Raw genomic sequence first — 64,844 nt, 5'->3', positions numbered from 1 at the left:
AAAAAATGTAAAAAAAAAAAAAAAAAAAAAAAAAAAAAAAAAAAGATAGTAGGGAGTTCCTGGAGATAGGCTACTGGTAAGATTGCCCTTTTCTTGTAATATTACTAAGATACTTGTAAACTGATGGAGACTTTATCACTTTAACCATTTGTTTTCTGTCCTTTGTTCGTGGGCAGCCAAGGGTGCCTAGGGAATATCATACAGACCCCACCTGGCAGGAGGGGGTTGGGTGGGGTGGGGAGGTGTGTGTGTGGGGGGGTGTTGTGCTAGCTTGTGCTTGGCCCTCAGCTTGCCTTATGGCCCCTCATCAATGTGTCACCCCAGACAGTACATCCTTGTGCACAAAAAGTAATTGAGAGGATCTCATATCATTTGAAACACACTGCTCATGCTAAAAAGTCATGCCACTCCTTCATTTGGGGGTAATTTGGAGATGGAAAACTGCAGGTATCTATGGCGCGGGTTGCCATATTTTAGCTTCGCCACCTTTGGAAACCAGCTCCAACGTTGATTGTGTCTAATGGGAAACATATAAGTTGTAGAGTTAGTCACACTCTAAATTCTAGTTCTTCCAACAATAAGCTATGTGACTTTGGACCGTGGCTTCATGTCCCTCCGCCCTGATTTCCTATGGGTTCAATTGCGATAACCATGGCTGCACCGCGGGACTGTTCTGAGATTCCAATGTAAGAATGTCTGCTGTAGAGCCGGCACACATAGCATCTCCCAGAAGCTAGCCTTTTTCTTACTGATTTCTAAGAGCTTTCTGTGGCTAACTCTTCCATTTTTTTTAGGTTTACTTATTTATTTTGGAAGAGACAGAGATAGCATGAGCGGGGGAGGGGCACAGAGAGAGGGAGAGAGAGAGAATCCCAAGCAGGCTCCTCGCTGTCAGTGTGGAGCCCAATGTGGGGCTCCAACTCACGAAACTGTGAGATCATGGCCTGAGCCGAAAGCTTAACCAACTGAGCCACCCGGGTGCCCCTGTGGCTGACTCTTAATTATAAGAATGGCAAATATTTTTCTTAGTTTGTCTTTTGTTTATTTGGGGCCAAACAGGTTAATAAACAAATCCATCCATATGTTCCTTTGTGGTTTCTGGATCTTGTTTGTTCCCATGCAGAGGTGGATTTTCCGTGAAGTTGAAGAAGCTTATGCTTCAGGCTCCCCCACCTCCTTGGGCCCTGTACCAACTTTTGTATTTGTAATGTTATATTATTTTTCCTAAAAGGGTTCCTCAAATGAATTGAACTTCGGGCCCCACAGAATCTGGACTACCACCAATGATAGGCTGAGAATGGTCACCTTGCCCCAAATTAGGAAACTGTCTAATATGATTAATTTTCTGTCTTTTCGCTTATTTTTATTTTCTGAGTTTTTGGTGCTAACGTGGATTAGTAGTGCAGCAATTTTCTTCAGAGCTGATGTTCCTCAGAACGAAATAGAGCTCCGCATTCATTCATTCGTTCATTCAGGTGCTTCCCTCACCTTCTGCACCCAGCTGAGCAGTGAGGCGGGTGCTGGGGAGGGGACAGGCCAGGGTGGACTGGAAGGCTTCATGGTGGAGGTGGCAGTCGGGGTGCTGGTAGAGCAGGGGCAGGTGCCCTCGTTTCCTAGGGCTGAAACCGAGTGCCTTAGAACAACAGAAATGGACTCTCTAGTTCTGGGTGCTGGAAGTCTGAAATCGAGATGTTGGCAGGACACCTGAAGGCCAGAGGGGAGTGTGTGTTGCTCTCTTAGCCTCCGGTGTTGCTGGCAGTCCTCGGCATCCCCTGGCTTGTAGAGACCTTACTCCAGTCTCTACTTCTGTCATCATACGGTGTTCTCCCTATGCGTCAGCGTGTGTCTCTTCTCTTACAAGGACACCATCCGTATTGGATCAGGATCCACCCTAACAACGTCTTCTTGATTATGTCTACAAAGAGCCAATTTCCAAATAAGGCTACATTCACAGGTACCTGGAGTCAGGAATTCCACATATCTTTTGGGTGGGCTACAACTCAGCCCATAACAGGGAGACTTGGAGGCTGACCATTCCCCACCTCAGGTCCTTTGATGCAACCTTGAGAGGCACCTGCACCTTCAGGTGCTCACCCAGCTCTGACTGCACACTCCCAGGAAGGAGGAGCCCACTGCCTCTGCGTGAGTCTCTTCCTTTCTTTCCTTTCCTTCTGTTCCCCCGACAGGCTTAGCAGAGATGAGTTCTGGCTCCTGAAATGCAGGGCAGGGTTTGAATGATGACGTCATGACAATGCTGTGTCTTAGCACATCAAAAGCACACACAGACGTGCCCATGACTACTTGTTGAATAAATGAAAGACGCTGGGCAAGGTGCCGGTGTCCTTATCAATAAGACAAAGATAATAACGTATCTGTGTCAAAGAGGTTGGGAAGATAAATAAGATGATTAATCTAATGTACCTCATCCAGCGTGGCATGTACTAAACACTCAAGCAACGGTAGCTAGAATAAGGATACTAATATGCCATGGCAAAGCATGGATACTATTAATGAGTAATTAATATTAATAAATAATAATAGTAATCCTCCAAAGGCAGTCCATTCTACTTAGAATAAAAGCCACAGTCCTCACTGTGTCCTGCCCTTTCACATGCTCCCTTGCCACTCTCCAGCCCCAGGGCCCTCCTCTCTGCTTGGCTGCACTGACTCCCTCGTTGTTTCTCAGACGCCCCATGTGTGTTCCCGTCTCAGGGCCATTGGCTGTGCTTCCTTCCCCTGTGCCTGGAAAGTTCTTCCTCCAGACATCTGCACCATTCACTCCCTCACTTCATTTAGATCTTTTTTTTTTTTTTTAAATGTTTTACTTATTTCTAGGAGAGAGAGAGAGCATGAGCAGGGGAGGGCCAGAGAGAGAGGGAGTCACAGACTGAAACAGGCTCCAGGCTCTGAGCTGGCAGTCAGCACAGAGCCCGACGCGGGGCTCGAACCCACGAACCGCGAGATCATGACCTAAGCGAAAGTCGGACGCTTAACCAACTAAGCCACCCAGGCACCCCTCACTTCATTTAGATCTTTGCTCCAGGGTCCCTTCCACATGAGACCTTCCCTGAATACCGGATTTCAGTTAGCATCTGCCTCACCCCCAGCTATTCTGTTTTATTTTGCTACATACGGCACTTTCCAACAGACACTGGCCACTTGTTTCTTCTCTCTCTGATGTCAGCCAGAAGGCATGCTCCATAAGAAGCCTTTGCCTCATTCACTGCTTCATCCCAGGCACCAGAGCAGTGCCCAGCATGAAGCTGGTGCTCAATACATATTTCTGAGATGAACGGACTTGTAGAGCAATCCCACACCTGTGGAACACTGTTTCTCATTACCTATCTATCTGGCTCCTTGCAATGACCCTAGGGAATGGCCAAGCAAAGAATTATTTCCATAGATAAAGCATATGCAGCCCAGAGAGGGGAAGCTATTGGCCTAAGCTCTTGGAACTAATTACTTGGGAAGCTGGGATTCAGGCTCGAGTCTTGTGAGTCTGCGGGTCTCACACAGACCTGAGCAGCCCTGGGGGATTCACTGATAATCAGTCACACTGTTGACATCCACGGCTTATGGGGGGACCAGACCAAACCAAAGTAAATTCTCCCTCTCCCCTACGCCCTTGGTGAGCATGTCCAATAGGTTTTGGTCCTCTTTCCCTTGGGATGTACCAGAGGAGTACCTTGGTACTCCAGAGAGGGCTGGGTGTCTTCTCCTGGGAGCCCAGCAGAGGGCGTGGTGGAGACAGTAAGCCTGACCTTGGCTCTACCCCATCCTAGGGGACTGACTCCAGGTGAGGTGGGCTGGGAGGACAGTCTGTGGGCCTGGGCAGCGTGTGGCTCCAGGGTCCTGTGTCTGCTCCGCTCTGCTGTGTGCTCAGGTGTCGTCTTGACCAGATTTCCTTGGTGGACCCCCCTTAGAAGGCTGTCTTCAAATCTAGTGAGGTACAGGAAGGAGATTTGTAAGTCCCTGTCTTCCTGGCCCAGTGAGGAGCTGTTACCTGAAGCTGCCCTGCGCTGCCACCTCCAGCTGAAGCTGAAAGATGTCGCCTCACTCAGAAGTGTTGGTGGGGTGCCTCTGGGGTGGAGGGGAGGGGAGATGGAGGCTCCGCTGAGCCAGGAGAAAGGTGAAGCTGGCTTCCCTGCCACTGCCTAGAGAGCACCCCTCCTCCCCTCACAAATGCCTGTCAGGAGAGTGACTCTTCCTTGAAGTCACAGCTTCTCCAGGGCGTTTCCTCCTCTTGGCTCTGGTGGCCCATCACCTGCCCATGGCTGCACCGTCTGCCTCCCCGCTGGACAGGAGGGGGCTCTTGCATGGGGGAACATGGTGTCTCACTGCCCCTGTGTCCTGGCCCTAACACAAGGCCGGCAGCGAGGCGATGGTCACTTTTGAATGTACAAAGGAATAAATTAATGTGGGGAGCTGAGTGTCTTGTAATTGGATTGCAAGCAGATCTGGTACAGATCGGGACAAGAATGATCACGGTGTAGGTCAGACTCTTAAATAGGACTCTATTTGGACCCTGACCTCAAGTTTGTATTCTTGAAGAGACACACCTTTCCCCTCATGCCGCAATTATATAAAATTCAGGATCCACAAAACCTGGATTCATTGTTGCATTCCATACAATGCATTCCAGCATTGGTCCTTAATATGTGTCTAGCCCTGTGATATGCCCTGGGAATAGAGCGATGAACGCGACACTCCCCAGCGTCTGGGAGCTCTCAGCACATGCAAGGCCTGGCAGGTGGTCAGGGAGCAGCGCGGGGAGTGCTAGAAGGGGAGGGGGGGGTTACAGAGAGGCTGCCTAGCAGACAATTATGTTTTGGCTGTCTACCCGTGTTCCCTTCCAAAGTTCTTCTTTCCCTCCTGCACTGTAAGATTTGTGGGCGTCAGGGCCTGCTTGACACAGCAGGGGCCCTGAAGATCCAGGCTCTGCAAGGGGAGAACACGTGATCCAAGCCCTGTCAGCTGGCTTCTGCCTGGGGCTCTGAACCCGGACCTGATGTCAGTGGGGGATTCAGACACCGGCACAGGAGGCGCTGGGGTGTGAGGGGGCTGCTGACAACATTGCTCTAGTCAGGCGGCTTGTGGTTCAGGCTACCCAGCTTCCTTTTGTGCCCCTTCATTTCTAAGTCTGGTCTCTGGGCTTCCTTGCGTGGAGTTCCGATAAAGTTCCTTTCTATTTAGTTTGTCCAGAGTTAAGTTTCTCTTTGCAACCAACAGCTCTTGATTGGTACAAACTCCTCACCCAGTCTTGGCAGAGGAAGGCAAGCTTTCCAAATGTGGAACATTTATTCTAATCCCTGAAGGATGAATGAGAATAAGCTAGATGAAGGGGAATGAAGAGGTGGGAACAAAACAGCAAGGAGAGCAATGGTCCAGGCACGGGGAGCAGTCTGTGAGAGGTCCAGAGACAGGAGATGAATTTGAATTTTCTTCTGAGGAAAACTTAGTCGCTGAAGGGCAGAGTTTTACAAGCACTCTGTGATGTAGAGAATGGACTGGAAGGAGAGCAAGATGAACGGGAGTCAATTGCAGTAAACTCAGGCACGAGACAGCGGGGCCTGGACCGGGGGAAGTGCAGTGGAGAGACCGAGTGAAGTCAAAGGCCTCACTAGCTATCAGGAAAGGAAGATGGACAGAAAGTCATTGGGAAGGAAGGGAGGTCAACCGTGACTCCTTTCTGGCTCAGATGGCAGGATCATTCAGAGCCAGGAAACGAGGAAATGTTGGTTTGGGGGAATTTAGTGATGGACAAACTGAGTTTGAAGTGCTTGGGGCACCAGTCCAGGAGCTGGTTGGATGTGCAAGTTAGATGACCTTCAAGATAGACACCTTCGGGACGTAGATGATAATTGGAGCTATAAGAGTTGAGTGTTGAGCAAAACTTTAACAGTAATGTTTATAAGCCAGGCTAGAGAAGAGCCTTAAAAGGACACCGAGAAGCCTGAAGGCAAAGAAGTAAGAAATGCTGAATGCTTTTCATAGGTCAGCTAAGACCGACAAATTGCCCATTGATCTGATTGGAACCTCGGGATGGAAGCAGCCCAGGTAAAATGCGAATTCACATATATCTAAGGCCTACTGATGTAGGAGACTCTTGCTAGTGAGATTCACATTACTTTAGTTCTCAGGGCATTATTCCCATTTTCAAATCAAATCAGAGGAACAAAACAAAGCCTCTTGCCTAAGATCACATGGCTACTAAGTGGTAGGAATGACCGTTATCTCAGTACTCAAGTCAGTTCTTTCCACTACTTTTTCCTATAACGTCCAGATCCTGCCAGGTAATTTTGTAATTTGGTTCAGTAAATATTCTGTGTGCTAGGCTCTGTTCAAGGTGTTGGGGATACAGCAGTGAACCAAAAATTCGATCTCCTCATTCTGGAGGCAGTGAGACCGAAACATGAAATAGTGGGCACGACAGTACCTAAAAAGGAAAACAGAGATAGCAAGTTGTATGTGTGTGTGTGTGTGTGTGTGTGTGTGTGTTTTAAAAAAACACCCATGGTGCTAGAACTCCAAACTCTGGAAATCAATAGTCCCATGCTCTTCCCACTGGGCCAGCCAGGTACCCCGTTACACTTTTAAGTAGGGTTGACAGTGGGGAGTCAGCCGTCTAGTTATGGGGGGGGGGGAAGGGAGGAATGGAAGGAAGCCTCTAATGTTTGCCATGTCCCAGAAAGCATGAGTGTGGCAGAATGAACAAGGCAGCCAAGTTGCAGGAAATTGAGCAGAGAACTAGGGTTTTGGGAAAAGGACAGGATAACAGACTGGATCAGATGTAGGGTTGTGTAGACCAAAGTAGTATTTTGACTTAATACTACTGTTGTTCCACAGTATAGTAGGTTTTAAGGTAGCAGTGGTCTATCTTTAGAACATGGTTGTGTTGTTTTTGTGTTGTCTGGCCATCTGTGGTTAGTTTCTCAGGTCACCAGGTATTTCACAGGACAATGACATGTCGCCAAGGTCATTGCTATGCACTGGGTAAGGGCTCTCTAAATTTGAGACTTGCCTTGAATTTTCTAAGATTGTAATAACATTTAGAGAGCAACAGACTGTGCATGAGCTGGAGATGGTCACAGAATCCCAAGCAGGCTCCACGTTGTCAGCACAGAGCCCGACGTAGGGCTCTGTTATCATGACCCAAGAGATCATCCTGAATCAAGAGATGGACAGAACCTTAATCCACTGAGCCACCCAGGTAGCCCTAAAACCTTAATTCTTCATAAATTTGTAGTTGCTACTTAAGTCACACACAACTCTATATCAAGTATCACAATGTTTATTGATAGATACAAGTATATAAAATCAGGGCATGAACATGACTTGATAAATTAAGTAGACTTAATTTCAATACTATAATAAGAGGGACCAATTCAAATTTTCACCATTTGTTTCACACCCACAAAACCACTTCAAGGGCATTAACGATCTCTCAAAACTGATCAGTTTTGTGCAAGTAAACCATGTTTCTTTTAAAAAGACTTGTGCACTTGCCCAGGCTCAAGGATATTAAAATCTAGCACATAAAGCCCATTACTAGAGGTAGAAATACAGGCAATATACTATTACGGCAACAACCATCAATTACAGTTAAGAATTTTTCTGTAACAACCAAATGGATAATCAAATATTGCAACAACTCAAGTATTACTGAGCAAAGTGCATTTCTACAGTATTCAGTGTTGCTATTCAGTTTTCTAACTTAAAACAGCCTATGATAACTGGCAGCAAAGAAGGTCCTTGCAATAGACTGCCTCTGCTTGAGAACTTATGATGTAATTATTGCATGCTGCTAATATACTATCTAAACATTAAAGATACTCCTAAAATATTTGATGGTAGACTATGATTAAGACATTACACTACAAAAAAACCTTATGCAGAAGGAAATCCTAACTGACGTGCTTCTGCTTTAAATATTGTGAAAACATTACAGCGGAATGAATTTTCGCAGTGGTTAGGTCAAATGCAGTTACGTCATAGCAACAGTATGTTTTGCACAATTTAAGGCTTTGGCTGGTTCTTTAGTCAGCTTCTTCCTCGGATTCCTCTTCTTCAGCAGTTTCTAGCCAGGTTAGCCACTGATTCACCTGTAAATTCATATTTTAACAAAATTAAGCCATACTTCTGAAAGAGAAAAACTCAAATCCATAGTTTTGACTTAGGATCGAGCTAGCAAACCCAGTGAAGTTTTAGGTAGTATGCCCTTTATGATAAGACAAGCCTTCAGAACATGCTGTAATTACTTGGCTATTGGCTATTAATAACTTAAGCTGCTGACGGCCAGTTAGCTTGGGCATCGTTCTTTGACGCTACCAGTTACACCTCAGGCTCATTTTAGTACAGGACAGGGGTTCCTCCCACATTATGTTAGCACTCCTGGGGAGGGAGAGAGGGGACAAAGATTTCCTCAGATTTCTAGCCCTATCCCAGAATTGCTAGTACAGGATTCCCCAAGGGCAGGGCTAATGATTAGCTCACAAAGCTAATCTGTGAACCTCAGGAAGACCCGTGCTTCTCAAAGCCTGATCCCCTATAAAACCAGCATGAGAATCACCCGGACTGTGTACCACGGACCTACTAAATCGCATTATTTGAAACTGTTTTTCAAGGGCTCTGTATGTGATTAATGTACTGTGATTTTAGAATCCTCAGAGATACAAAGCTCTTCCCCTAAAACCAGAATTCTAATCAGTCCTACAAAACTAAGAGGTGAGAAACCAGAAGCAATCTCTACTAACATTTTTTAAAAAGCTTAAATTCAAATCACTCAGCCTTTGGAAGTAGCTTTACTTCTAAAAAACGTTAGCCGTCGGTAACCTCACACTTACGTATCACTAGGATGGAAGCCTGTCCCCACCTCGTAGCTTCCCCTCACTGTGCTATTAATTTTACCAAAGCTTATAAACATGCAAAGGATACATACAGATTAAACTACAGATTTAGCCTCCTGTATTTCAGTTTTAAAGGCTCTTCGTTAAATACTAAGTGAATTCAAAAAAGCAGACTAAAATGCATCTAACCAAAGATTTACCTGGAACAAAGCCTTGCCTTTCCCAGGAAACTCTTGGGTTATATCTTCTTTCCAAGCCAAAAACGCTTCTTCTTCAATAATTTCCATGTCATAAAAGTGTACAAAGAAGCGGAGCAACATGCCTAAAAGACAACACGCAAATCCGTGACCTGGTGTGCTGCAGGAGATGTGGCCCATGCTCACCACCATCTGGCTCCTGTCCCTGGGCGCTCACCTTTGGGGAAGTTGCTGTTGTAGCAGTGCACCTGCAGAGCATACAGGGCACTGACTTGCAGATCGACGTGATCATGAAGGAATTTCTGCATTACTGGCTTGAAAGAAAGAAGCAGTTGTTTTTCCTGCTCTAACTGTTCTTTGGAAGGAGCAGAGGAAGAATCTGTCTCATCACTGGGTGGGTTTACTTCACTAGAAATATACTGTAAGAAGCTGCACAGAAGGAGAGCTTGTCAGAATCCCAAAGCAAAACTTTTTAGCTCAAGAAAATAAATCTTAGTCCCTTGCTTTATACTTTTTTTTTTTTTTTTAAAGAAAACAAGTGTTAATTTAATTCTGGACTTTTTCTTACCTAGTCATTAAGATGTTCACAAATCCTTTATCTACATGAAGTTTGGGGGAGATGTTATCTTTAATCCATTTATAGATGGTTTGAGGGGATGGATCCAACTTTATTTGCTTCAACAGTTCCTTCTCCAATTTGAGGAGTGGGAATAAGAAACTCAGTCCCTTTCCTTCCAAAATTTCCAACATGCGGTCCTTATTCTGATCAATTTCTGAAGAAACAAAACCATCTACACGTCAGCAGGTGGTTCATTTTAGCCAGCTGGCCTGTCTAGAAAATGGCTTTACAAGTAATTTCCCAAAGGTATACCACTTATAATAAAAGACCCAGAAAAGGAAACACTTAGTATTTGGATCAAATGAAAGCAGTTAAATCATTATCACTTTCCATAAAGGTGAAGTCCAACCTATGGTAACTAACACTTATCATTATCTGGACAAGATAATCCAGCCTGATTTGTACAGAACCACTCAAAGGTACTGAAAACTCTCCAGATTTTGAACTTAAAAGAGAAAAAAAAAAATCCCCAGCATTCTCTTACCTGGGAGCATTTTCTGCATATTGACCTTGCTTTGTTGAAAAAGTTCTGTTAACCATTCTCGGTCTTGTAATTTAGCTAACTGCTGAAGACAAAGTAAGAAGAGAGGAAAATGGGTGCCACTTTCCAGTGGTTGAGCTAGTTCTGAAATGCTCACCAGCTCTGAAATGATGGCACGAGCTGCAAACTGTGCTAAATATGATTTCACCAAGGGGATGTCAACCTCCAGTTTGGGGCACTGGTCCAATACATTCAGAAAAGCCTTAGAAGGAACACAAAACACAATCAATCAACTGAGCAGTTCTCAAATGTGAATGCAAAAAATTTCTCCCAGATTCAGAGTAGGGTTTACCTGCATGAAGTTGTCACTGGTGGCTATCCCTTCCTGTTTGAGCAAACTGATCAAAGAACTTGCTTTTTCTTTATCTTCATCACTTCTATCTAGTGACAGGATAATTACTTTGCTTAACATCTCAGGAAGAAAGTGTTTAGGAGCCCTCATCTCTCTTACGCCACTGACGGCTTCATTTGCGTTCCCACTATTCAGATATTCAGTCACCACAGTTTCCTGAAAAGAACACAACCCAAGCCTCTTTAGTGTTTTCCTATCTCAACTGTACTCTGTGAATCAGACTATGGGATTATTTGAAACTTACAGTTAGTTTAAGTAGTTCTTCCTTTGATGGTGGTGGCTTTTTACTAGTCTTGGCAGGCTTTTCCTGGATAAGTGGTGGATTAGTTTTGAGACCAAGCTGAGGTGTCTAAAAACAAAAATGCAGCAACATGACAGGTATGAACACTTAGTGTTTTTTAAAAAGTACATGTGAAGTTCCAGGAAGACACTAAAGAAATCTTGAGACATCTTCAGAAAGTACCATAACCATAGATAATACTGTCTTACTACAGTCCGTACCTGTCCCAGAGGTGGGGTTTGAGTGCGTGGTGGTTGTGCACTAGGAGGAATCATAGTTATCTGGGGCTGAAGCTTTGGCACTTGATTTTTATTCATTAGGAACGACTGAGCAGGCCTCAGGCTAATCTAGAATTGAAAATAAAAAGTCAACAACATGCAGTTGGCAAACTTTAGATCCAACATCCTAAGATTAAGTCAGGAAATACAGACATCCTAGACTCTAGGGCAGAAGTTAGAGAACAGACAGCTGAAAAGGGAGCTCCATATTAACATAACTTCTGGCAAGAAAACTAAAGATCTAATCCACATGAAACTAATATACTCTTACAAAAGTCTTATATTTGTACTAGGATTCTCCTAGGATAAGCATCACTAAAATATTAAAAACCAGAAAATTAGTTTAGGAAATATCTTGCTTTTACAGTTAAGTCTTTCTATATACAGAAAAAAATCACAAAATCTTGACAACCATTTTCTTTGCTCTAATTGAAGAGTTTTTAGAGACTTGCCCTCATATCTCATAATCTTCGCTCATAGGACGCTGGACATCCAGAGAAAGAAAAAGAAGTACAGAAAAGAAGGAAGAAATTAAAGAACTCCAGCATTAAGTCCTCTTAATAACGCGTCTTATTTATAATCATCGGGCAATAGATTTCTGAATTGACAAACTATGGTATAGAAGTAACACAGGCAAATTGTACCTCATCTGCATTAAGCTGTCCTTTCTTAGAAAACCGAGGTGGCATATCCTTCGACTGTCCTTGCAGCTGGGATAAGAGTCCCTGACTCTGGTTATGGTAGAGCTGGCTTAGCCCCTATTTTAGAAAGGGAGAAAGAAAGTCTAGATAAAAAGGGGTCCACAAATTATGGTAATCAAGTACCAAAGGGATGAGCCAAGCCATAAGGAAAGCTTAACTCAATTTGCCCAGAGGAAGTAAAGATGAAACAAGAATAAAAATCTAGCCTACCTGTCAAATAAAAATGCTGTTGATTTTACTAATTTTAAGGATAAGCATCTCACCCAGTTTTAAGTAAATGTTTGTCACGGGTGTAAATTTTGCTTTAGAGATACATACATGACCCTAAAACATTTACTTTTAAGAAAGCAAAAAAATAAATCACATTTATTGCAGGATTTAATACTTGTTGCCTAAGCTTTCTTACACGTTTCCTTACCTGGCTCTTCATAAACTTGCCTCCCATCTCTCCAAACTGCGATTGTGTGGGAGGCATGATGTGTCCCCCATGGCCATTGAAGAGTTGATTCGAACGATGACGCCCCATGGTGGGTGAAAATCTATCCTGGATAACTCCTGGACCAGTACCAATTCCGCTACCTTAAAATACATATAGGAACAACTCTTTACAACTCTGCCACTGTTAAAACATTTAAGTGATTTTTTAATTTTAATGGAACCATGGTTTTGTTCAAAATCACCTGGCATTTGTCCAAACATATCAGCAAGTCCTCCAAGTGGGTCCCTATCCATTTTCATCCTGGGTGGCATGAACGGTCCCTCCAGAAAGAAGTCACTTCTCATCCCTTGAGCCATAGGAGCAGGAATAAACACGCCTAGATCCTTTAGAAATAAAAGTGAATAAACACCTGATTCTGGACACTATTTTACATAAAACGGAAATTCTCGTTTTGGGGGGGGGAAAAAACTTTCAGGCTAGTGGAGTGATAATTATGTAATTTCTGTAAATAATTTCTTCCCCAATGGTAAACAAGAAACTAAAAACAGTAATAAGCTTCAAGAGTAAGAGGAGTCTTAAGAGTTAAAAAGGATCCTTGTGGTTCGCTAAACTTAAAAACACTACATTAAAAAAAATAAGTATCTTACTTTTACTGCATCTTGACGGATTTGATTGATCGTCTTTGGTCCATTGTCAAGAAAAGCCTTGCGAGGAACCCAATGGTGTTCTCGCAACTCTACGGTATCCTTTAATTTAAAAATAGTTCTAGTAAGTTTTAATATTCCTGAAGAGGAGAAATTAGCTTAACAACAGTTAAACCAGTTTTACCTGCAGCAGGAAACGAATCCTCGCTGGCAATTCCTTACTTAGCATCAAGGAGCACATTCGGGCAAAGTACTGATCCATTAAGGACTAACATAAGAGAAAAACACATAAGTAAAATGCTATGGCAAACGTATACTATTTAAGGCTTTTAAGACTTCACATTATAATCAAAGTTGATGGGCTACCTGTAATTATCACCTATATCACAAAAACAAGTTCTTTGATTTGAATAAAATTAACACAACCTACTTAATAACATACCTTGGCTCGTTCATGGTCTAATCTAGGTCCCACTGTCCTCATTATCTGACAGAGGCACTCCAAATCCTCTCCCATATCTTTGAGTTGGACTCTCTTCTTCTTTTCCAAAAGCTACCAAAAGAAACACCAATTTGTTGACAAAATCTTGTTTGGTCCCGCTCCCCCAAATAACAATGTACCCAGTGATTAATCTAAGCCTACGTTCGCATACTTACTGTTTTGATGCACTTATGAAGGATAGATTCATGAATAAGATCAAGCTTTCCAAGTTCTCCAATGAATTTGATGTTCCCCAACATCTTGATTTTAGCAATGGCTCTCTGTTCCTCCTCCTCGGGGAGGAGGGGATTTTCACGCTTATCATAGACTGAAAATATCCAACAGAAAAAAAGTCAACATTCAGAATGAAATTCAAAATCCCCAGTAGTACTTAGGTATCAAATATAAACTCTCACCATCAACATTTCTGGTTCGGTTTTCAAATTCATCTTGTAATTTGGAAATTAGGAGGCGTCTGAATGTCTATTGGAAACACGAAACACATTTGGCAGCTTGTATTAAATGAAATCTTTCAAACGAACTTTGAGATAAACAACCACCACCACTTACTGTGCTTTGCTTCTGTCCTGGTTGACCCTCTGCTGCTGGGCCATCAAAGTTTGGTGCATCTTCTGCCAATCGCAGACATAGCTGAGCATACAGTGAGCTATACTTTGGCTCTTCTAGGGCTTTGTCCACAATCTACAGAAAATGGCATTAAAAAAAAATATAGGACAACCTTCTGAAAGTACCTTTCCTTTAACTTAATGCTTCCTCTTAAGTCTTAAGGATCTTAAACCTCCTAACTTTACTGACAAAATCTCTGCCTCACAGTCTGGAAAAATACAAGTACTCAAATACTAGCTGTGACATGATACCTAAAAAGTCCAACTACACAGATTTCATATAAGTAAATCGCCTGCTATGCGCCCCCCAAGAGTTAAAAATATCTTGGATACTGAAACTACAGACCCTGAAATCTTATTTAGCAACTATCATAAAACTCATTTCCAAGACCAAAATAGGTTTTCCACAGAAAGAAAAACACACCAAAAAAACCCTATGTATAGCCTGTGCTTAGCCCATTTAACTCCTCAAGCATAGTATGAGCAATTTACAAATTCACCTTTAGGACAGAAGACAGCCATGCCTGTGATAAGCACTGTGTAATGTATCAAATTAGTAAATCTCTATGTTGTAAACCTGAACTAATGTAACATTGTATGTCACACTATACTTCAACACAAAACGTATGTCTGCTGCCATTAAAAGTTGGTGGTAATTTTTAAAACCATCACAATTCAAAAAGCATGTAGCTCACACCTCTGAGTTTTAAGCAACAATGAAATGTATAGAAAACTTGGGTCTGTTAACTATTTTACTCTCTTTCAACTAAGCCAATTGTAACTTACCAGCAGTATGACCCCTTTAAGGATGAGTTTAGACTCTACACCCACATTGAGGAGCTCAAGGCATAGCTTGTCAAACTTTTCAGGAGTAAGCTTATTTAGTATGCTGTGGAGAAAGGAATCACACTAAGTGTCACACACCACACAAAAAAACTTAGAGCTGAAAGGCCACTTTGAAATTAATTTTTTTCTTTCACCATCTAATATCAAAACCTATTATCTTCTTCCCCATATAACCAAGGGTATGTTCAAATAAAGCTGTTATTTAGATAATATCTGTACCTGTTTTGGGGTCCCCAGCTGTTTGACAAATCTTTCTCACTACCTCAAAACCCAGAGAGCAAGAACCTTATTATTTATTAAGGCTAAAATCCAAGAACTAAGACCATTGTGTTCCATGCTTCTTCAGTGGGTTACACATCAGGCATGGGAAATGTCAGGACAAAAAGGCTCGTGTATTTTAACCCAATGACTACAAGCAACTCTTAAGCCTCAAGATACTGACATGCTGCTTTTCATTTTAAGATATAGCTGCCAACAATGGCATTCATTAAAATATACACTTGGACATGAACACGGTCTTCTAAGTAAAACAGCCTACACACAAGACAAACCCAGCCAACTCATTCTTCTTCCCTCCCTTTGGTAAAAGAACAAAACAGATCTATAAACTTACCCTCTTACTTTCCTGAAGATTGCATCATGTCGTTCTTTTTCATTTGCGGAGTTGTTTGCTGCGGAGTTGTCATCTCGTCTAGTGCTTCGTGCAGGAATCCATTTCTGAGCGTTTTGCCCTGGGGTTTTCCCCAGGAACTCGCTAGTAAAAATTTAAAAGATTCCTAATTAAGACAATTTAAAACCTAGCACTGTCACATATCAAAGGTCATTATCAATCAGACATCTTTCTAAATAGAATAAGCAATTTACAGATTTTCAATTTCCTTTACGACTAAGCAATTCCCAACCAATGCTTCTCAAATTTAGAATCATCTGAAGGGCTTGTTAAAACAGAATGCTGGGCCCACTCCCAAGTTTTCTGTTTTAGTGAGTCTGGGACAGGACCATATAATTTGTGTTTTTAATAAACCCCCAGGTGATGCTAATTCTGGTGCTCCAGGGGCCACACTTTGAGAACCAGCATTTTCTAATGTCGTACGACCATGTTGTGTGCATGCAGCTCTACCACTAAGTACGGATAACTGCTGATAATAGTAACTGTTGATTTCAGAAGTAATATTAATGAAAATAATCCAAAGAGCAAAGGATAAAGGGGCAGTCTGAGAGCCCTAATTCAGATAATTTAGCAAAAAGGATAATCAAGAGTTGATATTCTAAGATTATGTAGCAGAAACCATGCCAAGTATGATTAGGATTCTTGGTATCTATAACTACACTGTTATGCATGAGAAAGACTATTAAATCAAATCTGTTCTATGAAACTCAGGGCTTCTACACACTATACCTGTTGCCAGCAGTCTTGGGATAGTGCTGAGGTGCACCCCTACTTCCTCCTCCGCCCGAAGAAGCACTATTTGAAAGAAAAACTTCTTTTAAAAGTCCATATGCTACCTGTCTCACTTAACACAGCTAAAGGATCTCTTTAAGTATTCTGTGTTTCAGAAATTACATCACAGATGGAGAGGAACTTGGGCCTCATGGAAAGTCAAATAATTAACAACTATTCTTCAGAGGACAAACAGAAGATAATGAAAACTTAAGAACTTAAAAAAAAAAAAAAGCACATGGCACACTATACACTAAACTCACAGCACATTAAGCCAGAATTATTTAGTGTGGGGATTCTTAATTTGCCACTGGTCTCTTCATAACAATTGCCAAAAATAAGCCTCCACATACCTGAAACGAGAAGCACCCCCTTCTGCGATCGCACTCTCCACTTTGGCGGCTTGACAACGAAGAATCTTCAAAAGAATAATATTAATGGATGGGGTGGGGAGGGAAGAGGTTGGGAGAAATGAAAAACCTAGAATGAGAAAGAGTACCAAAATTAGACACTGCTAACACACAAATCTGTAGAGCTTCCTTCAATTATAATTTATTTCAGATCCTGGCACTGCAGTTGACTGAACTTTCACTGCATTGCAGATCTCCTAAGACTAAAATAGAACATACTCAACCACAAGTGGACAATAAAATTTTATTTTCTTTAGCCACCTGGAAATTCTCTTATGTTCAAAGATGCAAAGAACCTGCACAGAAATACATACAGGAACATTTCAACTGCGAACAAGGAATCTCTGAAAAAGCCACATTCTACTTTCTTGGAAGCTGAGCACGGAGACCACGAACAGAAAATCTAACTTATCCGCACCGGCCCATTATGTGGAAAATGTCCTAAGTTTTCACTGCCTCGACCACGAGCCCAGCGGGCCGATTAAGGCCGGACTAAGGGCTGTTTGGCAGTTTCCCTTCACTGTCCGTTCTTTTGACTCCACACACAGGGCATTCGGGAAGATGCGAGAGCGACACGGGTGTACACCGGCTGGCACTCAGCAGGCGGAAGACACGGGCCACAACATGGCAGCAGGAACCTCCGCCCCATTTTACCCCTTCCTGGGAACAAAAGAGCGGTGCATTCCTCCCACCCGNCCCTCCAAGCACACCAGCACCTCGGCCCGCCCTGACCCCGGCCACCGACAGCCACGATGACGCCCGGGGGCCGCCACGGCCGCCGGTCTCCTTCTACTCCGTCAGCAATGGGAAAGGAGAACAAAAGCGAAAAATTTCTAGGTGCCTGAAGCGCGGAAAAAACGCTAACAAGGGCCGCCCCGCCCGGCTCCGCCTGCGGCCGCCATTTTGTACCGCTCGAGAAGAAGCGGCCAGGGGACGGCGGCCATTACAGAGAACAAAGCAGCTGCCGCCGCAGCTGCCTCCTCAGGATCCGGTTGTCGGGGACAGGGAAGGGAGGGGAAAGGGGAACGGAAAACAAAAAAGGGGGAGGGAAGGGGGAGGAAGGAGTCGGGAACGACTAGAAACTCTCAGCTCAGAGGAGTCGCTGCTGCAGCCACCACCCGGTACTCGCCGCCACCTCCATAGAGCTCCGACTCGCTGCTGGCGCTGAGGCGTGTCTGAAGCCGAACTTATCACTCTGGAGCAGCCGAACCCACCAGAGCCGCCCCGAATGGCTCCTTCGCCACCCAATCAGCAGTCTGGTTGCAGTCTACCACCAATCCGCGTAAAGCGACGGGGAGGAGCCACAGGGCCAAGCTCGGTTGCGGCGCAGCCCCGCCGCAGTGCGCAAAGCCATATTCGCGAAGACTCTGAGGCCAAGCCAGTGGCGTAAAGGGAGCTGAGCGCCGTGGACATGCGGGCCACTTGCGTAAAGTCGGAGAGCTCTTCTGCATCTACGTTGGTGTGGCTGTCTCATCTTCCTCCTCTTTGTTCCCCGACTCTACCCCTTACTCGAGTTGTACAGCCCCCTTCACCTCTACCTCGTTTTTTCAACGGGAATATGAGAGTGGAACTGAATTTTCCCCGACCCTACCCGATTCGGATCCGTGGCGTGTCAGAGCAAGGATCTTTCCTGGCGCCCCCAAGGAGCCTTGATTCTCCCCCCGCCCTCCCCGCAGCCCGGGCCTCCCCGGGATCAACCTATAGGGTTGAGGCCTGGCGCCCCCGGGGCGCAGTGCCTGGAATAACTATTGGTCTCCAGGTCCTCAGTTTTGGCCTCCTTAGGTGGGGGAGCCAGGAGAATGGGTTCAGGACAAGAGGATGCACCTAGATGCGTAAAGGCTTCATTCAGCCCCTCATTTCTAACACCCCCTGCAGAGTCAATAAGAAAGGGATAAAAGGAAGGGGTTTACCGTCTTTGTACCTCACACAAGAGGAGAAGCAGCTTTTCCCGAAGGAATGTCCGGCCAGCGGTCACGGAGGAATACCCAGACTATACCAGACTAATTTGGAAGAAGTATTTGCGGAGCGCGGGCGTTTGGAGGATTTTAATTGCTAGCTCCTGGTTTTTGGGGTTTTTTGGGGGGGTCGGGGGGAGGTTTGTTTACTTATTTTTAAGCACGTTGAAGATTGTCAGCTGTGTATTTCCATTTTATGTAAGGTCCACCATAACAAATAGGATTAGGCTTTTTCAAAGCCAGAAAGATGAACTATTCATACTTCTCAGGCAATATTTTGAAGGAGGGCTACCGGAATATGAAGTGTTCCATCGTTTGCGACATTTTAGCTACCAAAAAAAAAAAAAAAAAAAAAAAGAGTCCTGGTTATACGAAAACGTAATCATGTTTCAATGTACTTAGCAGAAATTTTCCCATCTTCATTTTGAACATGCAGTTCTTGATACAATGTATATCAAGAGCAAGAAACTGTGTTTTATTTTTTTTAATGTTTATTTACTATTGAGACAGAAACAGAGCATGAATGGCGGAGAGAGGGGGAGACACAGAATCCGAAGCAGGCTCCAGGGTCTGAGCTGTCAGCACAGAGTCCCACGCGGGGCTTGAACCCATAAACCGTCAGATCGTGACCTGAACCGAAATCAGACGCTTAATCGGCTGAGCCACCCAGGCACCCCAAGAAACTGTTTTAACATGCATGTCTTTTAAAGAAAGTGTCCAATAAAGGACTGGATTTTCACAGACCAGACGTGTTTGACAGGTCAAAACAGCTCTTGGTGTTGAAAGCACCTAATCCGTAATCGTCTTCACGAAAGTTGCAGTTTGTCCTAGGACATTTAAACCTGCTAATACAGGGGCGTGGTGCGGCTCTGAAGATTTCTAACACAATTCCAGCATCTTTAGATCTTTGCCATATATGAGGCTGATCATTATCCCTCATTATATTAGTAGTTATTTGTTATTAAGTCAATTTCACTTCACCTTTAACAATTGGAAAAGATGTCACTCTTGAAGTCACATGTGGGTAAAAAAAAAAACAATTGGAAAAGATCTCCCTTTCGGAGTTAGTTACATGTGAAAAAGAAAACATTTTTGGTAAGTGTGAAAATTGTGTTTCAAATACAAGAAATTGTGTTTCAAATACTTTGTAATTTAAGGACCCTGTAGCTTCAAAATAACACCAGAATAATAGTTCTTTTTAATGCTGTCGTAGGGCTTTATAGTTTGCAAAAATGTTTTTCATATTTGTGGTACTTTATTTTTTACATAACTGGTTTACATTCTTCATGACGGATAATACATTCCTTTAATCTAATGGAATAGTGTTCAAAAACACTGTTCTAGTCTAGATTTCAAAGGTTATGTATTGAGCCCTAACACCTGGATGGTCTTTTGAGGAACCTGAAACTCAATAATTAAAAATTAAAAAAGGTTTTAGGGGCACCTGGGTGGCTCAGTCGGTTAAGCGTCCAACTTCGGCTCCGGTCATGATCTCACGGTTCATGGGTTCAAGCCCTGCATCGGGCTCTGTGCTGACAGCTCAGAGTCTGGAGCCTGCTTCGGATTCTGTGTTTCCCTCTCTCTCTGACCTTCCTCTGCTCACGCTGTCTCTCTCTCAAAAATAAATAAAAACATTAAAAAAAATTAAAATTAAAAAGGGTTTTAATCTTTGGTAATTGTGAACTTCTTTGGTATGGACTTTACAGTTATGAATGTATGTGAGAAACTTGACTGACAGAAAGTAACCCAATGTAAGAAGGTGAAAATATGGGTAAACATAATCTTAATTACCTTTCAATCAGTAGGAGAGATAGATTCACAATTTTGAAATGTTTCCATCACATTATGGATGTATGAAAATTCAAGTCATTATCTGGATTTTAGTTTTCAGTTTATAGAAAATTGAATTTTAAACACACCCACTTCAATCTGCTAGTTTTAACATTTCCATTTTATGTCAGTTTTCTGTAAGACTGAAAAACTCTTAGAGTCCTGACTGACTTGTTAATTCATATACTTTTGCATTATTTTAACTAGCCATGTCAAATACTGGTTATTATCCTAACACATACAACTCTGCAGCATCTGCTACCCTCTCTGTGCTTACACGTTCCCTAATCATACATCTCCAGCTCAAATATCTAACTTCAGTTCTGAATTTCCAACACCTATTATTAATCAGAGATGGAAACTTGTAGCCATATTGTGTTTGGGCCACACAGTAATTTTAAACATTTGAATTAGTTGACATTTGCATTTTTGGAGATTTTACACAGAAATCTAGATTTCTATCTTTTTATAAAAAAAATCTTAAAACATGGAAATACTGGAACTGAATTTCCAACAGGGCAACAACATTTAAGTATAGCTGAGTAGCCACTGCCTCATTTATGTTTTCTCTTCATTTCACTACAGTTAAATCTAATTTGATCTACTCGTTTATATTCCTGTCTGGCCTCTCTACCATTTTACTTTTTTGAGTTATTTGTTCAAACTCACTTCAGTATGTAACTAACTGATCATCTTCCTATTATAAGGAAAAGAAGTCAGACTGGTTAGTTCAACTATCTTCTCTTACTGTGTAATATTGGCCAAATTATTTAACTGCTCTCTTTTCTTAGTTTCTAAATCAGTAAAATGGGAATAATAGTATTTGTAGAGTTGTACAGATTAAATGACATAATGTTTGTAAAGCACATAGCCTACCCCCTGGCAATTAATGTCTGTTACTATATTATCAATGATATTATCAACCACCTGTTTGACAATTGCTTTATTTTGCTAAGGATTCTACTAGAAATTTGACTCTACATCATTTTCTCCTTTCTTTTGATCAGGTTTAATATCAGTTACTAAGTCCTAGTGTTACTTCCCTCTGAATCATCTTTTCCCCTACACTGTCAATGCATACATGTTAATCTAGGCCTTAGTAGATTTTTCTCCTAAATTACTGAAAAATTCTAATTGGTCTCCTGGTCTTTTCCCTTTACTCTGTATACTCACATTAGTCCTCCTTAAAACACTGTTTTGTCCCCCACAACATATTAACCATGCTCAAGCACTCATTAGTGCTTCATTTTCTGATCTCAATCTTGGCTGCACAGCAGAATCACCTGAGGACCTTATATTTTTATTTCTTTATTTAAAGATTTTATTTTTAAGTAATCTCTATACCCAACGTGGGGTATGAACTCTTGAACCCAAGATCAAGAGTCACACGCTCTACTGAGGCAACCCCCCTAAGGTCCAGGACTTTTAAAACACAATGTCCAGGCTGGATACAGGACTAGATAAATCTGGATTTCTCAGAGTGGGATCCAGGCATCAGTCACTTTCCAAGCTCTCCATGTGATTCCACTGTACAGTTAAAGTTTGAGAACTACTGTAGCAGATCAGAGTATTACAGAAAATGATAAATTTTACAACTGAAGAAAACCGCAGGAAAAGGAAACTGGGTTCGAGAAAAGGTAAGGGACTTTCCCCAAGTAGGGAAACAGGCATTAGAAGCCAGGCATCCTAGTTCATAATGCTTCTGCCTGGCTTTCAAGCCCTTCATATTTTGGCCCTACCCTACCTCTTCGGTTGGCCTTATTTTTCACCACTCCCAAACACCCAATCTTCTCTTATAGAGCCAGTTAAGCTGGTATTGCTGCCTCAAAAAAAATTCACTCCCACTGATTCTCCATCAGTTCGAATTTTAAGACTATCCTCATTTATCCCCTCCAATTCATTCCTGAAGCAGATGAGTATCTAATTGCCCTGCTCAAAAACCTCAGTAAGGTCTCCCATAGCAGAATAACATCTGAACTCCTTAGTTTGGCATAAAAGGCCCTTTGCAATCTTGTTTTAGACTACTTCCTCTGTTACTAGGCACATCCCTCTTCTATTCCTTATTATCCATAATCTAGTTCTATAGTACTCAAATTCTGCTTCATTATTATACCAGTGTTCTATGCCATACGGCTAAAATTTGGAGGTCTTTGTCCACCTGGCAGAAAAAAATAAAGCCAATGGTTAGTATACTAATGGCTAGACATAGAACTTGGCTTAATCTCTGTTTTTAAGGAGTTTACAATCTAGACAAAAGATATGTAATCTAGACAATTACATACAAGGGCAGGGAAGGGTAGAATCAATGTTAAACTGAACCACCAAGAAAAAAGTGCTATAAGATTTCATGAAGCCGTAGCCATCCTTCCTTGAGTACCAAAATGATGATTCGGGATGGTCTAAATGGGCAAAGAATAGTTCTTGACTTGATCAGAACTCTGATGACTTTTAGTTTAAAGCTAATCAGTTTTAACTGATTAGAGTGCTGTTTTAGGGAAATTAACCTTGTGCTTGGAGTAGAATGGATTGAAAAGGCAAACCTGAAGATAGGGAAATCAGTTAGAAGGCTATGTTCTGTATTATTTTTATGGGGCTTATTTTTATCTCCCTTTCAAAATCATAAGGTCCTTGAGATGGAGAACATTTATTTTGCATTTCCAGTAGAGTTCTTTGTACACAGCAGGAGCTGAGAAAATATTTATGCATATTATCTTGTTGACATTTATTCGTTCATTTTTCTCTTGGCTTCCATGACTTTACAGTTTCCAGGATTTCCTCCTACCTCATTGTCTCTATCACCAATTCAGCTCTCTTTGCTGGCTTCTCCTCTGCTTGACCTCTACATATTAAAGTACCCAAGGATTTATTCTGGACCTTCTTCTCTTCCCTCTGAATACTTTCCCCCTATCATTCACCTATCCTATGATTTTAAATACTATTTACATGATGATGATTTCTAAATTTATAACTCCATCTGATTCATCCCTCCCCCCATGAAAATTATAGATATATGTCAAATTGCCTACTGAGATTTCCCCTTGGGTATCTAATAGGCATTTCAAATTTAACATGTTCAGAACAGTTTTCCCCCATTGTTCACCATCTGCTGGTTGCTAAAGCCAAAACCCTATGAATCATTCTTAATTCCTGTCTTTCTTCTCCCATATCCAATGCATCAAAGTTCTACTGGCTCTATCTCCAACGTATATCTTGAATCGGTCCACTTCTCTTGATCTACATTGCTGTCATTTTAATCTAACCACCATTATCTCTAGCCTGGATTACTGCAATAGCCTCCTAACTAGTCTCTCAACTTCATCTCTTGCTCTCTAATACATTCTCTACCCAAAGCCAGTCATCTTTTAAAAATGAAAATCAGATAACACCACTTCCATATTTAAAACCCTTTTGATCATGGATATATGTTACAGCCATAGTAAAATTCAAACTTCTTATTGTAGCCTCCATAGCTTTACATGATCCAGCCCTTGAATATCACTCTGGCTTCATCTCCTACCATGTTCTTCCTTGTCCTTGATACTTCAGTCACACTGGTCTTTTTTTTCTTTTCTTCAAACATTTCAAGTTCATGCACAGCTTTCTATTCCTCAAACATGCAAAGGCTATGGCTGCTTCTTTTTCAAGTGCTACTGTCCAAAAAGCTCTGATTCCAGTCTTTTCTTTCTTTCTTTTTTTTTTTTAATGTGGCTGGCTCTTTCTTATAATTTAGGACTCTGCTTTATCAACTTACGGTCAGTCACCTTTTTAGAAAAGCCGATCATCCTATGTAATACCTCCTTTCCAGCCACTCTATCTTATTACTTATTTTTTCATAGTCCTTATCACTATATGAAATGATTTTGCATTCTTTTATATTATCTACTTATGGCATTAGTATGTAAGCTCAATGAGAGCGGGGAGTTTGTCATTTTCACAGTTATATACCTTAGATACAGTGATTTTAGAGTAGTTTCTGGCATATAGTAATATCAGTGAATATTTATTGACTATAAGAATATATATTCTCTCATTTGAGTGTCAGTACAAATCATGTGGGTAAGTAGGGAAGTGTCATTCCCCCCATTTTAGAGATAGGGCAATTGAAAGTTAGGTGACTTTTCCAATGTAATTCAGTTAGACTGTGACAGAATCTCATGCTTTTCCAAGTGCACCAAACTCTTTTCTACAGCAACATGACTAACTATGATGGAGATATTCCTTTTCTTGGTCAGTTTTGCATGCAGTGTGTAAGGTGCTTAGATTAGTTTCCTGTAGCTGCTATAACAAATTGTCCCAAAGTGGGTGGTTTGAAGCATCATAAATTAATTTTCTCACAGTTCTGGAGGTCTGAAGTCCAAAATCAAGGTGTTGGTAGGGCTGTACTCCATATAGAGGCTCTAGAGAACCCATCTCTTGCCTTTTCCAGCTTCTGGTGGCTGTTGGCTTGTGGCTGCATCTCTCTGTACTCTGTCTTCACATTGCCTTCTCTGTGTCACAAAAACTTTCTCTTATTTTCTGTCATGATACATATGATTGCACTCAGACAACTGAGAATAAACACCTCTCAAGATCCTTAATCTCATCTTTTTGCCACTTAAGGCAATATTCACAGGTTTCAGATTAGGATATGGACATATCTCTTGGTTGGGGGTGGGGGGGAGTGGTGGTGTCACTATTCAGTCCACTAAATTGCTCATAGCATTTTATCTACAACTAAATTCTTGGAATTCTACTTAACTCTATTTAACTATGATAGTTAATTTTACGTGTCAACTTGCCAAAGCCTTGGTGCCCAAATACTTGGTCAAACACTCTGGATATTTCTGTGAAGGTGTTTTTTTGGATGAAATTGACATTTCAATTGGTAGATTTTGAGTAAAGCAGATCACCCTCCATAATGTGGGTGGGCCTCATCCAATCAGTTGAAAGCCCTAATAGAAAAAGGAGTAACTTCTTCCAAACAAGGAATTCTGCCAAAAGATGGTCTTTGGACTCAAACCACAACTCTTCCCTGAGTTTCCAGCCTGCCAGCCTGCCCCATTAGATTTTGGACTCACCAAACCTCAACAATCACATGAGCCAATTCCTTAAAATAAATCTCTCTATATATAAATACAAATCCTGCTGTTCTGTTTGTATGGAGAACACTGACTAATATAACAGCTACTTGGAAAACTATTGTGGCCAGGTAGAGTCTTTTTTTTTTTTTTGGAGAAGTTGAAATTAATCTCATTTTCTTACTTTCTCTGGAAGGTTGATGGTTAACTTAAAAAGCTGGTCATTTAAAAAGAGTACCTAGTCTTAGGTAATTTTTAAAGCAGAAGTACAGATATGCAAGACATTCAAATATGCAATTACTAGGGGGTCAGTTTTAAATGTCAGAAGATGGGTTATTATGCTATTGTTCTGAGAACTAGTATATATATTTATGTGTACTGGAGTGGAATTCGTCTACTAACTTGTTTGTAAAGTTACTTAATTTGTATGTTGAGAATTATAGAATTTTCTTAGAGATATGCTACATGAATACATGTTTCTCTTTATAAATTTTTGAGTTTCTCTAATGAAGACCAATCATAAGTATCCTTAAGTAGGATAATGACAATAATCATAATGATAATAATAATAATACTTCAAAACTATGCAGCAGTATTTTTCTAAGTAGTCCAAAGCATTTTTTCATCTCACATCATGGAATCTTTTCAGGGATATGTAAGAGGTAGGTAGTATTAGTAGGTAGTATTACAGTTTTATAATTCTACAGATGATGCAATCGAGGCATTTTAAGATCTGTATCTAGGGTCTTGCTCCTAGATACAGGAGCCTAGAAGTTGCCCAAGGCAGGGTCTAGAAACCAGAATACCCTGTTCCATGCCAAGTATTCTTCCTTCTTATAAAGTTGTTTGCCTCATATGTTTCCTGGGCTGGAAATTTAGGATCACTGATCCTTCTTCAGATTTAGGTGGTAAACCAGAGCTGTACTTGCTGTGTGTTTAGATATTCTGTATTTATAGTAATTTTGCCAGACTGTGGTATAACCCTGAAGGACCACTTCAATGATGGAGAATTTCATGATACGAAAACTGTTGAGAATTCCAGCACATTTGGACCTGAGTAGTCTAGTACTCATGGCTTCTAATTTTAGACTAAAAATATTAGTGAACATGAGAAAGATATGATAAAATGAGAAATGGGAAAGTTTTGTGATGCCAAGTGAAGGAGTTGATTTTTCTTAGGTTTATTCATCCATTGAGAGAGAAAGAGAGAGAGAGAGAGAGAGAGAGAGCGCACAGGAGGGGCAGAGAGAGAGGGAGAGAAAATCTCAAGCAGGTTCCACACTCTAAGCAAGGAGCCCTATGTGGGGCTTGAACTCACCAACTGTGAGATCATGACCTGAACCAAAATCAAGAGTCAGATACTCTACTGACTGAAACATGCAGATGCCCCAGGTGAAGAAGTTTTTACAGAATACCCAGCTGTGTGCTTTTTTGAATCTTAAATTTTGGCAATGAAACTGAAATGTAGAAGAGTGTTCATTTTTACCCATAAAATTATAAATTAATTAAATGTGATTGCCCTGGCTCATGTAAATATTGCTGAAAGTGTAGTAGTCATTCTGTCAATAATTTTGGAAGGATAATTTTTGTGCTTCTAAAAACAATAACTTACACTGTTTACAATAACTAACTTACTAAAAATAACTTATATTCACAATGATTGAATAATGATTTGGGCTATAGAAAAAGAATAGAGAGCCAACTATAAAAGGGAAATTTGAAAAGTGTGGCAGGCCTATGTGTAACAAAGTGAATCCTGGATGCTATTGCACCAAATACTTACCTTTCACATTATTCTCCGACTGACAGTTACATTTTATTGTGGTTGATTAGATAAAGAGTGGAGAGACAGAACACTTGTGAACCAAGGAACTCAAAACAGAAAGCAAAGGATCATAGTGAACGCTGATCCATAGTTACAAAAGTCTGTCTTAGAGACTTTACTCTCTCCCACAGCACTGCACATCTCCATTTTTATGTCCTGCAGATGAACTCAGAGCCAGTCCATGATTCCTCCCCTCACTTAAAAGAGACAGTACCTCTTGGAGTACACAAATCAACAAAAATCTTGGCTTGGGATGCAGAATAACAAATCAGAACAAAGGATTGTCCTTGTTTTTAGATAATTCACTGTATCCTGTTTCAGATTCTCTCCCCCTCCCCGCTCCCCCCAACCATCATTTAACTTAGAATTTCATATTTGTTTTAGAAAGGATGCTTATTCTCTTCTGGACAGAACATGTTACAAGTCTGCCTGCTTTCTGCATTCATTCAGTCACGGTGATTACAAGGCAGAGATAAAATTCAGCTGTTTGGGGAAACAACTGGTGAGAAAGAAACTTAAATATTAATGGTAAATTCACACACACCTTTCTGATTCAGCTCACTTTTCCATATCTGACTAGAGCCAAAGGGCAAACACACATATACTGACAAACCACCAAACCAAAGCCAGAGGGGTAAAAAAAAGGACCAGAGTCATTTCAAAGTCCAAAGTAATGACTTTTGAGAACTTGGAGAGCTGATGATTTCGGAAAGAGAAAGCATTGTTTATTTTAGTTAAAGGAATTTCATTAAAGGAAAGTCAGAAAAATATAATTTTGACAACCCCTGATAAGTTTAAGAAAGAAACAAGGGAAATGATGATTTATGATTACAAAATGCACTTCTAAGCTCTCAAAGAAAACTGAATATAAGATAATGTTAGAAGTCAAAGAGGAAACATTCTTTTTAAAAAATGTTTATTTTTGAGAGACAGAGAGAGAGAGAGAGAGAGAGAGAGAGCGTGAGCAGGGGAGGGGCAGAGAGAAAGGGAGACACAAAATCTGAAGCAGGCTCCAGTCTCTGAGCTGTCAGTACAGAGCCCAGTGTGGGGCTTGAATTTGTGAACTGCGAGATCATGACATAAGCTTCAGTTGGATGCTGAACCAACTGAGCCACCCAGGCATCTCAAAGGATAAATATTCTTTCCTGATTTAAGAGTCAATGGAGAAAATCTTGAGACTTTATCTAAATAAATAGTTACTTCTTTGCCTATAGACCAAATGTAACTCATTGAAAAATAAATGCAGTATTAGTTTCTGCTTCATCTCTATGTTCTGCCTAGCACAGTGTCTGGCCTATTGTGGTCATTCAATAAACAATTGCTGAATTTTTAGTGTGGCTGAAATAACACAGATCTTTCCCCAATAACATCATGGATCGACTCATAATAATAATTAACAAACACTGTGCTTACTATGTTGTACACCAACTCTAGTAGGTAGTTGATACTATTTTTTCAAAGACAAGGAAGCTGAGGCACAGAGAAATGAGTATGTGACAGAACCAGAATTTGAGACTTAGGTAGCATGGGTTCTAGATCCCAAAAGCTATACCCGACTTACACTGCCTTGGGTCAATTAGAAGAGCTCCACAGTTAAATTTAAGCCAAGCTGGATACCTGTCTGACCTAAGAACCAAGAAGAGGAAGTGTGCCACTAGGCTGGGGAATTAGCATAGATATGAGGTGTTGGCTGATAGTAAGCCCTGGGAATCAGGAAGGATCTCTGCTAGTTTATGGAGTTGGGCAAACACGCTTGGTTACTGGAAAGTGAAACAGTAGATTTCAATTCTTCAGCAGGTCTTTCAGACCACTTTTTTGGCCACCTTTATGTTGTACAGAAATCAGAAAAGGAGAGAAGGTAGGGGGTCAGGTTAAGAGGGAGAGAGAAAGAGGGATTAAAAGCCAAGAACAAAAACTGGCATGGGGAAAAGGGGAGATAGAGCCAGAAGGCCAAGACTCAGAAGTTGATAAATCCATTATGGTGGTAGTATGCTTCAATTGAGGGAATTTCAAAAGTTTCCTCTTACCTCCACCCCTCAAATTCTGCTAAAAGGCCTTGTTCCTTTTTATTAGCGGAACAATATAAAAACTAAGAAGTAATAATGAACACGGTTTTTAAAAAATCAATTGTATGACATAAAGACTAGAAGGGGAAGGGATATATGAAATATAGCTTGGAGTTTTTAATTTTCTGTGGCATAACAATCTAAAGGAGACAGCTGGAAATGGTCCTGGAATGGACAAGAATAGCACATTGGTTTTTTTTTTCCCTCACTGACTGAAGAGGTCTGCAATCACTTTTGGTCCAAGTGTTACATGTAAATCCACAGAATCTACACATAGATGCACAGGTAAGCTGCTGATAGGCACTAGGTGAAGAATAAGGACAATAGTTTATCCAAAAAGGGCCTGAAATTCCATTCATGTGCAGTTTTCCCCAGGGCCTACATGTCTGAGACCTCGAGGAAAGAAGGGGACAAAGGAGGTGAGTGGCACCCTCAAGTAGGCTGTGGAACACATCTTATGAGCCTGGTCATCAACTAACCTGTGTTAGAACAGAAGGCTATACTTTCTAAATTGGAATTTTCCTTTTTACAGTTTCTTGGCCGAACTTCCTTTTGAAATCCATTATGTTTTAATAAAACTCATTTTGGGGAAAAAAAAACAACACCCTCCAATGCACTAACAAGGAAATTACCTACTATATATGCCAGGCATTGTGCTAAGAGTGCTAGGGATATGATAATGAAGAAGACTTTGCTCTCATGCAGCTAAGTCTTTGGGGAAGAAAGACACTGAAAAAGAAATTCAAATGTGATGTGTTGATACGAAAGAGGAAGTATAAGTTGCTAAGGGCATTCGTGGAGACAGCAATTAGTCATAAACAGAAGAGAAATTCTCAGTGGAAAGAAAAGCCAAGATAAAAACCAAAAACTCTCAAGAAAAAGTGGGAATAGATGGAGATCCATGAAGTTAAGGAGATTGTATTCATTTGACATCAAATGGGTTGAATATTTCAATTAGGCAAGAACTCCCCCCCCATTTTTTTTTTTTTTTCTTTTTGGGCCTTTGTCTAGAGAGTGGGAGCACTCTGAAAGATTTGGTCTGAATCCAGGCTCTTTCATTATTTTTCTGGAATAATTAAAACTGTTATACACAATAGGGCTACAAAATGTGGGAGATAGGGCTATTGTCCACAAGAGCTAATAGCCTGGAGAGACAATGTATAAAAATGAAAGAAATATAAGCAGTTTGTCAGGAGAGTATAAATGAATAAAGCCTTATAAAAGGCAGAGGAAGAAATTGCCATAGGCAGGAATGATAGAAGATGATGTCATGATGGAGATGGTCTATTTTAGAACTTATTGGTGAGCTATGATACCCCAAGACAGGGCTTAGTGTACAAAGCTGGGTTTTAAAATTCACCAGGATTTATCAACCTCAATAACTATTGAAATTTTGAGGCAGATAATTCTTTGTTGTAGGAGGCTGTCCTGTGTATTGGAGGATTTTTAGCAGCAATCCTGGCCTCTACTCATCACATCGGTAGCAACATTCCCCTCAGTTGTGACAACCAAAAATGTCTCCTAGCATTACCAAATGTGCCCTGGGAGGCAAATCACCTAGCAGTTGAGAACCATTGCATTAGACCCTGATACCATATTAAGCCTTGCTCATAGCATAAGGAAGGAGGTTCAGAAATAGAGGGGAGTAGCCAAAGATGGGTTGATCTGTAGTTATGATTATATAAATAGTTGACATCAAGATTACACATTCTGGTATCTAGGAGAGGGGTCTTGGACTCCAGAATGCCAGGCAAAAACTTCCCTTTCAGTATGAGACATTATGGGTTCAATTGTTCTTGAGACTAAATATCCAATGATCAGGACTAGACAGCTATTTCTGGGCCAACTGAACAGGAAAGATAATTCCATACTAAGTCTCACTCAAAGGGAAGATAAAAGTCTACTCAAACAAGTATCTATTAGGGATCTACAGTACAATTATGTCAACATATTGGAGATGAACAGGTTGAGCCATGAAAAGCTGGAACAGGTAGAAAGAGATGTGAAACCACTTCCTTTAGGTTTGGACTTATTCATGGGAGCTGAACTAGATAGCTCTTTCAACAAAGGGAAGACATTTTCATAATATTATATATTACTTATTAAGTGTCTACTATGTGCCGATACTCTAAAAACAGTATCTCATTTAGTCCTTACAATAACTCAGTGAAGTATTACTATCCTCATAGTTTGGCCAAGGTTTAGAGGAATTAATGACTTGCCCAAGGTTATACAGCTAGTCTGTAGATAAGCCAAAATTCAAACCTAGATTTGTCTGACCCCCAAAACTTTTATCTTTCCAATCACCATGCTGTCTTCTAAGGTGTGATAAGAAAGTGATGTGAAGGAAATTTCAGTTTCAGTAAGGGGTAGGGGTGTGGGAAATGAGTGAGCTCTGGTTGAAAGAGGAATTGTGTAAGGATGAGTGTTTACTCATACATACAGAGGTTCTTAGCAAATGTTTAACGAGAGTTTGTAAAATAGTATCATTTAATTAAGGGATTATGTTTAAGGGAGGCACGGATGAATGCTGGGTATCTAAAATACAATTTTATCCTTGTTCTTAAAGAATCCTCAATCTAATAGATACACAACTAACAATTCTACAGTATAATAATACTTGATGTGAACAAAATTTTATGGAAGCTCAATCTCCTTCTAATCCGAAAAAGTTGGAAAGCTAGTGACATTTCTCAGATTCCTTTTCAGTTAGGATTCTAGATGCAATTCAGTTCAATGGATCTTGTGAGAAATGAATTCAGAACTGAGCCATGGAAAGATACATGGAATGTAATTTGCTTGTGTGGATTTGGCAGAGGTATTATATGTGATTCCGGAGTTAGCAGTTTCCTATAACATAGTAGCAGCAGCAGCAGTGAAAGCAATGCAGTTCTGTGGTAAACAACAATGGCAGCAGCTTCCTATAGCAATGGTAGTGGGAATATTTCTAATCATGGTAGAAATATATGGTGGTGAGGGCTGAAGGTTATTCCAAGGAGTTGGGTCTAAAAGTTGCTCCTCTATTCCTTTCAAAGATTTTATAAACACTCAATTCTTCATTTAAAAAATATTGCCTAGGGGCACCAGGGTGGCTCTGTTGGTTAAGCATCTGACTTTAGCTCAGATCATGATCTCACGGTTTGTGGGTTCGAGCCCCGTGTCGGGCTCTGTGCTCACAGCTAGCTCAGAGCCTGGAGCCTGCTTCAGATTCTGTGTCTCCCTCTCTCTCTGACCCTCCCCTGCTCATGCTGTCTCTCTCTCTCTCTCTCAAAAATAAATAAAACATTAAAAAAAATTCTTTTTAAATTTGCCTAAACATGAACAAATAGATTGATAAGGACAGTACAAATATCCCTGAACATTACGGTAACAGCTGTCCTCTGGGGATAAAGGTTGCATGTGTTGTCATTCAAATGGGTTTTCTAATTTTAATGATGGTGAGGGATCCTGAGGTGGCAGAGGTCAGGTAGCAGTACATAACTGCTGTAGACACAGTGGGCACAATTACCAATACAAAGTAGTATCAGAGTAGTAATTGAAAGGTTTGATGTACAGAGATCTTGGGTGCTGGTAAACTCTTCAGAGTTTCCAGTACTAAAATAGCTAAGGTCTTAAATATTTGTGTAATTGAACAAACCCTAGGTTGGGAAAACAGAGGCCTGACTAGAGATACCACTAGGGGTGTAATGTAATACCTTTCCCCATTTCCTAGTTCTGGAAAGTTCACAGACTCAGAACTACTTGAATACAGAGTATGCTAGGTACCTTGGAGAAAGGACCTTGTGAAAATATCAAATATAAGATGTGTAAATCTTTCTCTCAGCCTTTCCCTAAAGGGGCATACAGCTATGTCCTAGGATAAAACTGTACACTGGTAGGAGGGAGAGGGGAAAGACATGGACAATGGTGTTAATCCCTGGTGACCCAGAATATTATGCACACGAGACTCACTGGTCTTATTGTATGTCCCCACCATCCAGTAGCAGCTAACCTTTAGAGCTCTTGAGTGGTCTTCTGAAGACTTAGTTCCAGTGTCAGCAGGGAGGGAACAATTTGCAAAGTTAGAGGGAACAATTTGCAAAGTTAGGGGTTGTCCTACAGCAGGGATTAGCAAATTATAGAATCTGACGGCTAAACCTGGCCCACATCCTTTTTTTGTACACTCTTTAAGAATGGCTTTTACACTTTTTAAGGGTTGTAAACAAAAACAAATATGTGACAGATACCATATACGGTCCTTAAACATTAGAGTTTTTACTATCTGGCCCTGTATAGGAAAAAGTTTGCTAACTCCTGTTAACTCCTGTGTTGGAACTAGCAACTAACATAGAGTGCTGTTTTTCCCTTATCTACAGTACATGAGCTGGGGAATCCGGGAGTGAGATAGACACCTCCCACTATTATACCTGTTGATCTACTCATAAAATGTTTTGCTTTCTATTCCTATAACTTTGAGGTTTGCCCATTTAAAGGTCTTAGTATCCAAGGAAGGAATATGCTCCCTGAAAAACTCAACAATCGTTCCACTTACCTGGAAGTTTATACTGCTAGTTGATTATTTTCAGCTATTCATGAGATTGGAACAATAGGGAGAGAAAAGAGGTTATAGCATAGGCTGGGAGAATTTATCTTTGATATCAATTGAAAATCTGATTGCTGTTATATAATAGGAGACAGGATGAGAATGTCTTGAAACTCAGGAGGTACTTTGGGTTACCTCCTAGTACTGCTATATACAGTGGGAAATATAAAACTATAGCAATTGAGTTCAAGCAGAAGCAATAAGGACTCATTCCTGAAGAATGAAGATTATCACATCACACGAAAACCTAACTAGCTGTAGATGCTGGCAAAATGAAAATAAAATACATAATGATGGATGAAAAAACCTCAGACCAGTTGTAAAATGAGGATGTAGTAGCTACATATCTCCTGTGTTCTGTTTTATATACATCTATATATGTTAATCATAATTGAATTTTCTTCCTACTTGATATAAGGTATATTTGTAGTTTAACTAATGGTATTATACTAATATTAATTTTTAAATTTGTGTGATTATAATATGGTGATATGTTAACATTATAAGAAGCTAGGTAAAGGGCATTTGTACTATGCAATTTTTCTGTAAATCTGGATTTCAAAATAAAAAGTTAAAAAAAGCACAATTATCATAAAAACATAAAATACATTATATTAGAAATACATATAAGGTGATGAAATTTTAGATACAACCTGGCAATAAAAAAATGCACTTATATAATGTTTGATCTTTTAAAAAAATACAAATGGCATTAAAGACTTCTTCTAAATTACACCAGTCATACAAGAATTTTTCTTCTATTATTTCTTCAGTTAATGCTGCCTTAAAATTCTCTCATATCTTTTTTGTAACTATGATGAGAGAAACGTTGGAATCTCTGGAATTTTCTTCTTATATCTTAAACCACCTCTTCTCCAATATCTTTGTTCTTTCGGAATAATTTTTCAGCTTATTATTCTAGTTTTGCTTATTTGTTCTTCATCAAAGTCCATTTGCTGCTTAGACTATGCTTTACTTTAAAATTTTAAGGGTGTCTGGGTGGCTTACTTGGTTAAGCGTCTGACTTCAGCTGAGGTCATGATCTTGCGCTTCCTGAGTTTGAGCCCCACATGGGGCTCTGTGCTGATAGCTCAGAGCCTGGAGCCTGCTTCAGATTCTGTGTCTCCCTTTCTCTCTGCCCCTCCTCTGCTCATGCTTTTTCTCTCTCTCAAAAATAAACAAACATTTAAAGTAAAATTTAAAAATAAATAAAAATAGAAATTTAACATTCATTTTTTAAAAATGGTTTTTTTATTTTGAGAGAGAGAGAGAGAGAGATTGACTTAGACCCAAGTAGGCTCTGCACTGTCAGTGCAGGTCTCCATCTCATGAACTGTGAGATCATGACCTAAGCCAAAACCAAGGGTTAAATGCTTAACTGACCAAGTGGGTCACCCAGGCACCCCTAATTTTCAACAATCTTTAATCAGTTATTATGAAATTTAGATGCAATATACTCTCTCATATTCCTCTGGGGATATTCTGTATAAGGATTAAAAATTTGAAATACATGTAAGGTACTTATAGCAATGCCTGATATCACATCCATCATGCAGTAAATAATTATTATTTACAAGATCCTCCTCTGTTTACTCTAATAACTATTTGCTTGGGTGTTAGTTCTTTTGTTGATTGGTGTCAACCTTTTATAGTATTGGTTTTCCTTGGGTATTTGGTGGTTCTTGATGTTGTATTCATTTTCCTTGGGTATTAGGTGGTTCTTCGTCTTTAGTATTCCTTGTTCTCTGTGCATGATGCGGTTTCTGTTTGCCGTAGTTTGCTTTGATGATTGTGAGGGAGGGTATAGTAGCTAATATTCTGGGTGTGAAATGAGACTTCCTTTCCTGGATATAGCCTCCTGGGCTGGGGTATTGTCTGGCCTATCTGCCACAAGTTTCCAGAGTCATTGAGCTAGCCTGGGGCAAATACCATTCCAGAGTACCCTAAGCTTTGAAGAATGAATGGAGGGAAAAACCGACTCAACCAGAGGTTTCAAATTCCATTCTTTTATGGTTGCTCTAGGATACTGTGCCCTTCCCCTTCCCCCTCAATTCCCTGTTATCCATTGGCTCTGAGCTTGAAGGCTGATTCTTGCTCTGCCAATCTGATTTCATACACCCTCTGACTTTCACGGAGTCCTCAAAATTCCAAATCTGCTGGCAATCCTAGGCTCCAAAAATCTTTAATAATCTTGATTGGGTTTTTTGGTTTGTTTTTACAATTCTGCCTTGGTCACCTGACAAACTCAGATTCATGCTTTAATCTCAAAGTAATTTTTTTTCTTTGATTCATAGTTCTTTATATTTCTTTGGTAAACTTACATAGCTCCTTGTATATACCTTTTTTGTTATTTACAAATGTCTGTATCCTTTCCCACTAAACTGAATAAATCAGCAAATGAAAGATATGTTCTCTAAAGGTCTATGGGTGACCAGATTCTTTTCTTTATGTGGTCTTGTGGAGAGTAACTTACACTTTATGTGCTTCTTAGGGAATGAACATTCTGATATTACTAAAATTTGAAATTTATGGTACCACGGACTGAGAATGAAAAAAGTCAAACTTGCCCTATCTATGAAGAAAATGATTAGGAGGAACAATACTAGGAAAAACAATTAGGATGGAAATGGCTTACTCTATCTTAGGGAATAGATTTTTAACACTTTAGAATGATTCATTTCTAGACAAGTATATGCTAACCTTACATTATTACTATTCATTCAATGGGAGAAGAGTAATAGAGGGAACACTGTGGGCTTTGCCAGGCAGATGTGATTTGGAATCTCAGGTTTGCTACTTTATCAAGAACTGGAACACTAAGCCTGTGGGAGGGCAATCTTCTAAAGTGGCTCGCAGTGCTCTCTGCCTCCTGAAATTCATGCCTTTGTGTAATATTCTCTCTTTTTTTTTTATTTTTGAGTGGGCAGGGGGCTATATTCCCTATGCTCTACTTTTCATCCTGTGATGTATTTCATAATTGGAAGTTTGTCTTTCTTAATCTCCTTCACCTATTTTTCTTATCTCCCCCAAGCCCCTCTTCTTGGGCAACCACCAGTTTGTTTTCTGTATTTATAAGTCAATTTCTACTGTAATACTCTCTCCTCTTGAATGCGGGCTGGATAGTAACTTGTTTTTGTTTTGTTTTTAAATAACCAATATAAATTTTTATTTTTTTTTTTTAATTTGAGAGAGGGAGAGACAATGAGCAGGGGAGAGGGGCAGAGGGAGACAGAGAATCTTAAACAGGTTCCATACTCAGCACAGAGCCTAACCTGGGGATCAGTCCCACAACCTTGGGATCATGACCTGAACTAAATTCAAAAGTAGGACACTCAATCAACTAAGCCACCAAAGGGCCCATAGGAAATTTATTTCTTACAGTTCTTCTGGAAACTGGAAACTGGGAAATCCAAGATCAAGGTGCTAACAGGTTTGGTGTCTGGTGAGAGCCTGCATTTTTGTTCATGCAGTGGCTTGTTTTTAAATAAAGAGAAGACAACCAAAGTGAATACTTCCAAAATTTAAAAATGTTAAAATGTAAAAGTTTGTGACTTGTCTTACTGGCTGGCACTCTCTCACTTGCTCACTTTGATAAAGCCAGCTGGCATGTTGTAAGCAGCCCTATAGAAAGGTTCATGTGTTAAAGAGCTGAAGGCAGCCTCCCACTCAGTCCAACACCCTGCGAGAAACTGAATCCTACCAACATAAAGGATTTGGGAAGTGGATCCTTCCCCAGCGGAGACTTGACAAGACTATAGCCCTGGCCAATACCTTCACTTCAGCCTGTAGGAGACTCTGAAGCAGAGTCTGAACCTAAGCTGTTACTTGGATTCATGACTTACAAAAACTATGAGGTAAAGCTTTAATCCACTAAGTTAATTTGTTATGCAGCAGATAATGCAAAGCCTTAGATCCTCCTCTCTAAAACTGGGGTTGATAGCCTCACAGTTAACATAACTAAATGAAAACTGTATATAAAACATTTGGCATTCAATACATAAATTTTTTGAAAGGTACATGTTAACTCAAGTCCATAAAGGGCCTCTACCAGATAATGTTTTATCAGAACACTGCTGACATTAAAATAATAATTTTTGGGGCACCTGGGTGGCTCAGCTGGTTGAACATCTGAACGACTTTGGCTCAGGACATGATCTTGCTCATGGGTTCAAGCCCTGCATCGGACTCTGTGCTGATAGCTCAGAGCCTGGAGCCTGCTTTGGACTCTGTGTCTTCCTCTCTCTCTCTGCCCCTCCCCTGCTCATGCTCTGTCCCTCTCTCAAAATAAGTAAACATTAAAAAAAATTTTAATAAAAAAATGATTCTTAATAATACTATAGCATTTTTTACTTTTATTTTTTTAAAGTTTATTTTGAGAGAGAGAGAGAGCACGTGTGTGCAAGAGCAGGGGAAGGGTAGAGAGAGGAGAGAGACAATTCCAAGCAGGCTCTGTGCAGACAGGGCAGAGCCCTATGTGGGGCTTGAACTCACAAACCGTGAGATCACGACCTGAGCTGAAATCGAGTCGAATGATTAACTGACTGAGCCACCCAGGTGCTCCTAAGTAATGCTGTAGCATTTTACAGTGATTTTAATACATATCTTGTTTGATTCTCCGAGCAAGAATATGTGGCATAATATATATGGTTTTAATCTGGGATTTCTGCCATAGAGTTCCTAAACTTCTTGGAATTTCCTGATAGGAGTGTCTTTTGTCCTTCATTAGGGGTCCCTTTTGAGCCATCTGAGTTTATGCTAAGGAGGTGAATATGGTAGGGTCCCTAGATAGCCTTGGGATGGGGCTAGTCACCATAAAGACCTAGTGGTCAGAGGGCTGCTACTTTCAGACACACCCACTGACCTCTGGGAAGGAAAAAATACGGAAAGACTACAGATTATATAAAAACTCCTGAACAACGAGAGTTGATGAGCTTCTGGGTTGGTAAACAAGGGAGAATGGCTAGCCCAAGACAGTGTGGAAGCTCCTCAGCCCCTCCTATATACCTTGCCCTGTGTATCTCTCCCATCTGGCTGCTCCTTAGTTATACCTTTTTATAATAAACTGGTAAAGGTATGTAAATGCTTCTCTGAGTTCTATGAGTAGCTCTAGCAAATTAATCAAACTGGGGGAGGGGGTTGTGGGAAACTTGAATCTTTAGCCCGCTGCTAGGGTGACAACCTGGACGTACTACTGGTGTCTAAAGTGGAGGCAGCGGGGGAGAGTCTTGTAGGACTGAACTCTTCACTGTGGGATGTGATACTATCTCTAGGTAGTATCAGAACTGAATTAAATTATAGGAAATCTGGGGCACCTGGCTGGCTCAGTCAGTAGAACATGTGACTCTTGATCTCAGTTCATGAGTTTGAGATCCTCACTGGGTGTATAGATTACTTAAAAATAAAATCTTCAACTAAAAATTGTAGGACACTGGTCAGTGTCCATTGAAAATTGAAGACTTGCTTGATATTCTTCAAAAAACTATGTAATGGAAAAAGATAATAAAATATTATTCCTCTTTTACAGATGAAGAAACTGAAGGTCAGAGAACTTAAGTATCTTGTCCAAGTTTCCACAAGTAGAAACTATCAGTGCTGAGATTCAAACCTACTCTTGTCTTTTCATTACCATGTTGACATTCATCACTTACTCAGTGAACAATTATTAGGTGTTAGTGATTATTCTAGGCCCTGAGAATACAGAAGCAGATAAGAAAGTCAACGCCTCTGTCCTCAAGGAGCTTATATTCCTTTTTATACTATAAAATTGGAAAAAAAATAATTAACTTCATTAATTAAATCTTTTCTTTATTCTGGATTGATTTTTAACATTTTTAACTTGGAAATGCAATGTTTACTTTACCATCAACTTTGTCCTAATATTAGTAAATTTCACTAGCAGTGATGTAATACAAAGCAGAGCCATGGTAGTGTTTCAGTATTTAGCTAAATATTAGATAAATGCTCCATACATACATCAAACAATTCTTCAGTGATATGTTTTTTTTAAGGTAGGTTCAATGCCTGTGTGGAGCCCAACACAGGGCTTGAACTCACGACTCTGAGATCAAGATCTGAGCTGAGATCAAGAGTCAGACACTTAACTGACTGAGCCACCCAGGAAACTCCTTCAGTGATTTTCATAATAGGGTTTATAAAAATAAATTTTGAACTTTAGGCATTTGTTTCCTAAGCTTTATTCATCTCTCACATTGTGGTACAGAGTTTAGTTAATGAAGGTATGCTTTTTTTCTTGAGTAGAATGTGAAGTAAAGTAGAATAGGTAACACAGATGCAGTTTATTGGTGTTGCACTATTTAAGGAGTGCTAGACTTACTTGATGCTTGCAGGAACACTGAGAACTTCCTGACACTTAATTTATTGTGAAATTAGTAAGACTCACATCAAGCTCACAACAGACTAGAGCTCTATCTATATTGTGTCTGACTTGACATTGAAGCCTTGAGAGTACCTTGTTTCCTAGAATAAGTACCCAGTTTGTCAGAAGAAAATGTTTCCAAAGCCTTCCTGAAAAGGGATGTTGGCTTAGTTCCTAATGACAGTGTCTGGTAAACTTATAGTGCTTTGATAGACCATATTTGTATTTAAAAGCCGGTATGGATACTTGAAAAATGAATTGCTATTAAGGTAGATGTATTCTAAAGTGATCTTCAATGCTGCCTCCTGAAATAGGTGCTTGGTAGAGAAAAGAGATGGTGAATGAATGTTGCTGAGTGAATCTGAGAGCTTCCAAAAGTATTTGAGGCTTTGATAATATGCCATTACTTCTTACTTCTTATAAGAGATGATGTCTGTATTAGATAAAGGGCTAGTACCCAAAATCTGTAAGAAAATCACTAAACCCCACACCTGAAAAACAAAACAATCCAGTGAAGAAACGGGCAGAAGATATGAACAGACACTTCTCCAAAGAGGACATCTAGATGGCCAACAGACACATGAAATGATACTCAGCATCACTCCTCATCAGGTAAATACAAATCAAAACCATACTGAGATACCACTTCACGCTGATCAGAGTGGCTAAACTGGACAAATCAGAGGACTCTAGATGCTGACGAGGATGTGGAGAAACGGGCACCCTCCTACACTGTTGGTGGGAATGTAAACTGGTGCAGCCCCTCTGGAAAACAGTGTGGAGATTCCTCAAAAAATTAACAATAGAACTCCCCTATGACCCAGCAATAGCACTGCTAGGAATTTACCCAAGGGATACAGGAGGGCTGATGCATAGGGGCAGGTGTACCCCAATGTTCATAGCAACACTCTCAACAATAGCCAAAACATGGAAAGAGCTTAAGTGTCCATCAACAGATGAATGGATCAAAAAGATGTGGTTTATCTATACCATGGAATACTACATGGCAATGAGAAAGAATGAAATCTGGCCATGTGTAGCAACATGGATGGAACCTGAGGGTGTGATGCTGAGTGAAATAAGTCAGGCAGAGAAGGACAGATACCATATGTTTGCACATATAAGAGAATTAGGAGGAACTTAACGGAGGACCATGGTGGAGGAAAAGGGGAAAAATAGTTGGGGAGAGGGAGGGAGGCAAACCATGAGAGACTACTGAAAGCTGAGAACAAACTGAGGGCAGATGGGAATGGGGGAGAGGGGAAGCACTGGATGTTATATGGAAACCAACTTGACAATAAACTATTAAAAAAAAGATGATGTCTAGCCTTTTCATTTATACATGAAGAATAATTAAAAATAACATTTTGCATTTTAAAGGCCCTTCTCTAAATCCAAAGTACTTCATGTTAGGCAATTAATTTTTCCATATCATGGTTATATAACCTATTGCAGAACTGCCTAGCACCTATCAAGTACTCTGGAAATTGACGTCAAGAGTGATTTTTACAGGTGCCTAGGTGGCTCAGTCAGTTAAGCATCCAACTTCGGCTCAGGTCATGATCTTGTGGTTTGTGGGTTCGAGCCCCGCATCAGGCTCTGTGCTCACAGCTCAGAGCCTGGAGCCTGTTTCAGATTCTGTCTCCCTCTCTCTCTGCCCCTCCCAGGCTCGTGCTCTCTGTCTCAAAAATAAACAAAAAAAATTTTTTTAAGTGATTTTTAAAATACTGTTTTTTGGGGTGCCTGGCTGTCTCAAAGTCAGAAGAATATGTGACTCTTGACCTCAGGGTCATGGGTTCAAGCCCCATGTTGGGTGCAGAGATTATATAAATAAAACATAAAAATTAAAAAATATATATTGTTTTTGTAGCATGGCGAAACAAAATCATCTAACAAAATCTTATTCTGTCATCCTAAGCCAAACCAGAGCTTTTATATTCAGACCAGAATTTTCCTTATGTATTTTGGGAAGGGAGGTAGGGGCTGCTTTTTTATAAGAACCCTTGAAATCATCTGGTGGGAGGTAATTTAAAACTAAGTTAAAAAATAATTCCAACAGTGATATTCCCAAGGGTGAGCTCTTTTTGCTCCCCTACCAAAAATTCTGGAATTCTTTTCCTTGAGGGACAGGAGAAAGGTGACAGCAAAAAGGACATGGTGGTAGCATGTGGAGTTACTACAAGAGTAGAGGTACTTGAAGAGATAACAGATGAGTCTTGGAAACCCAACATCATCTTTTCACTCAATAAAAACATAATGAAGGCCAATTCTGGGCATTTTATACATCATGGACCTTTGATTAATGCACTGCATTTACTTATGACAAAGATAATCACCATTAGATTTTGCACGTTCCCAAATTTAGATAGTTGTCAAATTTGTGCCACAAAAAGTCTAGCATGGAGCTATATGGGACAAAAAGAAGTCCAAGATATGTTCCCAGCTCTTAGGAATGGAGATGGAGAATCTAAAGGGGTCTCTACAGTTCTGGGTCTCCTAAGAAGTATATAAAGGGCCCAGTATCATCTTAACTTTGAGCTCTTCTAAAGAAAGGATTCTATATGGTAGACATTGTCTGTACTAGGGTTATAATAGCTATACTTAACAATATCTCTTTCCTCAGTGCCTTCACACATATTTACAAATAAGATATCCCCGGAGATGACCTAACCTAACCCTGAGCCCTTTCTCCTGCTTGAGAACCACAACAGCTTCTCATTGTACTTGAAAACAAATCCAAAATCTGGTTCATTCCTGTATCTTTGACAACTTCTATTATGTTCATAGCGTTCTTCATTCCATACGCACTCATCTTTCTATTCTTCAAACACCCCAAGCTCTTTCTGTATCAGGGGGTTTGCATTTGCCTTCTCTCCATCTGGAATATTCTTTTCTCAGTCTCATTTGAGTGGCTCCTTATCACTCAGGCTTCAGCTCAAATGTCACTTTCTTGAAGACCTTCTCAGATTATCTGTTAACACTCTGCCTCACTATGGTTTTACTTTCTTCACAGCATTTAAGGTTGTCTTTCCCACTAGAATGTAAATTCTTTGAGAGAAAATGACATCTTTATGCCCTTTTATTTGTGTTACTATGCATTTAGTCCAAGTTTGATATTTCTTTCAGCAGTGTATGGAATTTTACGAAGGCAGAGTCAAAGGTATGCACTTAGGTCACCACCTGAAACCTGAAGTCTCACTTGTTTGGCGAAAGGTTTATTTTGTTCAAAGGGATTTGTTAAGAAAGCCATGCTAACTGCTACATGATGGATTTTACCCTGTCAACACCTAACTGTTCCGAGAAGTTAAAACAATCCTTTAGGGAACTTGCTTACAATTTCGACAGAAAGCACCTTTTAAGAAATGACTACTCAAGCTACTTCTGATTATTGTCCCAACAAGGCATATGACTTATTAAATTAAAAAAGATCTTACCATATTTATCTAGGTTTTCAACAAATTAAAGGAAAAATAAACAGGTTTGTTTTCAAGTTTAATTTCTAATTTGAATTATGTGGCTGATTCACAACTATTCCAGCCTAAGCTAATAAGTAAAATACATTTATCAAGTTGTCCCACAAAGAGAAATAAATGTCACTGATGATACCTAATAATATCAATATGCGCTGATTTAGTTTCTGGTCTATAAAATATTACCAGTGGCATAATTCTGAATGATAAAACTATGGTAGATGCTAATAAAGAGACCAGGCTATCTTAGTTTGGGATGGTCCTCATCTCAACACTGAAGCTAAGTTTACCAATAAATTCTAGTTTTATATTGCTTTCCCTTTTGGACTATGTTATGAGGATTTTGCCAATGGTAATAGAAAATTTAATGCAAACTATCTTTTTTTATAAAAAAAAATTTTTTTTAATGTTTATTCATTTTTTGAGAGAGACAGAGCGTGAGCGGTGGAAGCGCAGAGAGAGGGAGACACACAATCCAAAGCAGGCTCCAGGCTCTGAGCTGTCAGCACAAAGCCGGGTGCAGGGCTTGAACTCACGAACTGCAAGATCATGACCTGAGCTGAAGTTGGACCCTTAACCGACTGTGTCACCCAGGTGCCCCTCCAATGTAAACTATCTTATTAAAGGGCATTTATTGGTCTAGGTAACAAAAAAATGACAGGCAGTATAGTAATCAAGTACTCTGATTCAGTAATCAAGGGCTCTGCCCTCCTCTGTGTGTTGGCTTTATCCCCATGCTAGAGAGACGCAATTCCAGTTCTTCCAAGTACATAGGACCTTGATTTCTTTTCCTTTTTAAAAAAAGTTTTTTTAACGTTTATTTATTTTTGAAAGCGAGACAAGAGTTCTAGCAAGGGAGGGGCAGAGAGAGAGAGGGAGACACAGAATTTGAAGCAGACTCCAGGCTCTGAGTTGTCACCCCGGAGCCCAACACAGGGCTCGAACTCATAAACCGCGAGATTCAAGACCTGAGCTGAAGTCGGATGCTTAACCGACTGAGCCACTCAGGTGCCCCAGGACCTTGATTTCTTAAAAGTGAGGAAACATCTTCTCTCAAAGTCCCTATAATAATCTGCCCTTGCTTTTCACTAGCCTATACCGGGTCACATGCTACTCTGGACAAATTCCTGTGATCAGAGGAATAAGCCTAATAAACTTAGATCCAGGTTCTTGAACAATTTTTTAAGTGCAATGGCATTGCACTCACCAGTGTTTTTCAAATGGTGAATCATGACCCAAGAAAGCATCGTGAAATTAATCTTCAGGACCTAATCTTCATTTAAAAAATTAAACAGATTTGAGATTGTGTTGCACATATGAAGAGTTAGTAGTATTTTATGAAACTTTAGTGCTCACACATACACACACCTGGATTATAGTGTAAAATCTGTTTCTTATTGCAAACTGAGGTCAAAAAGAGCTTGAAAACTACTATCTTAGGTAAAGTAAGTTCACTCCCCAAACTGGAGTGGGGTCAGCTGTTGCTTCAGTACATGGATTATATAAGGGAAAAATGGATACCTGGAAGAAAACTGATACAATTTGGGAGAAGAAAATAGATGATGGGGATAGAATCAACAATTTCTACAGCTTGCCGGACACTTTTATTATTTAATCTATACTGGATTCCAATACAGTCATAGCCAAGCATTTTTAAATTTTTGCAATGTTTTCTCAATTTCAAAGTATAACTCTCTTCCAAAGCAGTTTTTTTCATTCCATCAAGTAAGTGTCCATGATGAGGCAATTTATAAATTTTATCATTTGGTTAGTGGAAAGTATTATGGTAAAAGACTCCTTGAAAAGCTTGGCTTTAGGGAAAAACCCCATATTTCAAATAACTAAGCATATCTTTATCATCACCCTAATCTTTATTTAGGTTTAAATTTGGATCTTATTTGAACAATAACTTTAGATCTCATTTTAGTTTAACTGAGTCAGAAAACTAAGGCCTACAGAGGAGGATGAACTTAAGGCAGTTAATTAGTTGTAGAACACAAGTGTCTTGATACTTGCTTCAGAATTCTTTCCATTGTACTAATTAACAGCAGTTACACCGACTTTAGAAAATGAAAATAATGGACATGAGTAATTTCCAGAGGCACTTAAGAGTTATACTGTTGATGGATTCTTTCAAGAGTTGTAGGTAAATTATATTTTGGGGAGTAAAACTGCATTTTTAAGGCAATATGGGAGCTTATTTACAAAATGCCACTTTTGAAGTCTTTGAGAGGCAAAGAATACTTATTGCTTTATATGTTTGAGTAAGGCTAAGAATTTTAAAGCTAATTTTTATAATATTACAGTATTAATTGTATTTCACCTTAGTACTTTACCTTTTAAGGCAGGGAATTCAATTCACTGAGCACTTTTTTAAAAATATGTATTTATTTTTGAGATAGAGAGTATGCAATCATGTGCACAACGGCAAAGAGAGGACAGAGGATCCATGGCGGGTTCTGTGCTGAAAGCAGAGAGCCCTATGTGGAGCTGAAACTCACGAACCATGAGATCATTACCTGAGCCAAAAGTCAGATGTTTGATCAACTGAGCCACCCACATGCCCCTCTGTATGATTAGAAATTTACTAAGATCTATGAATGATCCTAAAGAAGTCCTAGATACAAGAAATTATGATCTAAGTATTTACGTATGTGTGGTACTAGGAAACAATCCTCATTAAGAAATAAAGGCAAATTCAATTACCTATTTTTTATTACTATTATTTCTTAAGTAAACTCTATGCCCAACAAGGAGCTCAAATTTATGGCCCAGAGATCAAGAGTTGCATGCTCTAACCACTGAGCCAGCTAGGCACCCTGCAGCTTTAATTACTTTAAATATAGAAATTCAAAGTGGAAAAGTTTTCTTGGGTTAGATACAGGAGACAAATTTTGTTTAACGCACAGGAAGGGTGGCTATTATTTGAGGATGCCATAAGGTATTTTTTAGTTCCCAAATATCTCTTTCCGTATGAAGAATGCCACCCATTTCTTCAAGAGCGGTTTTCTCTTTTGTGTTAAAGGGTTTGTCAGAGGCTTCCCTCTAGCTCCAGATAGTCTCTAGTATCTGAAATCATAGGGCGTACTGAGAGAAGAGTAACCAAGGGGCTTTGGAGTACCAAAGAAAGGGAGTCTGACAGTGTTTCAAGACTTTGTTTGCTTTGCTTTTATTTAAGAAAGGCCAAGTCTGAAGAATATGTAGGGTTTTAAAAAATCTTCTGTCTTGGGATTCAGTCATGGTACCTACAGTAGGTTAGGGTAACACAGAAGTTGCTGTCTGGAACTAGATTTGCCTATCATCCGGCAGGTCCCAGGCCCACCTTCAGGTGCTAAAGGTCTACTCTCAATAGCCACATACATTATCCCTAGGTTAGTCCGGTTATGTTACAGAATGAGAAGATGAGAAGTTGGCATCAAGAACCAACGGGGTGCCTGGGTGGCACAGTCGGTTGAGCGTCCAACTTCAGTTCAGGTCATGATCTCACGGTTTGTGGGTTCCAGTCCCGCACTGGGCTCTGTGCTGACAGCTAGCTCAGAGCCTGGAGCCTGCTTCAGATTCTTTGTCTCCTTCTCTCTCTGACCCTCCCATGCTCACGCTGCCTCACTCTCTCTCTCAGAAGTAATAATAATGAAAAAAAAAAAAAACCAAGTTGGATAGTGTTGGCATTAAAGTGGTCTATTACCAGACAGTAGGGCCCCAGTCAAATGATTTGGGTTTAATCCAAGAATCTAGACTCTTAGAGGAGGAAGTTACAGGTAAAGAACGATATCTCAAGGGGTGCCTGAATGGCTCAGTTGGTTAAGCATCCAATACCTGATTTCAGTTCAGATCATGATTTTATGGGATCATTGAGTTCAAGCCCCATTATCACTTTCTGCCTTAGTGAGAGGAGGTATTTCTACTCACCAAAATGTGAACTTGGTTTGAGTGAGACTAAATAAATAATGGCTACCCCTATAGGAGTAACACAAAATAATTTAACATTGAGCTGGTGACCTGCGACATATGAGGTGATATGGGAAGAGAGCCTATGGAAAGTCAGAACTCTTTCAAAGAATTCTAAGAATAAATTGATAGGGGTTTCAAGTCATTTTCAACTACAGTAAAACCACATTAGTCTACAGTATATGGAATTTATAATACTCTATATAGGAAGTGAGAAACAATGAAAATATCTGAAAGCATTCCTCATACTTCCTCCCCTCTCTCCCAATAGTTCAGCTTGGATAAGTGCTGTGACAGGGGCTCCTGGGTGGCTCAGTTGGTTAACCATCCAACTTTGGATCAGGTCATGAACTCGTGGTTCGAGACATGCGTTGGGCTCTGTGCTGACAACTCCGAGCCTATAGCCTGCTTCGGATTCTGTGTCTCCCTCTCTCTCTGCTCATGCTGTTTCTCTTTCTTAAAAAATACACATTAAAAAAATTTTAAAAGCTGTCACATTATTTAGTGACTTCTGCCTCATGAATTCTAGGTAAGAGAATAATTAAGCCAAAAACACACGCAGATATACAAATATAAGCCACTATACCCTATTCCATTTTTTGTTAATTCACCTTCACCAATATTTTTTCCTCTACTGAGAATTTTACTTTAGTAAGGCCTTTTGCTGGGCAATGGAGACACAGTGCTGAATAAGACCTTATAAGAGCTCAGTCCAATAACACTGGGAATCACGAGGCCACCAAGTTCACAGTTAAGACAGAAACAAAAAACAGGGCCACAAGAGAAAGATAACAGAGAATCAAAGTACCAAGGGTAAGTTAAGTCAAAGCATTGAAATGCAAATAAGAGTTTGTCAGGAAGCAAGGGGAAGGAATATTTTTCGAGCCCCCAAAACATGAACCAGTGTGATGTGTCTACGGAATGGCAAGACATTCCATGTGACTGGAAGGCTGCGTGGTAGGAAGGGCCAGAAAGATTCAGAGTGATTAGATGCTAAAGAGATATATTATGCTAAGGAACTGGGATTTTATCTTGTGGATCAACATCTCCCACAGTTGGGGCCATGGAACTCTTTGAAATTACATTGTGAAGAATACCAACAACATAAGCTTAAAACTTCTGATTTTTGTGTTTTCCTAAAGTCTAAGAAGCATAAAAAATATGAATCATTTTATTTAAAACCCCAAAATACCAGAGATGAAGTGAATCATTTTATTTTCATCTTATACTTGGTTATCAAGAGACATGCAAAACCCTCTAATTTTAATGAGAACAGTGTTTTTGTGTCTTTTTATCACATATCCGCTTAATATTAGGAGTAATGTTGCTAAGTCGAATCCGCATATGAGGTGCAGCATCAAGTCTTTTCCTGTATTTCGTTTTTGTTGCAGCATAATATGAAAATCCTGTTTCACACAGGTGCATTGTAGCAAAAGGAAGAAGTACACGAACTGCACGCCTTGCAATGCTTGGGTACTCTTGAATTAGGCTACTCCAAAAATCATTTAGGGAAAGTTCGCTGAAATTTTGTTTCACTTGAGAATCAGATGTTAAATCAATCAGGCTTTCATAGTCCCGTGCTACTAATGAGGCTGGTTTAACAGTTACTGTAAATGGATTTCTAACCCAAGTATTATTGTCATTTGTTACAGGAAAATATTTTAACAGAGTAGAGCGCAAACCCCTTAGGTGCTGCACAATGGCACAACAAATATCTTTATCAACTGTAGAATTAATTTCAGTCAAAAAGTCACTGAGAGTAGGAAAACAATCAAAGTTTTCTTCTTCTACAGATGAAGCCCAAAATTCCAATTTTCTTAACAGTGATGACATTTTATCAAATACCGTAAAAACTGTCACATTTTTTCCTTGCATTGATAGATTAACCTCATTTAATTTAGTAAAAATATCAGCAAGATATGCAAGTCTTAGCAGCCAAGATGAATTTGTTAAACAATCAGACAGTCGAAAAGCAGAATCCATGAAAACCAATAGTTCACGACGAAGCTCAAAAAGCCTTACAAGAACTTTACCTCGGGAAAGCCACCTCACCTCTGTATTCAGAAGAAGTGCTGTATGCTGGGCACCCATTTCCTCACATAAAATTTTTAGTAGCCTAGATTGATGTGGTCGAGCTTTAATGTAATTGATGATTTGTACCGCCTGATCTAGCACATTTTTCAGAGATGTAGGCATTATTTTAACTGCTAGTGCATGTCTATATAATAGGCAGTGACTACTGGTGCTTTCGGGAGCCACATATTTTATCAAGGTGACGGCCTCAGCAATTTTCCCGTCCATTGCCCTAGAAGCATCACTACAAACATCAACACATTTTTCCCATTCGATTTCATGTTTCTCCATAAAACTGTTGATGCAGTTGAAAATTTCTTCACCAGTAGCATTACTTTGCAAAGATTCACATAAGAGTAGGTCTTCCTCAATAGATTTATTAAACCTGTAACGAACAAATACAAGCAGCACAGCAAGTCCTGAAACATCAGCTGATTCATCTAGTTGCAGTGAAAACCCATCACAAATTTTCAGTCTACAAACAAGTTCTTCTTCAATGTCAGCAGCAAGATCTTTAATTCGACGTGCAACAGTACTATTTGATAGTTGTACTGCATCTATTTTTTTACTATATTGTTCATCAAACATCCGCATCACCACATCTTTAGCACAAGGCTTGATAAGCAATTCTCCAATAGTATGAGCCTCTCCACTCAGGGCTATATGGTAACTTACATTGTATGATGCCTCTGTAGCACTTTCATTATCTGTATTGACAATTTTAGGTGTTGGGGGTTTATTATTTTCAGGTGAATCAAGATGTTGCTTGAAAAAGCTTATGTCTTTGTCTTTATAAGCAGCATGTTTAGTTTCCAAATGTCTTCGAAGCTTACTAGGGGCCAAAGAACTATTTGATAAAATTTTCTTACATAACACACACTGAGCATGAGGTGCATCTCTATTTCCAAAGTAAGTAAATCCAAAAGACAAGTAACTTTCATCATATTTTCTTCTTTTTGGTTTCTTACTAAATGTTGTTATTTTGTTGGAATTGGACATAAATTTGACCCTGGAAAGCTCACCTTCTGATTTTTTAGAAACTGAAGGCTGCAATTGTTCATCTTCACTTTGTAATATTCCAACCTTTTGATCATTTGATTCAGACACAATTTGATAACAAAAAGATTCTACTTCTTGTTTAAGACTTCCTTGTTTCAGCAACAGATCCATAGGTAATGTGTTTGTGGTACAAAACATGGTTAATTTAAAATACACATTGAGTATCACAAATATGTTGAAATTATATGACAGGATACACAGAAGATGAGCAATCATCAAAGAGATGATATAGAGCAACACATCAGTTAATTTGTAAATGCTGCCTATGCATCAATGCGCAGATGGAACATCACGCGTTCGTGTATCAGCTGATCTCTCATGCGACTTCCTGGTGCTCTCAGGTATGGCACACCTTTTCTTAAAGGTAGATTATCACATAAAAATAAAGCTATAGAAATGAGTTTAGTAGTCTTAAAACTTATATTTTAAAATAAACTATAAAGAAAATTATTGTTAGCATTGATCTTTTTCTCAGAACACTATGAACTTAGAGAATATTAATGTTCTATAAAACATAATTTGGAAACCAGTGGGCTGAGAAATAATGAAGAGCTAAGTGTGTTTTTTAAGGAAGGGATCTTAAAGAATATGTCCCATGGCAGGGGTTGGCAAACTTTTTCTGTAAAGACCAATATAGTAAGTGTTTTTGACTTTACGGGCCATATGGTCTCTGTTGCAAATATTCAACTCTAGTTGCAGCATGGTAGCAGACACAGACAATATGTAAAAGAATGGACACAGTTGTGTCCCAATAAATCTCTATTTACACAGCGTAAGGTTTGGGACATAATTTACCAACCCCTTCTCATGGCAAATAGTGTCTTGGGAGTCTTTTTTAACTTTCTGATGCCTACTGCCATTACATATATTCACTGTTGATACTACTGTACATCTGAAGCCTCCTACCAGGGCTAGCAACAATTGTGATGAGCTAGATTGAAAATACACACAGTTCAAAGTTTTGCAAAACACAGAATTCTGTATCCTAAATACTGTGCTAACACTGAAAAAATAAACTGACGACCAAAAGTCACCTACTATTTCTCTAGAATTAAAGTTACAGAAATATTTATATTACCCAAATTAAGACCCATTCAAAGTAATGTGTATTTTACTGATTACTCTGTATTCCATTATGCTACAGGTGAAGACTTACCCAGGCCCTAAAGGAAACAAACTCTTATTTTAATAGGTTTATTCCTCACATAATTTTTAAGAGCATAATTAGAAGGTAGAGTAATGCAAATTTTAAGACCTCTAAAAACTACTAACTTTGCAAGTTAAGAAATACATATTTAGTGTCTATCCAAATATACCCGCTTTTGATTTAAACTTCATGATTTGGCTACAGAGTAAGCTTTGAATTCTTATAAGCAAAATGGTTCTCCTATTAACAGCTAGATGGTAAGATACCTGCAATGAGTAGTACTCCCTTCTGCAATCACACTCTCCACCTTGGTAGCTTGAAATGCAGACTCTTCAAAAGAATAAAATTAAGGGATGGGGTGGAAAGGGAGTAACCAAAAGCCTAGAATGAGAAAAATTAAAATTAGACACTGCAAAAGCAGAACTAACTACGAACTTCTAAGATGACCTTTCATTACAATTTATTTTAGACCCAGGCAGTGGAAGAGTCTTCACTGCAATGCAGTTAACTCAAACAATAATGCCTAGCATAGTAAAAATGCTAATATCTTAGTCTCATTTAATACCCTCCTTATTTCATTGTTTCGAGACACTCTCCCAACCACTGACTTCATAGAAACACATGTAAAAACTTTCAAAAACTAAACTTTTAAAATTGCAGCCACATTTTAATGTCTCTAGAACTAAGCATTAAAAGTAATCTAAAACAGAATTATACAGGGAAGTGATATTTGAAACAGGCTTTTTTGCTATAACGATTTTTGTCCCCTAACCAAGCTCCTTCCTAATTTAGGTTACTAACGTTTAGTGAGCGATCATTATTTACTATGCTTGTAAATACTAAGATCCCTCATATAGTTTATCTCACTGAATCCTCAAAACAAACGTGAGACTCAGGGACTATTAATAATACACAGAAGTTAAGTCACCTGCTAACCCAACACATCTTGGAAGAACGAAGGGTAGAACTCAAAAAGTCGGGACTGCATGCGCCTGTCCATTCCTGTGTGTTCCTCGTATTTTAATTTCCCAAATACTAACGGGCAACACAGAGGGAAATGGATTACAATGGATTACGACTGCCAGAAAGTCGAGGGTCACAAAGTGGCAGCAACAGAAAGCCCTACTTATTAGGAGCAAAAGAGCAGAAGACTCTCGTTTCTACAATCCCAATATGACTTTAGCAACAGAGAGTTTGGGGTGTTGCCGGTTAGGATGAGGATCCCTCTCCCTTCGTACCAGAGAAGGACACAACGGAATAGGAAGCTTTGTTTTCCTAAGTAAAGCCTCATCCCCACCTCGAGGACAAAGGGTCTGGACTCCCTAGAGAGTAAAGTTTCAATTCCACTCCCCAAAAAGGATGGCAGGGCGAGGGCGGGGTGAGAAACCCGGTTCTTTTGTCTCTTCCCTGGGTTAACTGACAGGTAATACCGTCCAATCACCCCCACCCTCAGGCGGTTCCAGCTGTGAACAATACCCTCAGGGGCAGGAGGGCCGGAATGAGTGCAGTCCAGAGAGCCAGGGTAAAGGTGGGTGCGGTCACCGCTTCGAGCACGTACATGCTTCTTTAAACGGTCACTTCGATGTGCTGCCCGGGCCAGCTATCCCTCCTTGTCACAGGTGCAGGCTGCCAACAGACCGCCACATCTGGGGGCTCGCCCACCCTCGCCTCCAGAACTCTTCTCTCGCGTCCCCGGGAAGTCTCCTCAGCACCCAACACTATCTCTCTACGTCACCTCCATCGGTGATGGAGACCGGTCTTCGCTGCGGCTGGGCTGCAAAGCAGCGCCGCGGTCCCCACCAGAGCCTGCGGCCGCCATTTTAGACAGCTCAAGGCAGCGGCCATTTCAGAGCGCACCGCTCAGCCGCCGTGGCGGCTCTGGTCCTCACCTTCACCGAGGCCTGAACAGGGTCAAGAGCCAGTCGTCGCGGACTGGAAGGGGGAGGAAGGGAGGAGGAAATGAAAAACAAAACAGAGGGAGGAAGGATTCGGGGACAGGGAGATGGCTCTCAGCTCAGGGATATCGCCTATGCCACCTCCACAGAGATCCCGTCCGCGGCTGGCGCGGTCGCTCCTCTGAAGATAAATTTAGCACTCTGGAGCAGCCAAACTTACGGTCTCCACGAGCGGCTCCTCCGCCACCCAATCAGCTCCAGAGCTTCTCCTCGCCACCAATCCGCGCTGGGCAGAGGGGCGGGACCAAGGGAAAGGCCCAAGCTCGGTTGAGGCGCGGCCCAGCTGCGGCCGCAGCCGCGCTGGTTGGGGGCGGTGGGAAGATTCGGCTGGTGCAGGACGTGAAACGATTGTTTTCAAACTTCCCTGAGCTCCAGTTAGTCCCGATGCTTGTTTAGAATGTAGGTTTCTGGGTGCTGCCTGACAAAGTCGGTGGTCCTGTGGAGCTGGACTGGACCCTGGGAAGCTGCATGCTCGCAAGCACAGGCATTGTGCCCAGGCGGCGGTGATTTGTGTGGTTTCGCAGTTACCTCAAGGAGAGCGCTGAGCCTGGCTGCGGCTGCTTTCACGACCTCTTTGTTCCCCGAGCCGCACCCCAGGCCCAGGTTACGCAGCTGCCTCCTCTGTCCCTTGTTTCCCCTCTGGAGAGGGTGCAGAAAGGCGCCCGGTCTTTTCCTCGCCCCTCCCGACGCTGCCGTGTCAGGGGCTCGTGGGGGCTCGGCCAGGAGCTGAGCCTCCCGCTAGGGGTCTCGGGTGACCCCAGACGGGGTGCGGGCCGCCGTGTGGGGGTGTGTAGGGATAGCGGCCTCTCCGCTGTGTCACAGGAAGAGTCCGCTCGCTCCGTCTCCTCACCAGTGGCACCCTCCCCGAGGGAGCTCCCGGCCGCATGCACCAGCGGGCCGACCCTCTGGAACCCTCAAGTTTGCTAGCTGCCGCATTCGGGTGCTTTAAGCGTGGTTCTCTCCCACGCCCCTCCCCGCGGATTAAAAACAGCCCAGCAGAGGCTACCGGCTGGGTATTTCCCCCGTGGCGATCCGTCGCGGAGACCAGGAGTCGGTTTCCTTAAAATACATAGATGTCTAGGGATAATTTGTTAAAGTACGAGTAGTATTAAACAGTAGGTCCCATCGTTTGTAATATTTTAGCCTTTCGAGGTCCCGTGGACATAGCTAAGTGAACACTGGATCGTGTTTTCAGGCACTGCACCAGTGACAAAATCCCCAGCTTGTGGTCAAAAACAAGGGCAGCTTCTGTTTTCCTTAAATATGTTTCTTGCATATGTGAACAGATCTCTTAGGCATAGAAAGAAACCTACTCCTTAACCCAGTTTTCAGAACTGCATAGATGATTTCCTTGGAATGTTCTTAGAAGACAACATTTGGTCCTAAATATTTTTAAGGTAATTTAGCATCTTCAGATCTTTGCCCTATAGTAAGTAGGCTATCCATATGTCTTAATTATTTAAACTTTTTTTCCTGTGAAATCAAATAATCAAAATTTTAATTCGCATCTGAACTTTAACCACAAAGGGAATCATTTTTAGGAAGGGGGCCATGCAGTTTTACTTGAAGAGCAAAGAATTTCTTTGTCATTGCAGGACTTGGCAGGAGTTGTCTAGCTTGATAATAACATTGGAATGCTATCCCATATTTTCATATATTTTATATTTCATAATAAACTATTACATATAAGTCCCAATTTACTCTTCACACATCTGGTTTGCATCTTTATGAATTGAGAAAATCTGAAACATTCAGTTGATGGAAGGAATAATGTTTAAACAAGTTCAACTAAAGTCTAGGACTTCATCTACATCTTAAGCATCTGAAGAGTCTGATAATGAAGGACTTGAAACATAACTTTTTCTGTAATTTCTTAGTCAATAAATTATTATGTAACGTTGGCTGATGAGAGAGATTAGAAAATATATAGACAATGCAGAACTCAGACCAATAATGATAATAGCTAATGTTTATTGAGTATGTAGTAGAAGCTGTGGGCTGTTCTACACACTTTTTAAGGTATTAACTCCGGGCGCCTGGGTGGCTTAGTGGGGCGCCTGGGTGGCTTAGTCGGTTAAGCGTCCGACTTTCGCTTAGGTCATGATCTCGCGGTTCGTGGGTTCGAGCCCTGCGTCGGGCTCTGTGCTGACTGCCAGCTCAGAGCCTGGAGCCTGTTTCGAAGTCTGTGACTCCTTCTCTCTCTAACCCTCTCCTGCTCACGCTGTCTCTCTCTCTCTCTCTCTCTCTCCTAGAAATAAAACATTAAAAAAAAATTTTAAGGTATTAACTCATTTACTCTTCACCACAACCCAATCAGATGATTGTTCCTATTTTACAGATAAAGAAGTTGAACAGATTGATAATAACTTGCCCAAGTTCCCAAAGCTAATTGGTGGCAGAGCTTAGATTAGGTGCAATGCTGGTTGTGGGAACTACAAGCCATGTGGGTCTAGATGGTGTATGTGTATGTGTGCGCACATGCACTTGCAAACTCGTATTAGAACATTAATGTGAATAAGATTATAGCAATACAGTGGGTAAGTAGGTAGAGCCTTATCATTAAAAAAGAACTCTGTGTTACCTGGGGCTCAAGTAAAATCATCAGTGGAAGCAGTGACAAGAGCTTCAACTGATAACCCAAATTTGCAGCCTCAGTTGCTGTAAAAGGTCTAAGATAGCAATTCTGTTCACTCATGTTGGTTGCATGAGTTAATTTGCATTGCATTTAGGTTGGCCAGAAGCATGTGATGAGACCAGGAGCTCTGGAGCCAGTGTTGTAGGTCAGAGTGTTCACCTCCTGCCCTTCATAGTCCTCCATTTTTCAGTATACATGGGCTGCCCTGGGAAGACTGCAGCTGAGGCAGGCCCTGAGTGAGCTGACAGCTGAGGGGCCATTTGCTGATCTTGCACCTGTCCTTTAGCAGGGCAGCAAGTCCTTTCTTGAAAAAGGATCTGAGTGGCTCATCTCCATGTCTTGAAGAGCTAAGGTTACACAGTGTGTAACCTTTAACATAAAGGTGGTAAATTAGTACCATTTTCATTATTTTTGTGAAAGTTCTCATTATTGTGGTGTTGTGTATTTTGTCAACTTTAAAGATGTATGAAACACGTAAGTGTTTTGTGACCACGTGTATGAGATTGAATTATTGGTATTGGATTTACAAGAGTTCATAAGTACTTATAAAGGTTTCATTGTCTGAATGTTGGATATATTTCTTTTTTAAATTAAAAAAAAATTTAAAGTTTATTTATTTTGAGAGAGAGAGAGAGAGAGCATGTGCAAGTGGGGGAAGCACAGAGAGAGAGGAGAGAGAGAGAGAGAGAGAGAGAGAATCCCAAGCAGGCTCTGCACTGTAAGGGTGGAGGCCTGTGCAGGGCTTCAACCCATGAACCATGAGATCATGACCTGTTCTGAAGCCAAGAGTCAGAAGCTCAACTGACTGAACCACTCAGGAGCCCCAATAAAATAGCCAAGAAAAGCTGACTACTTGAATATGCAAATTATGTTAAATGTTTAGGAGGCATGGAATCTGTTAAGCTTGTGAATTAATTAAATCATAGAGCATAAGTGAAAGTGATTGCCCATACTTTTATGCTAAGATTAGGAGATTATAAATAGACTAACAACATTTATAAATTGGACTTAAAGGCTTAAGAAGTATGAGTTTGCAATTTTAACATATTTTGCCTATTGATAAACTAATCATGCCAATTATCAATGTTTATTGTTTATTGCTTTTATTCACTCCTATGACTTTCTCTATCCCCTCCATGTTCAATGATTCTCAAAATATAACACTTACATAGCTGACCTCCTGCTTGAACTTCAGTTCCAGGCTTTCAAGTTTGTAGACTTTAAATACATACCAACAACCTCAGATTACTAATTTCCTTTAATAATACTTGTACTTTCCTAACAACCTCATTTATTTTAAATATTTTATTATCCTTTTACTATTCCAAGCAAACTTGGAGTCAATAGTCAGTCTTGACCTAACCTTCATATTCCATATACTTTTTTCACATGTTGCTTAGGTTCACTCCCTTCCCTCTATGGATCTTGCATGTTCTCTAGACCAGTCTCAAGAAATGTTCCTTCTAAATTTTTTTGCTATAGTCTTCTAGTCTCTTTCCATTTAATTAGCTTTGTATACCAATCTTCCATATTTTAGTATCTTCAGTGACTCACTAATTCTTTTTAGTTATGGTGTAGAATCATAAAACTTTAAAGCTAAAGAAAATCTTTAGAAAATATTACAATGCAATTAATCCCTGTTTCCCTTAGTTTTATAAAAGAGAAGAATCAATCCTACACCTACCACATAATTTTGATGTCACATACCCCACGGATGTGGGGCATGTCTTAGAATTCCTTTTTATCTCCCATTGTACTGGACATGAAACTGTTCATTTGGCAGATACACTAAATATTGGTTGATATGTAAATTTAGCCATTTTTAATGTTCTGTTAAAAATTCTCTTTCTATTGCAATGATAGAAATCCAACCCATAAGCAAAAAAGTTAACTTTTTGGCTCACATTACGAAAAAGTCCATCGGTACAGGTATGGATGGGTTCAGTGGCTCAAATGATGTTGTCAGGGCTCTGTTTGACTCTGTCTTGATAGGCCCTCTCTGAATGGCAGTGTAATTAATTGCCTCTGGCATCCCTAAACTTATGATAAAAGAGAGCATCTTCACTAATAGCACTGGGAAGAAGGTTTCCAGAAAGATCTTTTATTCTGTTTGGGTTATGCCCTTCCCTTCAAGGGAAGGAATTCTTAAGTGAGTAACTTGGGACACATATCTCCTTGAAATTCGAGAACATACGTTTACTCTGATTCACCACCAGAAGCTCAAGGAATGGTTGAGAGGGAGTCCCTAGAAGGAAGAGATTCTGGAAAAGTAGATGCTCACTAAATTTACTCTCTTTGCCCCTCATATCTGATTAGCTGCCAAGAAGTCTCCACTGTTACATCTCTTTGTCCAAACTGTTCTCTCCAATTCCACTGCCATCAGTTTAGTTTAGGATCATATTATTAATCTCCTGACTAATCTCCTGGTTACCTTCAATCTCTTATCAAATTTATCTTGCATGCAGGTAAGCACTACACACATTAAAGCCATTCCCTCACTCAAAGCTATTCCCCATTGCTGGGGTGATAAACTCCTTGGCTTGGCATTCAAGGTTCTCACTAAACTGGTTTCAATTTTTCAACTTTTAAGAAATTTACAGCTAGGTAGGAAGTGAGGCGAGTAAGGACTGGATTGTCTGGAGTTCCCTCTCTTCAGTCAGTGATCATGCAATATGTAGGTTAGTTTCTCTGGCTTGAAGGCCCAAGCTTGTGTTATCCATTTCGTTATTTTATTTTTAATTTTTAAATTATTATGAAAACATTTTTTTAAAATATTTTTATTTATTTCTAGGAGAGAGAGAGAGAGAGAGAGAGAGAGACAGCGTGAGCAGGGGAGGGCCAGAGAGAAAAGGAAACACAGACTCTGAAATAGGCTACAGGCTCTGAGCTGGCAGTCAGCACAGAGCCCGACGCAGGGCTCGAACCCACGAACCGCGAGATCATGACCTAAGCGAAAGTCGGACGCTTAACCGACTAAGCCACCCAGGCGCCCCATATTATGAAAACATTTTTAATGTTTATTTTATTTTTGAGAGAAAGAGACAAAGTGTGAGCAGGGGAGGGGCAGAGAGAGAGACACACAGAATCCAGAGTAGGCTCCAGGCTCTGAGCTGTCAGTACAGAGCCCCAACACAAGTTTTGAACTCACAGACCATGAGATCATGACTTGAGCCGAAGTCGAACACTTAACTGACTGAGCCACCCAGGTGTCCCTGTTTTATTTTTAATTTTTTTATCCCAAGCATAAAGTTTAAAAATTCAAACAGCTCTAAAAGGATTATAAACAACAACAAGAACAACAATTATTCCTTGGCCATTTCTTCAGATGCAACCACCTGTAACATTTTATGACATATCTTTTCATATTTACCTCCATATTTCTTTTTTTTTTTAAGTTTTATTTATTTATTTTGAGAGAGCATGAGCAGGGGAGGGTCAGAGAGAGGGTGAGAGAGAATCCCAAGCAGGCTCTGTGCTGTCAGCATGGAGCCCGACACGGCGCTCTAACTCATGAACCATGAGATCTTGACCTGAGCCGAAATCAAGAGTCAGATACGCAACTGACTAAGCCATCCAGGCACACCTACCTCCATATTTCTTAATGAATATGTGAATAAATAATGCTCTTTGCTCACATATGATCCATCATCTTCTGATTCTGAATCTACTTAACTAAAATCATTAAAACTCTCAGTTCGTTGGCTTAATCCTTCAGTGTCTCAATCCCAAAATCCTGAGAGACGAATCGGATCCCAAATTAATGTTTTTCGTCAAGCCACCTACCACTGGCCAGCCTGTGGATGGGCTGCCTTTAAGTTGAGTCCCTACTCTGAACTGTTGCCAGAGGTGGAACAAGATGGATTGGTGCTCTAGGCTGGCTCTAATAGTTTGGCATTTGATTGTAGCAGATGTCACAAATTGATGCACTAAACTCAATTGTAACTCCCTTCTAGCAAGTCTTAATGCTTGAGGCTGGAAATCTAGAGACTATATTTTCCAGAAGTCCTTACAGCTTGGACTGAAATCTCATTTTTCCTAGATCATGAAACCTAGTTTCCATAAAACAGATGTATTTTAGTAAGATATGCAAGTTAAACGTGAACATTCTGAGGTGGAGGCTGTATTTCTGCCACTTCTGTCATTTCTGCTGGCAGATGTTGGTTTTTCTGAGCCAGCTCTAGCAGAGGTCCCAGTGTTCAGCCCCTAAATTTCATAGGTGATGAGAGACAGGGAGCAGGATGTCCATTTTGCTGACTTAGATTATCTGAGTCAACAGCTATGGAGATGGCTTCCTGATTTCCCAACTCTTTAAGTGTGGCAGAAGCATGGTACCTGTGTTAGGCCAGTTTTGTAATGGTGTTCTGGAAGTTGTTCCTGAAAGCAGAGTTTCAAGTCTGTTCCACTAGCCCTTCCAGTGATTTTGTAAATCTCTAATTCTCCTGGAAAAATCACTTTCTGTTTAAGTTAGCTGTAGTGAAATCTGTGATTTACAGTTGACTTCTAAGTGATGCACCTTTCAAAAGTATTCGTTAAATATTCATTCGGTTTGATGAGAAACTTAGTTTTCAATCGATAAAAATTATAAGCAGGTACCTAAGCAGTGTCAGTATTTTTAAGCAATTTGGCAATATATTCATGTTTTTTAATAGTTTCTATTCTCTTTTCACTTTTGCAATTTTCCTGAACCAGACACAATCTTTGAAGACATATTAAAAGGTTTGAAATTTGTATTCTAAAATTGATTACTGGTTTCTGGCCAACAGCACTATCCATGAACTATTTGGTTTCAGATTTAGTCAGCCTGATAAATTTAATCTAATTGTTCTTTCATGAATACAAGATACAAAAGCATATGACAGACTTAGCTAGACTTGTCAAGGCATAGTGAGTATAGGTCCTAGAGGAAGATTGGTGTCTGTCTGCTACTTGCAGTTTTGGGCACATCTCAATTTCTTCATCTGAGAAATAGGTTTATTTATTTTTTAAATGTTTATTTTTATTTCTGTGAGAGAGAGCATGAGCAGGGGAGGGGCAGAGAGAGCCGGGTACAGAGGATCTCAAGAGGACTCCGTGCTGACAGCAGCAAGCCTGATGTGGGACTTGAATTCACTAACTGTGAGATCATGACCTGAGACAAAGTTGGACACTCAACTGACTGAGCCACCCAGGCACCCTGAGAAATAGGTTTAAAAACAATAACATACAAACAAATAATTGCTGGGTTGAAGTGAAATCATACATGTAAAGCACTAGATAATATGCCTGGTATGTAATAAGCATTCAATAAATGTTAGATAATACTACTGTTTTTAGGGTCTACTACTACCCTGTACTATGTTTCAAGCAGGGGCAAATTTCTATTCCTTTACTTGTGTAAGAATTTGCATGTGGAAACCTTTTTGTTTCAGTAGTTACCAATTATTCCAATGATTTTTCAGTGCCTCTTATAGAATAATGACTTGGGCCCAACCGTCCACCTTTTAATCCAACTCTGGCTGTGTTTTGAGGAATTGTGTGAGTGTCAGAAGCCGAAGGAGGAGGCAGTTCTCTCAGAAAAGGAATATGGCAGATATTGCAGTGAACAACATCTCTAGTTGGATTAATTCAAATTAATTCTATTTAATTTAATTTAAAAGGCTTAAGTCACTTCATTGTTTTAAATTGTGACATACCTTACAAATAAATGCTACACGCTCCTTTTCTAGGTAACTGCAGTGGAGACCTGTTGGTCTAGAAAGAACGGATTATTAAGCCCCAAGCGGAGAGGCTTGAATATGGCAAATCCAATGTCTTCCCATGTTCTGGAGTTGAAGGGAGTGAGGCAGGAAATATATTGAGAACTCAGGTTTCATACATTAATAGTAGTTTACCTGGAACTTCATACCTGACAGAGCACCTTTACAATCTTTCTTCTTTGAGCATCAAGACAACCCATTTAGTTAAGCAGGAAGATACTCTTATTCCCATTTTACAAATGAGGAATCTGAGGTTTAGAGAAATTGATGGAGTTACACTTGGTCATATATATGGTTATTGGCAGAGGCAGTGCCTGGATGAGTTTTCCTGATTCGGATCAGTGTATTTCGTGCTTCCTTTCCTTTGAAAGTTTGCAGAATTACGATAATGCAGTTATAGAGTACTCTTGCTAAGTTATCGATCTTAGGCTAAATAATATCATCAGAACGGTCGTTTGGAAAACCACCATGTTCTTCTAGGATTGTCCTCTTATAGAAGGTGAAAACTAATCTTACTCTCCTACTTTCTTTGGAAGGTTGATGTTAAACTGTTAAAAGCCATCCCTTTAAAAAGAATGCCAGACATAGGCAATTTTTAAAGCCAAAGTGAAGGTTTGCAAGTCATTTAAACACTCAATTACTTGGGGAGAGACTGAAATGCCAGGGGATGTGGTTATTTATGGTGCTGTGCTAAGAGCCAGTATATATATTTATTTGTACAAGAGTGGAATCCTGGCTCTGGATCATTTCCCGACTTGTTTGAAAATCTAGGCAAGTCATTTATTATGTCTGTATTTTGGAATAATAGCCCTGCTTCAAAGGTGTGCTCTGGGAATAAATGAACCTCTATTTATAAATCTCATTTAAATGTCTCTGACAAAAGGCATATCAGCGTTGATAGTTGTGAAGGGTAAGGACATTGATAATAATGATGATATCGGTGTCTTGAATTTATGTAGTACCAAAGTTCTGAGAAGGTTTGAGTGCTTCGCATGCAGTATGTATTCTTTTTTTTTTTTATTTTTTTTAACGTTTTATTTATTTCTAGGAGAGAGAGAGACAGCATGAGCAGGGGAGGGTCAGAGAGAGAGGGAGTCACAGACTGAAACAGGCTCCAGGCTCTGAGCTGGCAGTCAGCACAGAGCCCGACGCGGGGCTCGAACCCACGAACCGTGAGATCATGACCTAAGCGAAAGTCGGACGCTTAACCGACTAAGCCACCCAGGTGCCCCTGTGTTCTTTAAAAAACTGTGGTTACCAACATTTCACAAGAAAGTATTCTTTTTTAAAAAAAGACTTTTCTTTTTAAGTAATCTCTACATCCAACATGGGACTCAAACTTTTGACTCTGAGATCAAGAGTCACATGTTTCACTGACTGAGCCAGTCAGGCACCCCAAAATTATTATAATTTTTACATGCAGAATTAATAAATAAAAATACAAGTATGGTGTTATTTTATCTGCTCCCAGCCCTCCCCCTATTCCCCTCACTCACCAAAGGTAATCACAGTTAATAATTTGTTGTATACACAGATATATGTGTATACATACATATATATAACGGCTTGATATACATTATTTTATAAATTACTTTGCAACATGTTTTGGCCTTGTCAATATGCCTTAAAGACATTTACATGCCAGCATATGCAACTCTATTTCTTTATTATTATTATTATTATTATTGTTTAGAGTCCAGTCTTTATTATTTTTTTAAAAGCTTGTTTATTTCGAGAGAGACAGAGGGAGAGCTCAAGCAGGGGAGGGACAGAGAGAGAAAGAGGGAATCCCCAGCAAGCTGTGCTCAGAGCCTGATGCAGGGCCCAAACCCATGAAACTGTGAGATCATGACCCAGTGGAAAACAAGAGTTGGACCCTCAACCGACTGAGACACCCAGGTGCCCCTTTGTTCCTTTATTTTTAACAGCTGCAGAGTATTCTACTCAATCTATTTAATTGTTCCCTTATGGAAAGATTTTTAAGTTGTTTCTAATCCTTTAGCATTAAAAACAATGCTACAATAAATGTCCTTGTTTATACATCTTTGTGCATCTATATGTGTACTTCTGTGGGTTAGATTCCTAATGTGAAATCACTGGCTTAAACTCTAAGCCCTAAAAGGTACATGTTAAACTGTGCCACCAAAAGCCCGTACCAGTTTACAGTTCCATAAATAATAACACATGAGAGTACCTATCTCTCATCCCTATGCCAACTCTGTTTTATATATTATCAATCTTTCTAAATTTTGCCGTTTTATAGATTTAAAACTCTGATTTTTAATTTGCTTTTACTTGATTATTAATGAGGTTAAGCATCTTTTTTATAAGTTTATCAACCATATTTATTCTTCTGTGAACTGCTGTTCAGAGCTTTCCCATTTTCCCTACTGGGTGGTTTTCTCTTTCTTACTGATATGTAAAATCTGT

At 40.2% G+C, this 64,844-nt stretch overlaps 2 protein-coding genes and 1 non-coding gene across 6 annotated transcripts; all 3 read right to left on the bottom strand.

Annotated features, from left to right (window-relative positions):
- Positions 1-7,275: 7,275 nt before the first annotated feature.
- Positions 7,276-18,152, bottom strand: EIF4G2 (eukaryotic translation initiation factor 4 gamma 2). Its single transcript, XM_077761078.1, has 23 exons — positions 17,916-18,152; positions 17,248-17,490; positions 16,645-16,802; positions 16,250-16,315; positions 15,464-15,604; positions 14,791-14,893; positions 13,949-14,080; positions 13,795-13,861; positions 13,555-13,706; positions 13,340-13,450; positions 13,082-13,165; positions 12,901-12,999; positions 12,495-12,636; positions 12,233-12,393; positions 11,758-11,871; positions 11,057-11,182; positions 10,800-10,904; positions 10,496-10,711; positions 10,147-10,405; positions 9,612-9,816; positions 9,261-9,472; positions 9,047-9,168; positions 7,276-8,102 (listed from the first exon to the last, which is right to left on the bottom strand). Exons 1-23 carry the CDS (start codon positions 18,150-18,152, stop codon positions 8,037-8,039), a joined length of 3,321 nt encoding a protein of 1,106 aa, XP_077617204.1. The 3' UTR covers positions 7,276-8,036.
- Positions 11,562-11,704, bottom strand: LOC144229191 (small nucleolar RNA SNORD97). The gene has a single exon (XR_013334379.1). It is a non-coding gene; the product is annotated as a small nucleolar RNA SNORD97 (small nucleolar RNA).
- Positions 18,153-49,008: 30,856 nt separating the features above from the next.
- ZBED5 (zinc finger BED-type containing 5) lies at positions 49,009-54,156 on the bottom strand. 4 transcript variants are annotated; one of them, XM_077761198.1, is made up of 3 exons: positions 53,979-54,156; positions 52,356-52,470; positions 49,009-51,330 (listed from the first exon to the last, which is right to left on the bottom strand). In XM_077761198.1, the coding sequence occupies exon 3, from the start codon at positions 51,156-51,158 to the stop codon at positions 49,074-49,076; it is 2,085 nt and encodes a 694-aa protein (XP_077617324.1). In that variant the 5' UTR covers positions 51,159-51,330; positions 52,356-52,470; positions 53,979-54,156; the 3' UTR covers positions 49,009-49,073. The 4 variants fall into 4 exon arrangements, with proteins under 4 accessions (XP_077617324.1, XP_077617321.1, XP_077617322.1 ...); XM_077761195.1 differs by having other exon boundaries at positions 49,009-51,299; XM_077761196.1 differs by having other exon boundaries at positions 49,009-52,470; positions 53,566-54,156.
- Positions 54,157-64,844: the final 10,688 nt, after the last annotated feature.

The sequence above is a fragment of the Crocuta crocuta genome, unplaced genomic scaffold, assembly GCF_008692635.1.
Source record: "Crocuta crocuta isolate KB4526 unplaced genomic scaffold, BGI_CrCroc_1.0 scaffold233, whole genome shotgun sequence".
NCBI lineage: Eukaryota > Metazoa > Chordata > Mammalia > Carnivora > Hyaenidae > Crocuta > Crocuta crocuta.
Note: the sequence above shows the minus strand (reverse complement) of the source record. Positions and strands in the feature narration are given on the sequence as shown.

Coding starts and splice junctions, on each gene's coding strand:
- ZBED5 (XM_077761196.1), bottom strand. CDS start 51,158: ATGATTGCTCATCTTCTGTGTATCCTGTCATATAATTTCAACATATTT.